Here is a 72,089-nt window from a genome sequence, read left to right as displayed (position 1 = left end):
AGTAACTCTTCTAACACAACATGCACAGACACAGACTACTCTATTTTGTTCTTCTTAATGTAATAATGATCTCTCAAGTCCCTTTAGATTGGACACAGAAAGTTTTCATTTTATGGGCACATTCTCATGCAATGTTCAAAAATCGATCTGGTGGTTGGGTCTGTGGAGTTCTACCATTAACCTCCATTCATGGACTGCCTTGGTTAATGTCACCCTTAGATGGATCCGATTTTCAAAAGGTATGTCATTTTATACTTCCCTGGAGGCTCAGAGGGTAAAGAATCCGCCTGCAATGAGGGAGACCTGGGTTTGATTCCCTGGGTTGGGAAGATCCCCTGGAGGAGAACATGTTGACTCACTCCAGTATTCTTGCCTGGAGAATCCCCATGGACAGAGGAACCTGGTGGGCTGCAGTCCATTGTGTCACAGCGTCAGACATGGCTGATTGACTGAGCATATTTCATTTTGCCCAAGAAGATAAAGATGAAACCAAAAATATAAATGTCCTTAACATGAATTTATTGACTTGGTGTAATACTACTAACGCATTCAGTCACAGTCTACATTTTGATTATGATCAAACAGAAAGAGATGCCTATGGCTATGATATAAAACAAGCAACCAATACTAGCTATGCATGCAGGGGAACCAAAACCACACAATATACTGCCCAACAAATGCACCAAATCTTGGACCAGTACATGTGGACAACCCCAGAAAAGGGGCAATTAATAAAAACAGCTCCCATTTGTTGGAAACAAAATAATCATACCAAATTATATCCTGATAGTACTAAACCTTCAGGATTCTCATCAAAGTCTTTATATAATCCAACGATAACGGTAAATCATATGAACTGGGCAGATTCAGTCATATAGCCAGGGTCAACTGATTGGGTCAGTCAACTGATTGACTGATTGGGTCAACAGTCCAGGCATATGAATTTTAGCCCCAGATGGAACTCACTGGATATGTGCGACCATTCTTTGGCCCCAGTTACCCCCCAGGATGGATTGTGAAATGTGCCCCTGGGATTATTGTTTGCACATGGTCAAACTTTGAATGCATGACTCAGTCAATCTCTCTATACTACAGGTGAAGTGGACACCATCTGGGTTCCACTGGTATGACTACCTGGCTGCAATATTTGTGCCATCACTTGGCACCCCTGACATAATACTCAGAGAAGAAGCCTTGACTAACTTGACAAGACAGGCTTCAAATGATAATATGATGGAGAATGCAGCCTTCGATTCCAGACAAGCTTTAATGTGTCAAGCTGTACTCCAGAATAGAATGGCATTAGATATATTAATAGCAGCACAGGGAGGAGCTTGTGTCACAATTCATACAGAGTGTTGTGTATATATAACTGATTACTCACAAAATGTGTCTGATTCTCTTCAAGATCTGAAAAGTCACGCCCAGGCAATGGCTGATTCTACGCCTCCTTTGGGGACTACCCTATGGAACTGGATATCAACTTCCACCTGGTGGAACCCCCTGGTCCGGGTGGGAAGCCTTATTTTTTCTCATTGCTGTTTGGCCCTTGTGTTTTAAATTCTCTCTCTCTCTCTCTGTAATGTCTTGCATAGAAACAATCAAACTCCAAATGGTTATGGGAATGGAGCCTAAGAGTACATGCCAAGATACAATAGATCATCCCACAGGTGGAGACCTAACTGCCATCCACTAACAACGCCACTGCAGGCTCAAAGAAACCAGATCGGTCTTGATCCCTTTCCCCATAATGGCAGTTAGAGTCTCCATCTCTAGAGGGGGTTGTTTGAGGTAGAAGTTGCTAGGCAGACAATGTAGGACTCTGAGACCTCAGTCTTGTTTTCAATAAACACCTTGATCCATTAGCCTCAAGCTATACCCTTTGTCCAGAATTGCTGGAATGTGTCCTTGGTCTGATCAATTATCGGCACTCAGATCCAGGTAAGGGCAGTAATTAACTTCTGCTCCATTTGCTGGAGGGAAAAAACAACTGGTTCCCATTAATTTTTAGCCCATACATCTGATCCATTGTAAAATGGCCAGGGGCCATGAGAAAGGGTGGCAACTTAATCCAAAGACTAAGAGAAGTCATAAAAATATTAAGCATAATATTAAGCATAAAAATATTAAGCATCTTGACCTCTAAATGTGTTAAAAAATGACACATTTTAAGGACAGGAACCAACCAAAAAGGTACAGATTAAGGATATAAAAATTGCTGTAAGTCTGCCTTTGGGGGACTCTTTACCCCCTCTCAGTGTCTATACTGAGAGCCTTGTACTTTCCTTCCCTTTAATAAAACCTATTTGCGTGCTACTGTGAGTGTTTGCATGTTCGTGAAGTTCATTCCTCAGCTCCACAAACAAGAACACGAATTTCCATTGCATAGAGTCTATGGAAGCACCTGAGCAACTCTGGCCAGGGTTGCTCTCTGGTGTGTTCCACGCTCCATAGCCCTGTGTGCTCAAGTACCTTCCACACAAGCAGGCGAGGGCTCTCCTTTCTTATTCCTCCCTTAAGCTGAAAACCAGGCTAATTAACCTTGTGCGGGCTTGGGTCAGACACTTAGAAGTCATTACAGTATCTACTGCTTGACGACTCCCATAAAACAGGATAAGGGAAACACAGAAGCGACTAGACCATTAGTGTCTTCCCCCAGCAAGATAATTTCCAGGCAGTCAGGCACATGTTGGTTCACGCAAAATGCCAAGCCCACTTCCCCCTGGTGGCCCCCTTCCAGGCAGGACCGCATGGTGGATCACTCAAACCATTTTTCTGTTATCTTCACTATGTTCCCCCTTCTACCTGGATTGATTTACAGCAGCCTAGGTGTAAATCAATCTGAGCCTTCCCAAGAAGCCTTATCCCCTGAGCTAAATGAGGAAGAGTAAAACCTTCCAGCATAGCTAAATGAGTATGTCTGTCTTTCAATTTCGATGAGGTGGACACCAAATTCTTTCAAAAAGAAAAACAACACTGTGTTTGCTTTACAAACAGAGTCTTCACAGCAACAGAAGGCTAGATCCAAAAATCGATCTACCATTCCCCAAATCATTCCTGTTTATCTTAAGAGGCTTGTAAAACCTAAACAAGGGGATAATAAAGTCATCCTAGGAAGAACTCATTCTTCCCTGATAGCTCAGTTGGTAAAGAATCTGCCTGCAATGCAGCAGACCCCAGTTCAATTCCTGGGTCGGGAAGATCCCCTGGAGAAGCGGTAGGCTACCCACTCCAGTATTCTTGGGCTTCCCTTGTGGCTCAGCTGGTAAAGAATCCGCCGGCAATGTGGGAGACCTGGGTTCAATCCCTGGGTTGGGAAGATCCCCTGGAAAAAGGAAAGGCTACCCACTCCAGTATTCTGGCCTAGAGAATTCCATGGACTGTATAGTCCATGGGATTGCAAAGAGTCGGACACAACTAAACAACTTTCACTTCACTTCAGGAAGAACTCACCTATATTTTTGAGATGAAAAAGTGCTATAGGTCTTCTCAGCAACACTCATCTGTGCTGCCTTTCTGGCATACACAGTTGAGAGTGTGTATTACAAATGTAATTTAGAATTTGGCATGCCCAAGGTAATTAGAAACTTCTTTTCCTGCAAATATCCAGTCATCTAGCCAAGTAAGCTTGACTTATTTCATTTGTCAGAAATCCAAATTCAATCCAACTTCCTTTGCACACTGATGGCTTTTCCTATTGATCAACCTGACTTAGGACTGATGGTAGCTCAGTTGGTAAAGAATCTACTTGCAATTAGGAGACTTGGGTTTGATCCCTGGGTTGGGAAGATCCCCCTGGAGGAGGGCACGGCAACCCACTCCAATATTCTTGCCTGGAGAATCCCTATGGACAGAGGAGCCTGGCGGGCAAAATGATGGCTTTTCTATGGCTCAACCTGACTTAGGACTGAAATCTTGAAATGAGAATTGAGGTCTCTCTTTGTATGTATGTATCTTTGTCTTTGGATGACATTGCTGCAGTTGATTCGTAAAACAATTCTATTGAATTTGGTCTAATAAAAGTAAGCCCTTACAGAGTTGCAAACCAAACTATTCTAACAGAGGAACCAGTGTGCTCATTTGTGTTCAACTCTTTGAGACCTGATGGACTATAGCTTGCCGCGTTCCTCAGGCCATGGGATTTTCCAAGCAAGAATACTGGAGTGGGTTGCCATTTCCTCCTTCAATGGATCTTCCTGATCAAGGGATTGAACCCCATCTCCTATGTCTCCTGCATTGGCAGGCAGGTACTTTACCAGCTGAGCCAGCAGGGAAGCCCAAACTATTCTAAATATAAGAGACATTAAAGTAAGTGAAATTGAGGCTCACATGAACTGAGAAATGGTCAATATTAAACTAGTACCTGGTATTAATATTTAAGTTGATTGATCTAAGTAATATACACATTTCTTGAGCCACCAACATTAAACATAATATTAAGTAGAATACATTTATTGTGCCTAGGTTTAACATAAGCTGCTGCTGCTAAGTTGCTTCAGTCGTGTCTGACTCTGTGCGACCCCATAGACGGCAGCCCACCAGGCTCCCCGGTCCCTGGGATTCTCCAGGCAAGAACACTGGAGTGGGTTGCCATTTCCTTCTCCAATGCATGAAAGTGAAAAGTGAAAGTGAAGTCGCTCAGTCGAGTCCGACTCTTAGCGACCCCATGGACTGCAGCCCACCAGGCTCCTCCATCCATGGGATTTTCCAGGCAAAAGTACTGGAGTGGGGTGTCATTGCCTTCTCCTAACATAAGCTAAATAAGATCTTATTATATCTGTTACCAATTTGATAGCAAGGCAAGTAACTCAATGTGAAAAAAACTTTTGAGGAAAGAGTGTAAATGAGATTGAGTTTTCAGTGAACTTTTAGAAAGAATTATGTGTTTTAGGATCTTTCCAGATATTCTACAACTTGAAATTTAAATCTGTGCTAAAATAAATTAAGTTATGAATGATTTGTGGAAAATGGACTCCCAAAGGATTTTGTACCTAATCAATCAAATATGACTAAGTTTTAAAAAACTTTCTTTGAATCAATGAACATTTAAAGTAAGCTGAGGCAAAAGGGTAAATTTAGCTTTTCTCTTATAAAATACTCAGTTTTCTGAAGACGTTATTTTGCCTTTGATAATAGAGTTTATGTTTGTTCACCTTTTTAAATGATCTGTTTGGTATTTGCCTCTGAAATATTTTTTTGTCACTTTGCCTAAATAAATACATATTTTTCGCAGTGACCTATGATTCTCTTGTGTTTTAAAAATTTTTTTGTGAAATTCTTTTGATAAAATGTCTCAAATCAAAATACCTCTATCTAAATTTGGGATGTTTCAAAGGGTCCCTAAACACCCCAAAGGAAGATATTAAGCTAATTAGTTTCACTTGGTATGGAAAATTACATGGGAAATGTTGTCAGATAAGAGCTAACTCATTTGAGAAGACCCTGATGCTGGGCAAGATTGAAGGCAGGAGGAGAAGGGGATGACAGAGGATGAGATGGTTGGATGGCATCACGGACTCAATGGACATGAGTTTGAGTAAACTCCGGGAGTTGGTGATGGATAGGGAGGCCTGGTGTGCTGCAGTCCATGGGGTGTCAAAGGATTGGACAGGACTGAGTGACTGAATTGAATTGAACTGAACTGATGAAGTGATGGGACCACTTGCAATGATCTGTGTTTTTTGAATGGTAAGTTTTAAGCCAGCTTTTTCATGCTCCTCTTTCACCTTCATCAAGAGGCACTTTAGTTCCTCTTCACTTTCTGCCAAAGTGGTATCATCTGCATATCTGAGGCTGCTGATATTTCTCCTGGCAATCTTTATTCATATCTGAGGTTGTTGATATGTCTCCTGGAAATTTTGATTCCAGCCTGTGAGTCATTCAGCCTCACATTTTGCATGATGTATTCTGCATATAAATTAAATAAGCAGGGTAACAATATATAGTCCTGATGTACTCCTTTCCTTATTTGGAACCAGTCCATTATTCCATGTCTGGTTCTAACTGTTGCTTCTTGATCTGCATACAGGTTTTGCAACAGGCAGATAAGGTGGTCTGGTATTCCCACCTCTTTAAGCATTTTCCACAGTTTGTTGCAGTCGACAGAGTCCAAGGCTTTGGTGTAGTCAATAAAGCAGATGTAGATTTTTCTGAAATTCCCTTGCTTTGTCTATGATCCAGCAGATGCTGGCAATTTAATCTCTGGTTCCTCTGCCTTTTCTAAAACCAGCTTGTATGTCTGGAAGTTCTTGGTTCACATACTACTAAAGCTTAGCTTGGAGGATTTTGAGGATACTCTTACTAGCATATGACATGAGTGCATTGTACAGTAACTTGAATTTTTTGGCACTGTTTTTCTTCAGCAGTGATCTTTTCCAGTCGTGTGGCCACTGCTGAGTTTTCCAAATTTGCTGGCATTTGAGTGCAGTATTTTAACAGCATTATCTTTTAGGATTTGAACTAACTCAGCTGGAATTCCATCATCTCCATTAGCTTTGTTTGTAGTTATGCTTCCTAAGACTCACTTGACTTTGTACTCCAGGTGTCTGGCTTTAGTGGAGTGACCATGTCATAGTAAGTTATCTGGAATATTATCATCTTTTGGGGATAGTTCTTCTTTGCATTCTTGCCACCTCTTCTTAATATCCTATTCTTCTGTTAGGACTTGGCCCTTTCTGTCTTTTATTGTGCCCATCTTTGCATGAAATATTCCCTTGGTGTCTCTAACTTTCCTGTAGAGATCTCTAGTCTTTTCCACTCTGTTGTTTTCCTCTATTTCTTTGCAATGGTCCTGTAAGAAGGCTTTCTTTTTTTTTTTTTAATTCTTGAGAAAATTATACTTCATATTTTTTTCCACAAAGGATTTCATATTTATTACTGCCATTTTCATGTTTTCTTTATTTATTTTTTCCTGTTTCTACTTCTTTTTTTTTTTTTTTAATTATATCCTTGCTAATCTCTGGAACTCTGCATTCAGTTGAGTATATCTTTACCTTTCTCCTTTGCCTTTTGCTTCTTTTCTTTTTTCAGCTATTTGTAAGACCTCCTCAGACAACCACTTTGCTTATTTGCATTCCTTCTTCATGGAGGGGGTTTTGTTCGCCACCTCCTGTACAGTGTTATGAACCAACATCCAGAGTTTTTCAGGAGCTCTGTCTACCAGATCGAATCCCTTGAATTTGTCACCTTCACTGTACAATCTTTAAAGTGAAGTGAAAGTGAAAGTCGCTAAGTGATGCCCAACTATTTCTGAGCCCATGGACTATTCAGAATTCTCCAGGCCAGAATACTGGAGTAGGTAGCCTGTCCCTTCTCCAGGGGATCTTTCCAACCCAGGGATCGAAACCCAGTTTCCCACCTTGCAGGCAGATTCTTTATCAGCTGAGCCACAAGGGAAGCCCAAAAATACTGGAGTGGGTAGCCTATCCCTTCTCCAGTGGATCTTTCTGACCCAGTAGTCAAACTGGGGCCTCCTGTAATACAGGCAGATTCTTTACAAACTGAGCTATCAAGGAAGCCCCGCATAACCGTAGGGGATTTGATTTAGGTCATACCTGAATGGTCTGGTGGTTTTCCCTACTTTATTCAATTTAAGGCTGAATTTTGAAAAAGGAACTGATGATCTGAGCCACAGTCAGCACCAGGTCCTTTGTTTGCTGACTGTATAGTGCTTCTCCATCATCAACTGCAAAGAATATAGCCAATCTGATTTCAGTACTGACCATCTAGTGACATCCATGTGTAGAGTCAGCTCTTCTGTTAAAAGGGGCTGTTTGCTATGCAGCCTCTTGGCAAAACTCTGTTAGCATTTGCCTTGCTTCATTTTGTACTCCAAGGCCAAACTTGTCTGCTACTCCAGATATGTCTTGACTTCCTAATTTTGCACTGTAGTCCCCTATGACCAAAAGGACATCTTTCATGTTGTTAGTTCTAAAAGGTCTTGTAGATCGTCATAGATTCATTCAACTTCAGCTTCTTTGGCATTCATGGTTGGGGTACAGACTTGGATAACTGTAATGTTGAATGATTTGCCTTGGAAACAAACAGAGATCATTCTGTCATTTTTGAGATTGCACCCCAATACTGCATTTTGGACTTGTGGACTGTGAGGGTTACTCCATTTCTTCTAAGGGACTGTTGCCCACAGCAGTGGATATAATGGTCATCTGAATTAAGTTCACCCATTCCAGTCCACTTAAGCTCACTGATTCCTAAAATGTCGATGCTCACTCTTGCCAACTCCTATTTAACCACTTCAAATTTACCTTGATTCATGGACTTAACACTCCAGGTTCCAATGCAATATTGTTCTTTACAAAATTGGACTTTACTTTCAGCACCAGACCCACACAGAACTGAGCAATGTTTCTGCTTTAGCCCAGCCTCTTGATTCTTTATGGAGCTGTTTCTCCACTCACTCTTCCATAGTAGCATATTGGACACCTACTAACCTGGTGGGCTCCATCTTCCAGTGTCATATCTTTTTGCCTTTTCATACTGTTCATGGGGTTCTCAAGGCAAGAATACTGAAGTGGTTTGTCATTCCCTCTTCGAGTTAACCATGTTTTATCAGGTGCTGACTATAAGGGACATGCTCTTCAGCCACTCTACATAGCCAGCCGACATGCCAGGCACCCTAGATGTCCCACTGCTGGTCTTCGTTGAGCATGGAAAGCTTCACTGGCTGCTAAGTGTCAATCAACATGTTGCCCGGGGGCTGGAGTCACCAGGAAGGGGGTCTGGGGAAGGCTGGAGCCACGGTTGTGGCCCTGGAGTGGAGAGCTCCCTGGCCTCACTGCCGCCGCTAGCCACCCTGAGACCAATCTGTCACCCAGGAGTGGAGGGCTCCCCTCTTCATTTGTTTTGTTAGGGCAAAGTTTATTTACCTCGTTTGAGAACTGGTTCAATTGGAATTGGTTCACTAGGGAAATAGTTCTGGTGGAGGTGGGTAGCCTAGTTGGAGTTAGTTCATGTTTTGTAGGGTAAATTTATTTACATAATTTGTGAAATGGTTTGGCAACCCACTCCAGTATTCTTGCCTGGAGAATCCCACGGACAGGGGAGCCTGGTGTGCAACAGTCCACAGGGCCACAGAGAGTCAGACTCAACTGACTGATTGACACAACACTCGCTCATCTGTGCGTTGGCGTTGGAATTTGCCTGTACCTTCCCTGTTGGAATTTACCTATGTTCTTTTGTGTCTTGGTGTTATCAAACTTATAAAAAAAATGGGAAATATTTAATTAATTCCAAAGGACAGTTCTTTGGGACGTACATAACATAGGTTAAGACCAAAAGGACAATAGCCCGTGAGTAACTCACACTTAGACAATTTGGCAGCTTGAAGCACTATACAAAGGAGAATAACACACTGGTAATAAATGAAGAGGGCCAGGGACTCCCACATACTCCCATGAATTGAGGTGTCTGATTCTAATTTCCCTAGAGAAGCCCCAGGTAACATTGACAGTGGGAAGCTTCAACTCCAGTTTGGGGAGCACCCCCTGCGAAGGAAAACTCCAACCTTTTGGACAAAGTTCAAAGGTCTTAAGGGTCTGGGAGCTCATGTTTCTGTTACTTTCCTGGTGCCTAGGCTTGGGTTTATTCTGGCTACTTTGGTAACGCGCAGGCATCTGGTCATAACTGCTCGTGCTGAAATGAGAAGTGTTTCTTCTAACGTCCCCCACCACCCATACTCTTGCATTTCTCTCTCCTTGAATCCTCTGCGAACAGGCTATTGACAAGGGAAGCAACTGAGGAGATCTGGCCAGGGTTACTCTCTCGTGTGTTCCGAGCCACGTAGCCCACGGTGCCCCAGTAGGAGCTGGCACCCAAGCAAGTGAGGGCTCTCATTTCCTCTTCCTCCCTTGAGCAGAGAACCAGGTCAATTAATATTCTGCTGGCATGAGTCAGGCACTTAAAAGCCATTAGGCCATCTGCCACTTGAAGGTTCCTGCCACCTGATAAGGCGTAAGGAAACAGGCCAGACTATCAGTGTTGCCCCCAGCAAGACAACTTCAAGGCAAATTAGGTAAATGTTGGTTCAAGAAAATAGTGAGCCCACTTCCCGCTGGCCACTTCCCTCATGCAGAATGAAGCAGACTCCTAGGTCTCTCTCTCTTTTTTATTTATTTTTTAATTTTTTTGAATCAACATGAGGAAATAGTTTAATTTTTTTTCCCCTAGGTCTCTCTTTCCTGTTACCTTCACCTCTTTCCCCTTTTCTCCAGACTGACTTTCAGGAGCCAAGGTGTTGCCTCTGAGCCTTCCCACGAGGTCTTCTCTCCTAAGCTAAATGAGGAAAAGTAAAGCTTTCCAACACAGGTAAATGCATATGTCAAGTCCTTCAGTTTCACTGAGGTGGCCACCAAATTCAAAACAAGCCCATCCTTGTTTTACAACCCGTCTTTATAGCACCACAAGAGTGGCTCCAAACATCCTTTACCACTCCAAAAACCTACCCCATTTATCTTAAGACGCTTGTGAACATTAACGAAAGGGGGGAAAGAAGTCATCCTAGGCAGACACACTTATATTTTTGAGATGAAAATGTCCTCTTGGTCTTTTCAGCAACACTCATCTGTGATGCTTTTTTTTACATGTGATTTTTAGACAGTATAACGCAATTTAGAAGTTGGCTTGTCCAAGGTAAATAGAAACTTCTTTTTCTCCAAATATCTGGCCATCTCATCAAGTGAGCTTGACTTGTTCCACCTATCGGAAACCCAATTTTAATCCAACCTGTTTTGAAAACTGATGGGTTTCACATTGCTTTACCTGCTTAGGACTGCAATCTTGAAATGAGAATTCAGATCTCTCTTTGTATGGATCTTTGTCTTTGGATAACAATGTCATGGTTGATTTGTAAAAGAATTCTATGTAATTGTCTTAAAAAGGGATAAGTGCTTATAAACTTTCAAACCCAACGATTCTAAATACAAGAGAAATTAAGCTAAATGAATTTCAGGTTCCTGTGAACTGGGAAATAGTATTAAACTAGTATCTGGTATTAATGTTTAAATTTGTTGATCTGAGTAATATATACATGTCTTAGGTCACAACATAAAGCATAATATTAAGCATAATACTTGCATTGTGCCTAAGTTTAATATAAGCTAAATAAGATCTTATATCTGTCACAAATTTGTTAGCAAGGAAAGTAACTCAGTGTGAAGAAAACCTCTGAGGAAAGAATGCAAATGAGATATGAGTTTTTGGTGAACTCTTAGAAATAATTAAGTGTTTTAGGATCTCTCTAAATATTCTACAACTTGAAAGCTGAAATTGTGATAAAATACGTTAAGTGATGAAACATTTGTAGGAAATGACCCCAAAAAGTGTTTTGTACATGATCAGTGAGTACTAAGTTTAAAACCACTTTAAGTGAGTAAATGAACCTTTAACTAAGCCAAGGCAAAATGTAAATTTAACCTTTTCTTTCTTTTAAAAAAACTCAAGCTTTCAAAAGGTGTATTTTCCCTTTGATAAGGTATTCTAAGTTTTTTTTCCCCCTTTTTAATTGATCTATATTTGCCTTTGAAAAATTTTATTGTCATTTTGGCTAAGTAAATAACTATTTTTCACAGTGACCTAGGAATCTATTGTTTTATTTATTTTTTGTTTATTTTTTATTTTTTTAACTTTACAATATTGTATTGGTTTTGCCATATATCAACATGAATCTGCCATAGGTATACACGTGTTCCCCATCCTGAACCCTCCTCCCTCCTCCTTCCCCGTATCATCCCTCTGGGTTGTCCCAGTGTTTTAAAAGACTTCATTTTTTTCTGAATGCTCTTTTAGCAAAACTTATAAACTAAAATTACCTCTAGCTGACTTTGGAATGCTTGAAAGGGTCCCTAAAACAACCCCCAAAAAGACGTTACGCTAATTAGCTTCACGTGGTATGATGAATTACAGGCGAGGAGTTGCCAGATGAGAAATACATCTTTAGTTATATTTGAAATGATAAAGATATTCTAGATATTATATGGAGTTCCTAAAAACATTATATGTCCTGGTAGTGAAGAGAAAAAGTCAAAATTTTACATGACCTCCTTCCCCTTCTGCCTCTGTAACTCAGCTTGCCCCTTGCAAATTCTAGATCACATAGGTCATGTAGTCTCAGAAAGCGGGGACTTGCAATACTAGGAACTGGAGTTTACCTCACACACCTTTGTCCTGCTCTTTGCAATTGCCCAGCCCCTGCAAACCTGCTTAATCATGCCTGTCCAGGTCAGACATCCCCCTCCCCATCTTGACTGCTGTTTCCACGTGTGCGAAACCCCTGAGTTTAAACCAGCCTATTAACAGCTAGTGTTGCCCACTACAGTCTATAAAAACTCTGTAATCCCTTTGTTTGGGGCTCAGAGCTTGGAGTGTTAACCCATCTGGACCTACCGGCGTAAGAAACTTGCATTCTCCAACTCTCTGAGTGTGGTGCTTGGTTTCTTGAGTACTGCTTTCTGCAACAGTAGAATATGAGTCATATTTCCAGTTATTATCTGAAAGTGTTGTATGTCACTGCAGTAACCAGGTTCTCTGTCAACTTCAACACAGTCAGATTTAAACTTGCCTTCTTAAGTCCTTTGTCATTAAAGATAGTTACCGTTTCACTCTGATACCTTTAAAGAAATGCCTCCTCTTCAAGAAGATTGACTTAAAAAGAAAAATAAAAGCCTTTGGATAAATGCAAGTTGCTGACTTTCAGACCATAATGCTGAACTGAGTAAAAATAAATAAGTAAATAATTCTAATGGGATACTTGATGGCTTCATAAAGCTGCTAACATAAAGAATTAGTTGCATAGGACTGAAAACTAGCAAACCTGGTTATAATTTTTATGGCTTCTACCCAAAAATTTTCTGGTTTAAATCTGTGTTTCCCAGGTGTAAGAAAACCCACCTGAACCTAATAATGACTTACAGTAACTTGGTAAGTTATACCTTTCGTGAGTTAAATTGAAACATTTATCTTTTTCTCCCTACCTGCCTGATCCTGCCATTATACATATGCTTGTCTCAAACATTAAGCCATGCATAAAGGTGCATGGCCAGTACAAAGAAACTGCAGATAGTTCATTAAATTGTTTATTCCCCCCCTCCCAGGTCACTTGACTACTGCAACTGGATTACAAGCAGTTACACAAATCATTGTTTACATTTGTTCTTTGTTTTCAAATTGTGCTTTGTATCTCTCTGCTGAACTATGTCATTGTCAGTGTGACTAGCTTTGTTACTTATACCCGGTCTAATTTAAAGGACTCTTGCCTCTTGCAGTACCCAAAGTGTAATCAGCCCTCCAACAATACTTCTGTGGCTAAACATCTTGAGAAAAATCACACGTATAAGATGAAATACTTGTAACATTGTGATTCTAACTACGGGAAGAAGCAACAAAGGAAAATGTCTCCTGGATTTTAGTTAGCTAGAATCCAAAGAGTATTTTTAATTACTGATGAGGTCTGGTCCAAAACTTAATACCTGGAGTGGTACATCAAGAATTTTTGCCTAAACTGGATGGAACCTCCCAGTGCCATGGGACAAAAGTTGATCATGAAATGTCTTCCAAATATTGGTCATATTCATGGCCAAAAGGGGGAAACCTGAGAAATGGAACCAGCAACTGCAGCCCTCCAACAAGAGCTGGTCAGACTAGAAGGAGAATAGCTGCTCTCTAGGAGCCATCAGACTACAGCCACTCCCTACGGTGAACCCTGAAGAAATGCTGAGAATACACAATTACAGGACCACAGAGAGCTGAAGTGCAAGGAAGTAATTTTAATGAGCCCTGACTCTTGTGTCTTCCCATACAGAGAAAAGTGCTAAATTCCTTAACTTGAGTTATTGTTTCCTGGATTTCAAGTTCAGTATTTTGAAGTTTACGGGTGTACAGAAGACACTTTCCAAAGAGGGAAATAAGAAGCAAAATCTCAACATATGAAACAGCATATGGTGAACACTGACAACGATGGTGAACACTCCCAGAACGATCCTTCTGATGAAGCAGAATGGTCACTGCCCTCTTTTCCCACAAGACTGTGGAATGGAGTTTGACAGTGGGGAACCGAACCAAAGCTGACTCCGTGTTGGAACCATTTCTTTGACTTGCTTTTTGTTGTCATTGTTATTCTAATCGAACATAATGGCCTGCCTCAGAAGACCCTACCCTTCTGCCTGACTGTTAAAGTGCCTTTTCTCAGCTCACAGGGAGATGAACTGACCCTGCCCAGCTATGAAAAGAAGAAATTAACACATACATTCCAAAGGCTGGCCCATCCTGAGATGTTCTGCAAAATTGAAGACCCTTTTTACTTTGCTTCCTCAGTGTCTCTAGCTCTCTATTTTGCCTTTTGACTTTAGTTTCTCATAACTTCTCTCCCTCTGGCTCTATAAAAGAACCTGTCATCCAGACCCTGACTAGATGGTTACTTTGAGACATTAGTCTGCTGTCTTCTCAGCCGACTGTCCAAGAAAGTTGTATTCCTTGCCTCTCTACCTCCTTTCTCGGATTCACTGGTCTGTCAGTAGCACAGCTAGAGAGCCCATGTGCCATAACTAAAGATCCCAGCTGTGATGAAACAAGGATTTTGCATGCTGCAACTAAGACCTGGCACAGGCAAATAAATAAATGCATAAAAAAATAAATATAATAATACATTTTTGGGTAATAAAAGTTATATAAAAATTACATTGTTTAAAATAGTGGGCTTGTATTTCATTATCTCAACTTTAGACTCTAACTGCATTGCAACCTTGGTCATGTATCCTTGAGGGAAACTGAAATTCTGAGTGGCCAAGATCAATAGCTTCCTTGCAATGTTTAGTTAGGAGTTGTGCAATCTAAGATGTAAAAACAGTGGTTACAGAGAAAACAGACAAGTAGAACAAAATTAATAAACTGGATGAGAGAGACTTCCCAGTTACAAAAATCTGAATAAATTTGAGAAGTAGACAACGGGAAGATGTACCAAGCAGGGCTTAGCATTATTTGGAGGGAGTTACAACAGAAATGTTTTTGTAAGATGATTCTGTTTTTATTTATTCCTCTATTGCCTACATTTTGACCAATATTAATGAGAATTGGGATTAAAGGCCATATGAGTCCTTTCAGTACAAAGCAATAGGATTTTATTTTATTTTATGGCATCACTTTCCTTAAGGATGAAAACTTTTTTCCTTTCTATTTTATCTTTTAATTGATGGAGAATGTTTTACAATGTTCTCTTGGCTTCTGCCATACAGAACGCAAATCAGCCATAATTATTATTAATCACCTCCTTTTTGAGCCCCCTCCCCTCACCCATCTCACCCCTCCAGGTCATCACAGATTGCCTCTCTGGGCTCTCTGTGTTTCAGCAACTTCTTACCAGCTACATATGATTTGCAGGGAAGGAACACAGATGCAGATACAGAGAACAGACTAGTGAACACAGTGAGGGAAGAAGAGTGTTAAGACCAGTGGAAACCAACATGATTATTACAACTGTTGCAATATCTCTTAGAAGAACTAGTGTCTAATCTCCCCTTGATTGGCAGTCAGATCTTCCTAAGTTGGGATGGTCCTAGGATACACTCCCAGGGGACACATGTTGGTAAGAGTCCAAAAGGAAAACCTGGGAATGCTGGGGGTACAAAAGTAGAGATGGAAGGGTGATTATAAGGGGTGTTAGCTGGGATCACATGACTACTCAAATTTATCGAAATCAGGGACTTCTCTGGGGGTCCAGTAGTTAGGATTCTAACCTTTCCCTGCACAGAGTACAGAGTCCATATGGATTTCATCTCTGTTGGAAACTAAGAACCTGCATGCTGCATGGTGTAGCCAATATAAAGAAACAGACCCCCCCCAAAAAAAAGAAAAAAGAAAATTAATATCTGGATCAAAGACCAAAGAAAGGAAAAGGTTTCAGTATATTCTGAAACATGAAAACCTTCTATCATGCAGACTTTTCAGCTGAAAATATGACAGGATAATATACAGAGGAATATATGAACAAAAGAGATAGCATGATATTGCAACTGAAAGAAAAGAGAATAAAAGGAAAAAAAATTGATATATTGTCGGTCCATGTGAACATGAAGGGCAGTGATCCTCTGAAGATGTGAGCTGAGGATGCCCTTGAGACGACAAGCTCTCCTCAAAGGTCTGACTTCAATCCAAATGAAGGATTCTGAGCTCTGCTCTGTCCCAGAAACAGGTAGCACTGGGTCAGCCCTCCAGGTGTTCTCAATTAGCTGACTCAGGAACCCTGAGTCTCCTTGTTTCTTCATTTCTATACTCAGAACAAAATAAACGTTTTAATGTATTTATTTGTTAAATTACAATGAATGAAGATGAAAATAAGTAAAATTGGATTAAAAATACAAAAAAAAAAAACCCCATGACTCACTGTTTCAGTGATGTTGTCTTAGGAAATCTATTTTTTTCCATTAAAAATTCTAAAAATTACAAGACCTGCTATTCAGCATTTTGAGTTAGTGAGTAAATATTATATTACAGATCAAATGGGTAGAAGGGTGTCTGGAAAGAAATCACTGAAAATAAACGACTGAGGCGCCTTCTTCAGATGAGGTTACGGGGCATTTGAATGGATCATCCTCTTAGTACTTAAGAGGAAAAAGCCCACATTGGGGCAGGAGAAGGTGACAAATGCTACGTGCTGACCTGCTCCTCACCTCAGAATAATAGGTGTCTTTCCAAGGGTTTCTGAGGAGATAGTGTTCCCTTGGCTAAACCACACAATCAGTCTTTACTTTTAGAAAATAAATGTTAAACTGTCACCTCCACGTTAAGGATACAAAGCAGGAGTGATGGATGTGTACCTTGGACAGCTCATCTCATTTTGCATCTCATGATAAACAGGAAAATACTTGTCCCCTTGCAATATTGGATGTACTGCAATTTCTCACTTTAAAGGTCAAATGCCCACATCCACATATGCTTCTCTTAAAACAAATCTCATTATCAAAATGACAGAATGCCAGAAAAGTGTATCTCTGCCAACCAGGATACTGAAGGTGCCTTCTGTTGTAATTGGTCATATGAGGAACAACCATTGGTTCTTGATGTGTCATGCCAACAGATGTAGGCTATAAAAGTGGCAGCAATTTTCCATCCTCTCCAACCACTGGGACACCCTCAGCTTCTAAAGAAGAAGGATCAGGAGAGTCAACAAGATGAAGGCTCTGCTGTTCAGTCTTGTCCTTGGTCTGCTTGCTGCCAGTCAAGGCGATGTGATAGATGCCTCTCAGGTACCAGGGGTATTTGAACGTGGTCTAAGCTTGGGAGGAAGTCTTGGCATGTATCCATGTGAGTGTCCCTTTCGAGGTCCAGTCATGTGGATCGCTAAGTCTAGCCATCTCTCTGCAATTCAAAATTTCTGCATTCACTGACTCTATGCCTGCTGTTTGGGATGTCTGTATCACCTTTGCCATCTATTCATTGGCTCTCATGTATGTTCACTTGTCTTGTAAAAACAGAGGAACATCACATAGGTATTAGACTAGGGCTCTTGCATTTGACAAGATAGCTCAAGCTATCTCAGTAATTTCTCAATTGTTTCCTTTACTTGACTTGAGTTTTCACATGATTCTGTAACTAGGGCTGTGTTCATAAAGATAGGTAACTTCTGCTCAAGTGAAAGGGCAGCGAAACTCCTGAGGGATGATGTCGGCCAGAATTTACAGAGACGGACTAAGATTTCTGAAGGGAATTTTACTTTTAGTTCACAGGAAGATGGTTAACCCATTTTATCGCGGCCGAGAACATAGACAAGATCACCGAGGGCGCGCCATTCCACATTTTCATGCGTTACATCGAGTTTGATGAAGAAAATGGCACGATACACTTCCACTTTTACATCAAGTAAGTAAAAATCACCCAGAAGGAAAACACCTATAAGCCCCGACCTAAGGGAGGGTGTGTCTTCCCCTCTGCAGGGAACTCTCTGGGTGATGTTGAGAGCATTATGCCCTGTGCTGTCGGTTTGAGCAGGATCTCTGAGCTGGGGGAGGGGATCAGTCCCTCTTTGAACCTCCAGGGAATGTCCTGAAAACTCTGCTTAGAAGGGGAACCCAGAAGCTCCACTGGCATCAACTCATTAAAGGAAAGAGGGACACGGCAGAGGGAAGAGGCTTGTGTCCTGGAGACCACAGTCCCCACCAGGGGCTTGACCCCTTCCTGCAGAATTTGTAAGAGACGGTTCCCACTGAGCCCAGATGTGAAGGCGGGGGAGAGCACCCAGAGAGCTCTGCCCTTGGGGCTTCCTCACGGGAGCTTTCATCATTACTGAGTTTCCCAGAGCCGTCAGAGCCCCTAGTGACTTTCCCAAGTGCCTTCCCAGGCTCCTGCCAATGCACGTGACAGGAGTTCGATCCCTGGGTCGGGAAGAGGCCCTGGAGGAGGAAATGGTGACCCCCTCCGGTATTCTTGCCTGGACAATCCCATGGACAGAGATGCCTGGTGGGCTACAGCCCAAGGGGTCGCGAAGAGTCTGAGAGGACTGAGCAACCAAGCACACACATACAGTCCCAAGTACCATTCATAGAGTGCTCACTATACCAAAGACGGTTTTCTAAGAACATGCAAGCATGGCAGAAATCAATACAAGCTTGTTCAGCAACTGTCCCCCTCTCTCAAAAGAAAATAAGAAAATGCACAGTCAGCAATGCATTGTGAGGAATAAGAACATTAAGAGAAGAAACAACAACATGTTTTGTTGCAACCCCTTGAACTGTAGCACGCTAGGCTAGGCTTCCCTGTCCTTCATTATCTCCAGGATCTTGCTCAAACTCATGTCCATTCAGTCAGTTATGCCATCCAACCATTTCCTCCTCTGTGGTCCCCTTCTTCTCCTGCTTTCAATCTTTCCCAGCATCAGGGTCTTTTCCAATGAGTCAGTTCTTCGCATCAGGTGGCCAAAATACTGGAGTTTCAGCTTCAGCATTTAATAGTATACTTGCAATCAAATTAGAACCACCCATACAGGAACAGACTCAAAGACACGTATATCTTATCTCAGGAGAAACAGTTGTCTGTTTTCACTAATTTTTAAAGAACATCTGTTATCATCCTCTTTGCCGTATTTTACAATTTTTGTGTCGTATGTTTAATTTTTCATGTGGCGACTCTTTCTGAAGTCACTTTTGCCTGGAGTAGGAAATGGCAACCCACTCCAATATTCTTGCCTGGAGAATCCCATGGACAGAGGAGTCTGGCAGGCTACAGTCCATGTGGCTCCAAAGAGTTGGGCCAAACTGAGTAATTGAACACACAAAGAAGCATAATTAAATGTGTAATTAAATGCACCTTTGTGGAATGCACAGTTCAATGAGCTTTCACATGTGCACAATTGTTTCACCATCTACACATTCGAGATATAAAATTCCAGGCTTCAACTGGTGATTCAGTGCTTAAGAATCCATCTGCCAATGCAGGAGACATGAGCTCCATCTCTGGTCTAGAGGGACCCCACGTGCCCAGGAGCAAGTAAGCCCATGTGCTATGATGACTAAGCCTGTGGGCTATATGCTCTAAAACAAGGGAAGCCACCATAGTGAGAATTCCGGGCACTGCAACTGAAGAGTAATAACCCTTGCCCTCAGCAATAGAGAGAAGCCTGAGTGGCAAGAAGACACAGCACAGTCAAAAAAAAAAAAAACAAAAAAACCAGTTTTGTTTTTAAAAAGAAGGACATAAAATTTCTCCAGCACACCTCCTTTTCTTCACTCATCATTAGATGTCTACCCCTGGAGCCACAGGTAAGAAAAGATCTGCATATTCTCACCTTTTCTGGCTCTTCATGCAACAAAATTAGGCACTCTGAATCATTTTCCCTGCCTTCCCCCAGTCAGCACAATGTTTTAAATAGTTATTGCAGTGCCTGCATAAGCAGTCAAGTTTTTCAAGCCAAATGGAAGGAGTTTGTCTGCTCAGATAAAATGTTGTGTGTTTGCAGGTATATTGGATAATTGTTGTGTTCCTACTTTGTGGTTGTTTTTCAGTGATATCAATGCATTCCATTTCCCTAATGACTAAGAGGGCTTCCCTGACAGCTCAGTTGGTAAAGAATCTGCCTGCAATGCAGGAGACCTCGGTTCAATTCCTGGGTCAGGAAGATCTGCTTGAGAAGAGATAGGCTATGCACTCTAGTATATCTGGGCTTCCCTTGTGGCTCAGCTGGTAAAGAATCTGCCTGCAATGCGGGAGACCTAGCTTTGATCCCTAGGTTGGGACGATCCGGTGGAGATGGGAAAGGCTAGCCACTCCAGTATCCTGACTGGAGAAGTCCATGGATTGTATACTGCATGGAGTTGCAAAGAGGCAGACACGACTGAGTGACTTGTACTTTCACTTTCAATGACCAGAAGCACTGACCACGCTTTATTGTGGACATTCTTTTCCAAGGTGTCTGTTCAAAGAGTAATCCAGTTTCTGTACTATTATTTCCCTTTTTAGTATTTGTTTCATAGACATTCTTTATATGTGCCAAATACACCTTTCTTCACATACATGTACAGAGGACATATGTGAAGTCACTCACTCTTTTGTTACAGAGGTGACAATATATACTAATCATATATTATATACATAAAGTTCTTCATAATATCATATAAGTACATCATGTGGACTTAAGTGTTTGCTTGTGCTCCTGTCTGTGTGAGTGTGAAATGTGTCTGTATAAGTATATGTGTCTTTCAGATTTAATCCTCATATGGCATTGTGATGGAGGAAGAGTGTGTGTTTGTAGAAAATTAAACTTTTTTTAAATGTTGTGATTTTTGGCTCTCACACTGTCTAATGAAGGCTTCCCTGGTGGCTCTCCTATTGTGTAATAAGGCCTGGTGGCTCTTGTATTGTCTAATAAGGGCTCCCCTGGTGTTTCAGAGAATAAAGAATCTGCCTGTAATGCAGAGGACCCGGATTTGATCCCTGGGTGGGGAAATTCCTCTGGAGAAGGAAATGGCAACCAATTTCAGTCTTCTTGCATGGAGAATCCCATAGGCAGTGGAGAGGCTTGGCAGGCTACAATCCATGGGATCACAGAGAGTCTGACGCAATTGAGTAACAAACACTTTCACTTTCATTGTCTAATGAATCACTGCCTGGGTTGTGACAACGCCCAAGGTTTTGTCATGATGGCTATGCCTCTCTGTTTTCAGAAACTAAAGTTCGCTCTTTTCCTTTTTTCCTAAAATTCTAGATTTCTCCATGTTTATTGGCTTTACACACGACCTGTTTTGAATCTGCAGGCTATTTTCAGAACTACTAATCAGATTTAGTGTGAAGACAAACCATCCTTGCCACTTGAGAGTTACTGGATCTGAGACAACATATTTTGTCTCTTTCGAAGGTCAAAATGTTCACCAGCACTGAGATGATACCGGACACATATTCTTGGGTGTCACAAAGAAAGAATCTTCATTATACGTCAAGTTTTTATTGTCTTAATTAACCAACTTGAATATATTTTGTTTTTAAGGAAGAATGGAGAATGCATAGAAAAATATGTCTCAGGCCTAAAGGAAGGAAACTTTTATGCTGTTGACTGTAAGTATGAATGTTTCACTGTAAAGACTACGTGCATGTAGAAATCTTGCTCTCAACTTTCTTCAATAACCCCATACACCTGAATTCTACTCCTACTAAAACTCAGAGGTCAGGGACTGGAAAGTCTCCCCTCAGTGGAGTGTTAATCAATGAGACCAGAGCCCGACATCCTAGGGTGTGAAGTTAAGTGGGCCTTAGGAAGTATAATATGAACAACGCTAGTAGAGGTGACAGAATTCAAGCTGAACTCTTTAAAATCCTAAACGATTATGCTGTTAAAGGGCTGCGAGCAATGAGTCAGCAACTTTCGAAAACTCGGCAGTGGCCACAGAACTGGAAAAGGTGAGTTTCCATTTCAATCCCAAAGAAGGGCAATGACAAAGAATGTTCAAACTACTGTTGTGGTCAATACACATGCGAGCAAGGTAGTGCTCAAAATTCTTCAAGCTAGAATTCAGCGGTAGGTGATCTGAGAACTTCCACAAATATAGGCTTGATTTAGAAAAGGCAGATGAACCAGATCACATTGTCAACACTGAGTGGATCATTGAGGAAGACAGGCAATTCCAGAAAAAAAAAATTTTTCTTTTCCTGCTTCATTGACTATACTAAGGCCTTTGACTGTGTGGATCACAACAAACTGTGGGAAATTCTTAAAGATATGGCAATACCAGATTACCTGTCGCCTAAGAAACCTGTATGTTGATCAGTCAGCAACAGTGAGATGTGGAACAACAGCCTGGTTCAAAATTGGGAGAAGAGTACAATAAGTTAGTATGTACTTTCATGCTGCTTATATAAACTTACATGCAGAGTACATCATGCTAAATGCCAGGCTGGATGAATTATAAGCTGGAATGAACAGACACAGCAGTGGGCTGTGTCATACCCCAGACTGAGGGGCTCGGGAAACACAATCCTTAAAGTGTTCAAAAGGTTGCCTGGTCTGGCGTAGGCACTCAGGAACAGAAGGTGATGAACACAAGGTAGGTTGGTCAAGAGAAATCAATTTTGTGGCTGGGGTAACAGACATAGAAAGAATTTTAGAACCTGGATTTGATAACATTTTCATGATGTTTTAAAACACTCTCAGGAACTTCCCCAGTGGTCCAGGGAATAAGAATTCTGCCTGCCATGGCAGGAGACATAGGTTCAATTCCTAGTCCGAGAAAATCCCACACGCCATGGGGCATCTAAGCTCATACACCACAACTACTGGTCCTGAAGTCTAGAACCCCCGAGCTGTAAATACTGAAACCCCTGCACCCCAGAGCCTGTGCTCAGCAACAAGAGAAGCCACGGCAATGAGAAGCCCGCACACCACAGCTAGACTGTACTCCACAGTCATCACAAGTGGAGAAAGCCCACGGGCAGCAGGGAAGACTCAGCAAGTGAAAAAACAAAGCAGAAAAAGAATCTGTGGGGCTCATTAGAACACACGTTCTAGAAAGCATCTTGGTAAGACAGCAAGGAGTGACTGGTTAATGGTAGGAAAAGGTGGGGATGAGGAAAATTCGTTCCTCCTTTCCTTGCCGTGGTTAACGGTAGCATTCTGTGCATGCATGGAGTGAGTGGGTCCATACACGATGGACCGTTCTTCATGCCCGCTGTGTGCCACCATAATCTAACTGACAACAAGTTAAGGCAGGGCTGTTTGTACCTTTTCTCTCTCTCACAGACTCGGGTCACAATGAATTTCAAGTCATTAGTGGGGACAAGAACACTCTCATAACGCATAATCTCAACGTGGATGAAGATGGCAGGGAGACAGAAATGGTGGGATTATTCGGTAGGTATGACATCCTAAAATTACCACTGATATGGTAATGTTACATGCCCACTGACAGGACTTTCATTCAGAATATCAGGAGGTGCTGACAGTATTCAGGGTGTAAGGCCTGCATCTTTATGCTCACCGAATTAAGGATCCTGGAAGGTAATCTACCAAGAAACAGGAGGCCATAGGCTGCGGAATATCACATCATCAGACATTTCAAAATGATTCCTATCTGTTGAAATTTTAAAAATGAGGTTATACTAGAATCATTTTTAATATTTCATGTTGAATATTGAATATAAAATGTTGAAATATTTAATATTTCAACTAATTTCATCATGGCTATAGTGAGACTGACTTTACTTTATTTTTAAATTTTTATGTATTTTTTAATTGAAGGATAACAGCTTTATTGAATTGTTTGAATTTATTGAATTTCTGTCAAACATCAATATGAATCAGCCATAGGTATACATGTGCTTCTGTGAAAGTTGCTCAGTCGTGACTGATTCTTTATGACCCCATGGACTATACAGTCCATGGAATTCTTCAGGCCAGAATACTGGAGTGGGTAGCCTTTCCCTTCTCCAGGGTATCTTCCCAACTCAGGGATCAAACTCAGGTCTCCCGCATTGCATGAGGAATCTTTACCAGCAGAGCTGCAAGGGAAGCCCATAGGTATACATATGTCCCCTCCCTTTTGAACCTCCCTCCCATTTCCCTCCCCATCCCATCCCTCTAGGTTGATACAGAGCCCCTGTTTGAGTTCCCTGAGACATACAGCAATTTCCCATTTTCTATCTATTTTACATATGGTCATGTAAGTTTCCATGTCACTCTCTCCATACATCTCACCGTCTCCTCCACTCTCCCCATGCCCATAAGTCTGTTCTCTATGACTGTTTTTCCGCTGATGCCCTGAAGATAAGTTCATTATCAGTAACATCTTTCTAGATTCCATATATATGCAGATTCAATATATATGTTTGTATACAATATCAGTTTTCTGATGTACTCTAAGTCTTGGAACAGACGCTTACAAGATAAATCTTTGTCCTTTTCCATGTTTCAAATGCATTCTTCTTATAAACACTGACATCACTCCCTCAAGTAAACATGCAGAGCATTGAGAGCTGTGTGTGCCATGGGGACAACAGGTGTCTATTTCAGAAAAGGTTATCGGGTAGAACGGTAGGTTCACAAAAGAGTAAATCACCCCCTAGCATTAAGTGCAAAGTGGTGAATGTGTCCGTGGAAGGGGAGAAGCTTGTTTCCTATTAGCTGGGTCTAGAAACAGATATGAGTGGCAGGTACATATATGAGGAAGCTGTGAGAAGCAAGTAGGTTCCATATTAGGATGAACTCAGCCCCAAACTCTTGGAGATGCTGGCAAGTCTTTGTCATCCAGCTCCTGATGCTGAGGGGTAGGGTGTCCTACTCACCAAGTTGGACTGGGGTCAATTCTTAAGACAAAAAGCATATGTCTGTGTCGTGGCAACTGTTTGAAGGTCTTAGATTATACAAGTGAACATCTGATTGGCACGTTCCATTCCTTGTTCTGTGGATTCAGGAATATCCATGGGTTCCCGGGGTCAACAATTCTTCTTTTTCTCGGTGATTTTACAGGTCTATCAGATGATGTTGATCCGAATCGCGAAGAGGAGTTCAAAAACGAAGTGAGAGAAAAAGGGATTCCAGAAGAAAATATCCTGAATTTCATCTACAATGGTAATGGAATTATATTTTTTTCCCTGACCATACCATTCACCTGGTGTGTAAGTATCAGGAAACAAATCAACTTATTCAAAATGTCTTCTTGCACAAGTAATCTCTTTTTAAGATCCATTATTTTAAAAAAAGGAAGAAAGAACGAAACGTTGGCGATGATGGGAATGTTAGTAATCGGTGGCTCTTTTATTTCTCCAATTTTGTTTTTCCCCAGACAACTGTCCAAGGGAGTGAGAAGCAGTGACTCTGACACTTTTGTAAGTAAACGTGGTCCGTTATTAACGGTGACAGTTCCAGATGAAGCAATAAGGTCACACTGTTATTTCATGTGTGTGAAATGTTTATCCCAACAATTTAAACATGTCACTAATGAATTTTTTTTCCCCATAATTTTGCTGCTCTTGAGCCATATTAAACTGCAAACAGTTTGGTTTATTAACGCTGAGCAGCTGTGGTGAGAGAGTCTTCTGCAGGAATCTTGCAGAACAGAATCATCAGAGAGAAGCAGGAATCCCCATGAGTAGGTGGAAACGATTAGTGTTCCCATCCATCCTGACCTTGCGGTTGTCCCCACACATACCTCCTTTGGGAGAATAGGTATTAAAGAGAGTCCTAGAAGCAGGGCTTCCCTGATAACTCAGTTGGTATAGAATCCACCAGCAATGCAGGAGAACCCAGTTCGATTACTCGGTCGGGAATATCTGCTGGAGAAGACAAAGGCTACCCACTCCAGTATTCTTGGGCTTCCCTTGTGGCTCAGCTGGGGAGACCTGGGTTTGATTCCTGGGTTGGGAAGATTCCTTGGAAAAGGGGAAAGTTTCTCCAGTATTCTTGCCTGGAGCATCTCCATGGACAGAGGAACCTGGTGGGCTCTAGTCCATGGGGTCACAAAGAGTTGGACACGACTGAGTGACTTCCACTTTTGCATAGATATCACTTCTGTTTGGAATCTAAAACATGACACGAGGGAACTTATTTACCAAACAGAAACAGACTCACAGACGTGGAGAACAGGCTTGTGGTTGCCAAGTGGGAGGGGGTTGGGAAGAGAAGGACTGGGAGGCTTTCGGTTGAAAAGTGAAAGTGAAAGAAAGGTTCGTTGCTCAGTCATGTCGGGCTTTCTGCGACCCCATGGAACATAGCCCTCCAGGCTCCTCTGTCCATGGGATTCTCCAGGCAAAAATCTTGGCATGGGTTCATTCCCTTCTATACAGGATTTTACCAACACAGGGATCAAACCTGGGGTCCCCTGACTTGCAGGCAGATCCTTAACATCTGAGAAGTTTGGGGTTAGTAGATGGAAACCATTATATACAGGATGGATAGAGAACAGGGTCCAACTGCATAGCACAGTGGACTATACTCAATACTCTATAAAACCTAAATGGGAAAAGAATCTGAAAGAGAATAGATACTAATTTTTGTATGTATAATCACTTGGCTGTACACCTGAAATTAATGCAATGTTGATAATGAGCTGTGCTCTAATACTAAAAAAAGTAAAAAAAAAAAAATTCTTGAACCCAAAAGACAAAAGTTGCAGGGTTAGAGTTGTCTGCTCCAAATACAGAGCCTGAACATCATCTTTAGATGAAGCACCACCATGTACATGCATTGTGAAATCATTACTCATAGAATCAATCCGAAATGGGAAATCTCCAACCATATGTACATCCTGGGGACAATTCCACAGGGAACCTGCCGTCACAGAAATGTGCAGTGTTGAGGTTCACCTGGAATCTGATATTGGATCAGCTACCAACTCCCTGTTCCCTGGATAGCCTACTGAGTCTCACCCCTGTCAACTGTCACACAGTTGACTCAACTAAACCTTTGGTTCTCTTTTATTCACCTATATAAAGAGTCACTGAGACCAGGCACGTCCTCTTGTCCATGGAATCAAGATCAACAACATGAAGACGACTTTCCTGGTTCCTGATTAACATGATCCTGCTCTCTTCACACTCACACTCCTTCTCCCATCTCATCGCTCCTTGTCACTAAATCATGTCCTGGTTTGTGTTATTTGATTGCTGAGGGTTTAAATAAATGGTAAATATCTGCCCTGCACATGCATGTCTGTGCAAAAGTCACCTCATTTAAAACACACAAATGTCCACATTAAGTGTCCAGGAAACTGTGCCTTTCATAGGACAGGTGTTCATCAGAGACAATCTTTATGAAGGTTTGGTAGACATGCCCTCAGGTGTCCAGGGAAGAGGGAGAAACTAGACTAAAGCATCATGGGGCAGAGTTATGGATCCTCCACCGTACGGGCTTCTCTGATGGCTCAGATGGTAAAGAGTCTGCCTGCAATGCAGACGACCCAAGTTCTATCCTTGGGTGAGGAAGATCCTCTGGAAGAGGAAACGGTAACGCACTCCAATATTCCCTGAAGAATGCTATGGACAGAGGAGCCTGGTTGGCTACAATCCATAGGATCCTAAAGAGTTTGACAGGCCTGAGCAACTAACACTTTCACTTTCAGTCTACTGTATGGAAGGGGACAGTCTGATCAAGAGAAATTCCCTAACATGCATCTTATTCATTCCCAAGAAAGGAATGTACGTTCCACTCACGAAGGCTTATGCACGGAAAGCGCAGGATGACATTACTATTCAGTTCAGTTCAGTTCAGTTGCTCAGTTGTGTCTACCTCTTTGCGACCCCATGAATCGCAGCACGCCAGGCTTCCCTGTCCATCACCAACTCCTGGATTTTCCCAAACTCATGTTCATTGAGTCGGTGAGGCCATCCAGCCATCTCATCCTCTGTCCTCCTCTTCTCCTGCCCCCAATCCCTCCCAGCATCAGGGTCTTTTCCAATGAGTCAACTCTTCGCGTGAGGTGGCCACAATATTGGAGTTTCAGCTTCAGCATCAGTCCTTCCAATGAACACCCAGGACTGATCTCTTTTAGGATGGACTGGTTGGACCTCTTGCAGTCCAAGGGTCTCTCAAGAGTCTTCTCCAACACCTCAGTTCAAAGGCATCAATTCCTTGGCTCTCAGCTTTCTTTACAGTCCAACTCTCACATCCATACATGACCACTGGAAAAAACATAGCATTCACTAGATAGGCCTATGTTGGCAAAGTAATGTCTCTGCTTTTTAATATGCTATCGAGGTTGGTCATAACTTTCCTTCCAAGGAGTAAATGTCTTTTAATTTCATGGCCGAAATCACCAACTGCAGTGATTTTGGAGCCTCCCAAAATAAAGTCTGACACTGTTACCACTGTTTCCCCATTTATTTCCCATGAAGTGATGGGACCAGATGCCATGATCTTAGTTTAATGAATGTTGAGCTGTAAGTCAAGTTTTTCACTCTCCTCTTGCACTGTCAAGAGGCTTTTAAAATCCTCTTCATTTTCTGTCATGAGTGGTGTCATCAACATATCTGAGGTTATTGATATTTATCCTAGGAATCTTGATTCCAGCTTGTGCTTCTTCCAGTCCAGCATTTCTCATGATGTACTCTGCATAGAAGTTAAATAAGGAGGGTGACAATATACAGACTTGATGTACTCTTTTCCTATTTGGAACCAATCTTTTGTTCCATGTCTAGTTCTAACTGTTGCTTCCTGACCTGCATACAGGTTTCTCAGGAGGCAGGTCAGGTGATCTGGTATTCCCATCTCTTTCAGAATTATCACAATTTATTGTGATCCACATTGTCAAAGGCTTTGGCATAGTCAATAAAGCAGAAATAGATGTTTTTCTGGAACTCTCTTGCTTTTTCCATGATCCAGCAGATGTTGGCAATTTGATCTCTGGTTCCTCTGCCTTTTCTAAAACCAGCTTTAACATCAGGAAGTTCACGGTTCACATATTGCTGAAGCCTGGCTTGGAGAATTTTGAGCATTACTTACTAGCCTGTGAGATGAGTGCAATTGTGCGGTAGTTTCAGCATTCTTTGGCATTGCCTTTTTGGGATTGGAATGAAAACTGACCTTTTCCAGTCCTGTGGCCACTGCTGAGTTTTCCAAATTTGCTGGCATATTGTGTGCAACACTTTCACAGCATCATCTTTCAGGATTTGAAATAGCTCAGCTGGAGTTCCAACACCTCCACTAGCTTTGTTCATAGTGATGCTTTCTAAGGCCCACTTGACTTCACATTCCAGGATGTCTGGCTCTAGGTGAGTGATCACACCATCGTGATTATCTGGGTCGTGAAGCTCTTTTTTTTTTTTTTTAATTTAATTTTATTGTTAAACTTTACAATATTGTATTGGTTTTGCCAAATATCGAAATGAATCCGCCACAGGTATACATGTGTTCCCCATCCTGAACCCTCCTCCCTCCTCCCTCCCCATACCATCCTTCTGGGTCGTCCCAGTGCACGAGCCCCAAGCATCCAGTATCGTGCATCGAACCTGGACTGGCGACTCGTTCCATATATGATATTATACGTATTTCAATGCCATTCTCCCAAATCTTCCCACCCTCTCTCCCTCCCACAGAGTCCATAAGACTGTTCTATACATCAGTGTCTCTTTTGCTGTCTCCTACACAGGGTTATTGTTACCATCTTTCTAAATTCCATATACATGCATTAGTATACTGTATTGGTGTTTTTCTTTCTGGCTTACTTCACTCTGTATAATAGGCTCCAGTTTCATCCACCTCATTAGAACTGATTCAAATGTATTCTTTTTAATGGCTGAGTAATACTCCATTCTGTATATGTCCCACAGCTTTCTTATCCATTCCTCTGCTGATGGACATCTAGGTTGCTTCCATGTCCTGGCTATTAGAAACAGTGCTGCGATGAACATTGGGGTACACGTGTCTCTTTCCCTTCTGGATTCTTCAGTGTGTATGCCCAGCAGTGGGATTGCTGGATCATAAGGCAGTTCTATTTCCAGTTTTTTAAGGAATCTCCACACTGTTCTCCATAGTGGCTGTACTAGTTTGCATTCCCACCAACAGTGTAAGAGGGTTCCCTTTTCTCCACACCCTCTCCAGCATTTATTATTTGAAGACTTTTGGATCGCAGCCATTCTGACTGGTATGAAATGGTACCTCATAGTGGTTTTGATTTGCATTTCTCTGATAATGAGTGATGTTGAGCATTTTTTCATGTGTTTGTTAGCCATCTGTATGTCTTCTTTGGAGAAATGTCTATTTAGTTCTTTGGCCCATTTTTTGATTGGGTCATTTATTTTTCTTGAGTTGACCTGTAGGAGTTGTGTGTATATTTTTGAGACTAGTTGTTTGTCAGTTGCTTCATTTGCTATTATTTTCTCCCATTCTGAAGGCTACCTTTTCACCTTGCTAGTAGTTTCCTTTGTTGTGCAGAAGCTTTTAAGTTTAATTAGGTCCCATTTGTTTATTTTTGCTTTTATTTCCAATATTCTGGGAGATGGGTCATAGAGGATCCTGCTGTGATGCATGTCAGAGAGTGTTTTGCCTATGTTCTCCTCTAGGAGTTTTATAGTTTCTGGTCTTACATTGAAATCTTTAATCCATTTTGAGTTTATTTTTGTGTATGGTGTTAGAAAGTGGTCTAGTTTCATTCTTTTACAAGTGGTTGACCAGATTTCCCAGCACCACTTCTTAAAGAGATTGTCTTTAATCCATTGTATATTCTTGGCTCCTTTGTCAAAGATAAGGGGTCCATATGTGCGTGGATTTATCTCTGGGCTTTCTATTTTGTTCCATTGATCTATATTTCTTTCTTTGTGCCAGTACCATACTGTCTTGATAACTGTGGATTTATAATAGAGCCTGAAGTCAGGTAGGTTGATTCCTCCAGTTCCATTCTTCTTTCTCAAGATAGCTTTGGCTATTCGAGGTTTTTTTGTATTTCCATACAAATTGTGAAATTATTTGTTCTAGGTCTGTGAAGAATACTGTTGGTAGCTTGATAGGGATTGCATTGAATCTATAAATTGCTTTGGGTAGTATACTCATTTTCACTATATTGATTCTTCCAATCCATGAACATGGTATATTTCTCCATCTATTAGTGTCCTCTTTGATTTCTTTCACCGGTGTTTTATAGTTTTCTATATATAGGTCTTTAGTTTCTTTAGGTAGATATATTCCTAAGTATTTTATTCTTTCCGTTGCAATGATGAATGGAATTGTTTCCTTAATTTCTCTTTCTGTTTTCTCATTATTCGTCTATAGGAATGCAAGGGATTTCTGTGTGTTGATTTTATATCCTGCAACTTTACTGTAATCATTGATTAGTTCTAGTAATTTCCTGGTGGAGTCTTTAGGGTTTTCTATGTAGAGGATCATGTCATCTGCAAATAGTGAGAGTTTTACTTCTTCTTTTCCAATTTGGATTCCTTTTATTTCTTTTTCTGCTCTGATTGCTGTGGCTAAAACTTCCAAAACTCTGTTGAATAGTAATGGTGAAAGTGGGCACCCTTGTCTTGTTCCTGACTTTAGAGGAAATGCTTTCAATTTTTCACCATTGAGGATAATGTTTGCTGTGGGTTTGTCATATATAGCTTTTATTATGTTGAGGTATGTTCCTTCTATTCCTGCTTTCTGGAGAGTTCTTATCATAAATGGATGTTGAATTTTGTCAAAGGCTTTCTCTGCATCTATTGAGATAATCATATGGTTTTTATTTTTCAATTTGTTAATGTGGTGTATTACACTGACTGATTTGCAGATATTGAAGAATCCTTGCATCCCTGGGATAAAGCCCACTTGATCATGGTGTATGATCTTTTTAATGTGTTGTTGGATTCTGATTGCTAGAATTTTGTTAAGGATTGTTGCATCTATGTTCATCAGTGATATTGGCCTGTAGTTTTCTTTTTTTGTGGGATCTGTGTCAGGTTTTGGTATTAGGGTGATGGTGCCCTCATAGAATGAGTTTGGAAATTTACCTTCCTCTGCAATTTTCTGGAAGAGTCTGAGCAGGATAGGTGTTAGCTCTTCTCTAAATTTTTGGTAGAATTCAGCTGTGAAGCCGTCTGGACCTGGGCTTTTGTTTGCTGGAAGATTTTTGATTACAGTTTCAATTTCTGTGCTTGTGATGGGTCTGTTAAGATTTTCTATTTCTTCCTGGTCCAGTTTTGGAAAGTTGTACTTTTCTAAGAATTTATCCATTTCTTCCACGTTGTCCATTTTATTGGCATATAATTGTTGATAGTAGTCTCTTATAATCCTTTGTATTTCTGTGTTGTCTGTTGTGATCTCTCCATTTTCATTTCTAATTTTATTGATTTGATTTTTCTCCCTTTGTTTCTTGATGAGTCTGGCTAATGGTTTGTCAATTTTATTTATCCTTTCAAAGAACCAGCTTTTGGCTTTGTTGATTTTTGCTATGGTCTCTTTTGTTTCTTTTGCATTTATTTCTGCCCTAATTTTTAAGATTTCTTTCCTTCTACTAACCCTGGGGTTCTTCATTTCTTCCTTTTCTCGTTGCTTTAGGTGTAGGGTTAGGTTATTTATTTGACTTTTTTCTTGTTTCTTGAGGTATGCCTGTATTGCTATGAACTTTCCCCTTAGGACTGCTTTTAAAGTGTCCCATAGGTTTTCGGTTGTTGTGTTTTCATTTTCATTCGTTTCTATGCAAATTTTGATTTCTTTTTTGATTTCTTCTGTGATTTGTTGGTTATTCAGCAGCGTGTTGTTCAGCCTCCATATGTTGGAATTTTTAGTAGTTTTTCTCCTGTAATTGAGATCTAATCTTACTGCATTGTGGTCAGAAAAGATGCTTGGAATGATTTCTATGTTTTTGAATTTACCAAGGCTAGATTTATGGCCCAGGATATGATCTATCCTGGAGAAGGTTCCATGTGCGCTTGAGAAAAAGGTGAAATTCATTGTTTGGGGATGAAATGTCCTATAGATATCAATTAGGTCTAACTGGTCTATTGTATCATTTAACGTTTGTGTTTCCTTGTTAATTGTCTGTTTAGTTGATCTATCCATAGGTGTGAGTGGGATATTAAAGTCTCCCACTATTATTGTGTTATTGTTAATTTCTCCTTTCATACTTGTTAGCATTTGTCGTACATATTGCGGCGCTCCCGTGTTGGGTGCATATATATTTATAATTGTTATATCTTCCTCTTGGATTGATCCTTTGATCATTATATAGTGACCATCTTTGTCTCTTTTCACAGCCTTTGTTTTAAAGTCTATTTTATCTGATATGAGTATTGCTACTCCTGCTTTCTTTTGGTCCCTATTTGCATGGAAAATCTTTTTCCAGCCCTTCACTTTCAGTCCGTATGTGTCCCCTGTTTTGAGGTGGGTCTCTTGTAGACAACATATGTAGGGGTCTTGTTTTTGTACCCATTCAGCCAGTCTTTGTCTTTTGGTTGGGGCATTCAACCCATTTATGTTTACGGTAATTACTGATAAGTATGATCCCATTGCCATTTACATTATTGTTTTGGGTTCGATTTTATACACCATTTTTGTGTTTCCTGTCTAGAGAATATCCTTTAGTATTTGTTGGAGAGCTGGTTTGGTGGGGCAGAATTCTCTCAGCTTTTGCTTGTCTGAGAAGCTTTTGATTTCTCCATATTTGAATGAGATCCTTGCTGGGTACAATAATCTGGGGTGTAGGTTATTTTCTTTCATCACTTTAAGTATGTCTTGCCATTCCCTCCTGGCTTGAAGAGTTTCTATTGAAAGATCAGCTGTTATCCTTATGGGAATTCCCTTGTGTGTTAATTGTTGTTTTTCCCTTGCTGCTTTTAATATTTGTTCTTTGTGTTTGATCTTTGTTAATTTGATTAATATGTGTCTTGGGGTATTTCACCTTGGGTTTATCCTGTTGGGGACTCTCTGGGTTTCTTGGACTTGGGTGATTATTTCCTTCCCCACTTTAGGGAAGTTTTCAACTATTATCTCTTCAAGTATTTTCTCATGGTCTTTCTTTTTGTCTTCTTCTTCTGGGATCCCTATATTTCGAATGTTGTAGCATTTAATATTGTCCTGGAGGTCTCTGAGATTGTCCTCATTTCTTTTAATTCGTTTTTCTTTTATCCTCTCTGATTCATTTATTTCTACCAGTCTATCTTCTATTTCACTAATCCTATCTTCTGCCTCTGTTATTCTACTATTTGTTGCCTCCAGAGTGTTTTTAATTTCATTTATTGCATTATTCATTATATATTGACTCTCTTTTATTTCTTCTAGGTCCTTGTTAAACCTTTCTTGCATCTTCTCAATCTTTGTCTCCAGGCTATTTATCTGTGATTCCATTTTGATTTCAAGATTTTGGGTCAATTTCACTATCATTATTCGGAATTCTTTATCAGGTAGATTCCCTATCTCTTCCTCTTTTGTTTGGTTTGGTGGGTATTTATCCTGTTCCTTTATCTGCTGGGTATTCCTCTGTCTCTTCATCTTGTTGAAATTGCTGAGTTTGGGGTGTCCTTTCTGTATTCTGGCAGTTTGTGGAGTTCTCTTTATTGTGGCGTTTCCTCGCTGTGTGTGGGTTTGTACAGGTGGCTTGTCAAGGTTTCTTGGTTAGGGAAGCTTGTGTTGGTGTTCTGGTGGGTGGAGCTGTATTTCTTCTCTCTGGAGTGCAATGAAATGCCCAGTAATGAGTTATGGGATGTCTATGGTTTTGGGGTGACTTTGGGCTGCCTGCATCTTGGAGCTCAGGGCTGTGTTCCTTGCTGCTGGAGAATTTGCTTGGTATGTCTTGCCCTGAAACTTGATGGCCCTTGTGTGGTGCTTGGTTTCAGTGCAGGTATGGAGGCATTTGATGAGCTCCTGTCAATTAATGTTCCTTGGAGTCAGGAGCTCCCTGGAGTCAGGGTTTGGACTTAAGCCTCCTGCTTCCAGTTATCAGTCTTATTTTTACAGTAGTTTCAAAGCTTCTCCTTCTATGCAGCACCACTGATAAAACATCTACGTTAAAGATGAAAAGTTTCTCTACCGTGACGGTCACCCAGAGAGGTTTACAGCGTTTTATGGAGAAGAGAAGAGGGAAGAGGGAGTTAGAGGTGACCCAAATGAAATGAGGTGGAATCAGTAGAGGAGAGAGTGGGCTATTCAGTAATCTCTTCCTTATTTGCACTCCACAAGTGGACCGCTCAGAGTTGTTCACAGAGTTATACAGAGAAGAGGAGAAGGAGGAAGGTGACAGAGGTGGCCAGGAGGATAAATGGGGGGAATGAAAAGGAGGGAGACATATCCAGCCAGTAATCAGTTCCCTAAGTGTTCTCCACCGTCTGGAACACACTAAAATTCACAGAGTTGGGTAGAATAGAGAGGGGTTAGGGAGGAGACACAGGAGACCAAAAAGGAGAGTCCAAAGGGAGAGAGAGCAATTAAGCCAGTAATCTCGCTCCCTAGTGAAAAATGGGTACTGAAGATTGGGTTCTTAAAGGTACAAAATTAGTAACAAATACATAAAAGCAAAGATTAAAAATCTAGAGTAGAGTTTGGAATTTTAAAAATACGATGTTAAAGAAAAGAAGAAGGAAAAGAAAGAGAGAAAAAATGAACAAACAAAAACAAACAATGTCGCAAAAATTATAAAGAAAATATAGGTAGAAAATTGATAACTAATACCAAAAAGCAAAAGTTAAAATCTAGAGTAGAGTTTGGAATTTCAAAAATACAATGTTAAAAAAAGAAGAAGAAAAAGAAAGAAAGAAAAAAAAAGCAAACAAACAAGAACAAAGTCGCATAAATTATTAAAAAAAATACAGGTACAAAATTGATAACAAATACCAAAAAGCATAAATTAAAAATGTAGAGTAGAGTATGGAATTTCAGATATACAATGTTATTTAAAGGAAGAAGAGAAGGAAACAGAGAAAAAGAAAAAAAAAATAAAAAAGGGTCACAGAAATTGTATAAAAAAAAAAACTATAGGTTCAAAATTGATAACAAATACCAAAAAGCTAAAATTAAAAATCTAGAGTAGCATTTGGAATTTCAAAAATACAGTGTTAAAGAAAAGAAGGACAAAAAAAAAAAAACAAGGTCAAAAAAATTTTAAAAAATATATATACGAAGTTTGCTTTTAAAAACAATAGAGTCTCCTTTTTTTTTTTTTTGCAGTAATCAGTTATAAAAGTGAAAATTAAAGGAATAATAGAGGACTTAAAAATTTTTTTTAATTAAAAAAATAATAAAAAAGAAAGAAAGAAAGAATGATCATACAAATAGTAAAAATACATCTAGGACTTTGTCCGGTTTTGTTGTGAGTATTGTGGGTTCAGTTCATTTTTGGCTAGTTCCTTGGTCCGACTTATATTTCTCAAGATCTATAGGCCCCTTCCTATGTAGTTGGTAGTAACCACACGGTTTTAATCTATTGCCTGTAGCTTCCAAGGCGGTTCCCTCTGTTATAGCTTCTTCTGTTTGCTGGTCTCTTCAGTGTCTGGTTTCCGCCCTGACACAAAGGGGACGGTGGAGGACACTTTTTTTTTTTTTTTTTTTTAGGCTCACTTGTTCAGTCACGCTGAGGGGAGGTAGGGAGGGATGCTGCAAACAAATAACACTGGCGTGTGCTCGCAGTGCCTCAGCCACACTGGGTCTGCCCCCCGTTCACGGCGCGTGTAGCCTCTCTGCCCACGCTGCTCAGGCTCTAGGTTGCTCCACCGGGAACCATCTGTGGCCGGCCCTGGGTTGCCTGCACTTCCCAGGTCCAAGCCACTCAGGTTCAGGCACTCGGGTAGTCCTCAGAGGCGCAGACTCTCGGTTGGGCCTGAGTTTTGTGCCCTTCCCAGATCTGAGCAGCTCAGGTGATGAGGTGTTTGGTGCGTGCGATTGCTGTGACTTATCGCCTCCCCGCCGCTTGGTTATTTAGGTGTACAACTGGCACACCTTCTCAGGCAGATGTTGACCGTCCAGACCCCTGAGAACTTTTAGTTAGCAAAGAAGCCTGCTTACAGTTTTGTAGATAATGTCTCTCTGGGGCAGCGATTGTCCCCTTCCGGCTCTGGCTGCCTATCACCGGAGGGGGATGGTCTGTGGCCGGCTATCTCTGTTCAGTCCTTTGTTCCGTGCGCGGGCCTGGTGGTGTCTTAGGTTAGGGCTGGCTTTTCACGTGGTAGATATCCCACAGTCTGGTTTGCTAGCCCAAATTATTTTGCTCAGATAGTGCTCGGGGTATTCAGGCCAGATCCTTCGATGCAGCCCGCGCTGTGCCTCCCTGTCCAGCCCCCGATTGCTAATGGCGGATGCAGGCGTCTGCGCTGCTTCTCTGCTATGGGAGTTACCGTAGGACTCGCAATGTGCGGGTTTTAATTGTTTTTTTATTTTTCCTCCCTGTTATGTTGCCCTCTGTGCTTCCAAGGCTCGGCACAGATTCGGCAGTGAGAAGGTTTCCTGGTGTTTGGAAACTTCTCTCTTTTTAAGACTCCCTTCCTGGGACGGAACTCTGTCCCTCCCTCTTTTGTCTCTTTTTTTGTCTTTAATATTTTTTCCTACCTCCTTTCAAAGACTTGGGTTGCTTTTCTGGGTGCCTGATGTCCTCTGCCAACATTCAGAAGTTGTTTTGTGGAATTTACTCAGCGTTTAAATGTTCTTTTGATGAATCTGTGGGGGAGAAAGTGTTCTCCTCATCCTACTCCTCCACCGTCTTAGCTCCTCCTCCTGAAGACCTTTTTCTTACAGTTCTTGTGTGTATTCTTGTCACCTCTGCTTCGTATCTTATGCTTCTGTTAGGTCCCTACCACTTCTGTCATTTATCGAGCCCATCTTTGCATGAAATGTTCCCTTGGTATCTCTAATTTTCTTGAACACATCTCTAGTCTTTCCCATTCTATTGTTTTCCTCTATTTCTTTGCATTGATCACTCAGGAAGGCTTTCTTATCTCTCCTTGCTATTCTTTGGAACTCTGCATTCAGACGCTTATATCTTTCCTTTTCTCCTTTTCTTTACACTTCTCTTCTTTTCACAGCTATTTGTAAGGCCTCCTCAGACAGCCATTTTGCTTTTTTCATTTCTTTTTCTTGGGGATAGTCTTGCTCCCTGTCTGGTGTACAATGTCATGAACCTCTGTTCATTGTTCTTCAGGCACTCTGTCTATCAGATCTAGTCCCTTAAATCTATTTCTCACTTCAACTGTAAATCATTAGGGATTTCATTGAGGTCATATCTGAATGGTCTAGTGGTTTCCTACTTTCTTCATTTTATGTCTCAATTTGGCAATAAGGAGTTCATGATCTGAGCCACAGTCAGCTCCCAGTCTTTTTTTTTTTTTTTTGCTGACTGCATAGAATTTCTCTATCTTTGGCTACAAAAACATAATCAATCTGCTTTTGGTGTTGACCATCTGATTATGTCCATGTGTAGAGTCTTCTCTTATATTGGGGGAAGAGGGTGTTTTTTATGACCACTGCATTCTCCTGGCAGAATTCTATTAACCTTTGCCCTGCTTCGTTCTGTACTCCAAGGCCAAATTTGCCTGTTACTCCAGGTGTTTCTTGACTTTGTACTTTGCCTTCCAGGCCCTATAATGAAAAGGACATCTTTTTACGGTGTTAGTTCTAGAAAGTCTTGTAGGTCTTCACGGAACTGTTCAACTTCAGCTTCTTCCACATTACTGGTCTGGGCATAGACTTGGATTACCGTGATGTTCAATAGTTCGTCGTGGAAATGAACAGAGATCATTCTGTCATTTTTGAGACTGCATCCAAGTACTGCATTTCACACTCTTGTTGACTATGATGGCTGCTCCATTTCTTCTAAGGGATTTTTGTCCACAGTAGTAGATATCATGGTCATCTGAGTTAAATTCACTCAATCCAGTCTATTTTAGTTCGCTGGTTCCTAAATTGTCAACATTCACTCTTGCCACCTCCTGTTTGATCACTTCCAATGTACCTGATTCGTGGAACTATCATTCCAGGTTCCTGTGCAATATTGCTCTTTACAGCATTGGACATTGCTTGTATTACCAGTCACATCCACAACAGGGTGCTCTTTTTGCTTTGGCTCCATCTCTTTATTCTTTCTGTAGTTATTTCTCCATTGATCTCCAGTAGCATATTGGGCATCTACTGACCTGGGGAGTTCATCTTTCAATGCTCTATCTTTTTGCCTTTTCATACTGTTCATGGGGTTCTCTAGGCAGGAATACTGAGGTGGTTTGCCATTCCCTTCTCCAGTGGACCACACTGTGTCATATATCTCCACCATGACCTGTCCATCTTGGGTGGCCCTATGCGGCATGGCTCATAGTCATTGAGTTAGACAAGGCTGTCGTCCATGTGATTAGATTGTTTAGTTTTCTAGGGTTGTGGTTTTTAGTCTATCTGCCCTCTGATGGACAAGGATCAGAGGCTTATGAAAGTTTCCTGAAGGGATAGACTCACTGAGGGCGATACTGGGTCTTGTTCTGATTGGTGAGGTCCTGTTTAGTAAATCTTTAATCCAATTTTCTGTTGATGGGTGGAGATGTGTTCCTTCCCTGATATCTACCTGGGGACAAACTATGGTGGAAATAATGAAGATACTGATGACCTACCTCAAAAGGTCCCATGCAAGTAATGCTAGAGTCCCTGTGTTTAACCATGTAGCAGGCCTCCACCAACCCACACCTTCACCTGCCAGAGACTCCCTACATTCGTGGGCAGGTCCAGGACAGTCTCCTGTGGTGTCACGGTTCCTTTCTCCTGGGTCCTGGTACACAAATTACTGTTGTGCCCTCCAGAAATCTATTTCCAAGTCCTGTGTAAGTTCTGGCAACTCTATGATGGAGTTAACGGAGACCTTCTCTAAGAGGACTTATGCCTTACCCACACTCAGAGCCCCTGTCCCTTGACACTCCCAGAATGATCCTTCTGATGAAGCAGAATGGTCACTGCCCTCTTTATCCACAAGATTGCGGAATGGACTTTGACAAGAGGGTATGGGAGTGAAGAACCAAAGGTGACTCCGTGTTGGAACTGTTTCTTTGGCTTGCTTGTTGTTGCCATTGTTGTTATAATCATACATCATGGCCTGCCTCAGAAGACCCTACCCTTCAGCCTGACTGCTAACGTGCCTTTTCTCAGCTCACAGGGAGATAAACTGACCCTGCCCAGCTATGAAAAGAAGAAATTAACACACACATTCCAAAGGCTGGCCCACTGAGATGTACTGCAAGACCGAAAATCCTTTGTACTTTAGCTCCTCACTGTCTCTAGCTCTCTGTTCTGCCTTTTGACTTGAGGTTGTCATCACTTCTCTCCCTCTGGCTCTATAAAAGAACCTGGCCTCCAGACCCTGACGAGATGGTTACCTTGAGACATTAGTCTGCCATCTTCTCAGCCGACTGTCCAAAGAAAGTCATATTCCTTGCCTCCCCACCTTTCTCGGATTCACTGGTCTGTCAGTTGCACAACTAAAGAGTCCATATGCCATAACTAAAGATTCCAGCTATGACAAAACAAAGATTTTGTGTGCTGCAACTAAGACCCGGCAAAGACAGATAAATAAATAAATATAATAAATATTTTTTGTAATTAAAGTTATATACACAGTTACTTTGTTTAAAACACTGGGCCTGTGTTTTATTGTTTAAACTTTAGACTCTAACTACATTTCAACTTTGGTCATGTACCCTTGAGGGAACCTGGAATTTTGAGTGGCCAAGATCAATAGCCTCCTGGCACTGTTTAGTTAGGAGTTGCTCAATCTAAGATGTAAAAGCAGTGGTTACAGAAAAAAAGAGACTAGTAAAACAAAATTAATAACCTGTTGTTAGAGACTTCTCAGTTACAAACACCGGAATAAATTTGAGGAGACAACAGGAAAATGTACCAAGCAGTACTTAGCGTTATTTGGAGGGAGTTACAGGAGTAATGTTTTTTAAGATGGTTCTGTTTTTTATTTATTCCTCTATTGCCTACATTTTGACCAATATTACTGAGAGTTGGAATTAAAGGGCATATGCGTCCTTTCGGTACAAAACAATAGGATGTTTTTTTCTTTTTTTTCTTTTTATCAGTTACCTTAAGAATGAAAACTTTTTTCCTTTCTATTCTCTCTTTTAATTGGTGGAGAATGCTTTACATTGTTCTCTTGGCTTCTGTAATAAACCAATGCAAAACAGCCATAATTATTATTAATCACCTCCTTTGTGAGCTCCTCCCCTCACCCATCTCACCCCTCCAGGTCATCACAGAGTGCCTCTCTGGGCTCTCTGTGTTTCAGCAACTTCTCACCAGCTCCATATGATTTGCAGGGAAGGAACACAGATGCAGATACAGAGAACAGACTAGTGAACACAGTGAGGGAAGAAGAGTGCTAAGACCAGTGGAAACCAACATGATTATTACAAAGGTTCCAATATCTCTTAGAAGAACTAGTGTCTAATCTCCCCTTGATTGGCAGTCAGAAAGATCTTCCTAAATTGGGATGGTCCTAGGATACACTCCCAGGGGACACATGTTGGTAAGAGTCCAAAAAGAAAACCTGGGAATGCTGGGGGTACAAAAGTAGAGATGGAAGGCTGATGATGGGATGATAAGGGGTGTAAGCTGGGATCACATGACTACTCAAATTTATCGGAATCAGGGACTTCTCTGATGGTTCAGTGGTTAGGATTCTCCCCTTTCCCTGCACAGAGCACAGGGTCCATATGGGTTTCATCTGCATTGGAGAACTAAGAACCTGCATGCTGCATGGTGTAGCCAAGATAAAGAAACAAACAAACCAAAAAAAAAAAAAAAAAAGGAAAATTAGTATCTTGATCAAAGACCAAATAGAGGAAATGGTTTCAGGATATTCTGAGACATGAAAACCTTCTATCATGCAGACTTCACAGCTGAAAATACGACAGGATAATATACAGATGAATGTTTGAACAGAAGAGATAGCATGGTATTGCAACTGACACAGAAGAGAATAAAAGGAAAAAATAGAGATACTATTGTCAGTCCACGTGAACATGAAGGAAAGTGATCCTCTGAGGTTGTGAGCTGAGGACACCCTTGAGACAACAAGCTCTCCTCAAAGGTCTGCTGCTGCTGCTGCTAAGTCGTGTTATCGTGTCCAACTCTGTGCGATCCCATAGACGGCAGCCAACAGGCTCCTCTGTCCCTGGGATTGTCCAGGCAAGAATACAGGAGTGGATTGCCATTTCTTTCCAATCATGAAAGTGAAAAGTGAAGGTGAAGTCGCTCAGTAGTGTCTGACTCTTAGCGACCCCATGGACTGCAGCCTACCAGGCTCCTCCATCCAAGGGATTTTCCAGGTGAGAATACTGGAGTGGGGTGCCACTGCCTTCAACCCAAATGAAGGATTCTGAGCTCTGATCTGTCCCAGGAGCAGGCAGCACTGGATCAGTTCTCACTTAGCTGACTCAGAAACCCTAAAACTCATCATTTCTTCATTTCTATACTCAGAACAAAATTAATCTTTTAATGTGTTTATTTGATAAATTACCATGAATGAAGATGAAAATGAGTAAAATTTGATAAAAAAAAATACCAAAAAAATGACTCACTGTTTCAGTGACCTTGAGTTACAAAATTTATTTTTTCCATTCAAAATTATAAAAATGGCAAGAACTGCTGTCCAGCTTTTTCGCTCACTGGGAGAAACAACTGAGTTAGTGAGTAAATATTATATTACAGATGAAATGGGTAAAAGGGTGTCTGGAGAGAAATCACTGAAAATAAACTACTGATGTGCCTTCTTCAGGTGACTTTAAGCAGCATTTTACCAGATCGTCCTCTTAGTACTTAGGAGGAAAAAGCCCACATTGGGGCAGGAGAAGGTGATAAATGCTTTGTGCTGACCTGCTCCCCACCTCAGAATAAAAGGATTCTTCCAAGGGTCTCTGAGGAAAGAGTGTTCCCTTGGCTAAACCACACAGTCAATCTTTACTTTTAAAAAATAAATGTCACACTGTCTCTTCCACGTTAACAGAACCATGCAGAAGTGAGGGTTATGTACCTTGGACAGCTCATCTCATTTTGGATCTCATGATAAACAGGAAAATAAATAATTGTCCCCTTGCAATACTGGATGTGCTGCAATTTCTCACTTTAAAGGTCAAATGCCCACATCCACATATGCTTCTCTTAAAACAAATATTATTATTAAATGACAGAATGCCAGAAAAGTTTATCTCTGCCAACCAGGATACTGAAGGTGCCTTCTGTTGTAACTGTGATCATATGAGGAACAACCATTGGTTCATGTTGTGTCACGCCAAAACATGAAGGTTATAAAAGTGGCAGCGATTTTGCATCCTCTCCAACCACTGGGACACCTTCAGTTTCTATGGAATAAAGGTCTTGAGAGTCAACAAGATGAATCTTCTGCTGTTCAGTCTTGTCCTTGGTCTGCTTTCTGCCAGTCAAGGTGAAGCTCAGGGAGATGCCTCACAGGTACCAAGGGCATTTGAACGGTTGTCCAGGCTTGGGAGGAGATCTTAGCGTGTATCGATGTGAGTGTCCTTTTAGAGGTTTGGTCATGTGGACTGCTAGTCTAGCCATTTCTCTGCAACTGAAAAATTGCTCCATTCACTGGAGCAATGCACTCTACACCTGCTGTTTGTGATGTCTGTATCATCTCTACCATCCATTCATTGGCTCTCATGTATGTTCACTACTCTTGTAAAACGGAAGGAAGATCACCCAGCTGTTGGATTAGGGCTCTTGCATTTGACAAGATAGCTCAAGCTATCTTGGTAATACCTCAATTATTTCCTTTATCTAACATGAGTTTTCACAAGATTTTATGCCTAGGGCTGTGTTCATAAAGATAGGTAACTTCTGCTAAGTGAAAGGGCAGGGAAACTCCTGAGGGATGATGTTGGGCAGAATTTACAGAGATGGACTAAGATTTCTGAAGGGAATTTACTTTTAGTTTACAGGAAGATGGTTAACCCATTACACGGCAGCCAATAACATAGAGAAGATCACTGAGGGCGCGCCATTCCACGCTTTCATGCGTTACCTTGAGTTTGATGAAGAAAATGGCACAATACTGATGCACTTTTATGTCAAGTAAGTAAAAATCACCCAAAAGGAAAACACCTGTAAACCCCAGCCTGAGGGAGGGTGTCTCTTCCCTGTCTGCAGGGAGCTGTCTGGGTGGTAGAGGAAGACTCCCTGAGCTGTGGGGCTGGGCAAGGTCTGTGAGCTTTGGGGAGGGTAGTTCCACCATGAGCCTCCAGGGAATGTCCTGAAAATTCTGCTTAGAGGGAGCACCCAGAAGGACCACTGGCCTCAACTCATTAATGTAGAGGGACACGGCAGAGGGGAGAGGCTCATGTCCTTGAGCCCACAGTCCCCACCAGGGCCTTGCCCCATTCCTGCAGAATTTGTAAGAGATGGTTCCCACTGAGCACAGAAGTGACATCAAGGGGAGTGTGCCCAGTGAGCTCTGCCCTCAGGCACAGGAGGTGCACGCCAGGCCTCCCTGTCCATCACCAACTCCTGGAACTTCTCAAACTCGTCCATTGAGTCGGTGATGCAATCCAACATCTCATCCTCTGTCGTCCCCTTCTCTTCCTGCCCTCAATCTTTTCCTGATTCAGGGTCTTTTCCAAGGAGTCAGTTCTTTGCATCAGGTGGCCAGAGTATTCGAGTTTCAGCTTCAGCATGACTCTTTCCAATGAATATTCAGGACTGATTTCCTTTAGGATGGACTGCTTGGGTCTCCTTGCAGTCCTAGGGACTCTCAAGAGACTTCTGCAACACCACATTTCAAAAGCATGAATACTTTGGCACTCAGCTTTCTTTAGAGTCCAAGCCTCACATCCATGTATGACTACTGGAAAAACCATAGCCTTGACTAGATTGACCTCTGTTGGCCAAGCAATGTCTCTGCTTTTCAATATGCTGTCTAGCTTGGTCATAACTTTCCTTCCAAGGAGTAACCATCTTTTAATTTCATAGCTGCAATCACCATCTGCAATGATTTAGGAGCCCCGAAAAATAAAGTCAGCCACTGTTTCCACTGTTTCCCCCTCTATCGGCCATGAAGTGATGGTACTGAATGCCATGAACTTAGTTTTCTGAATGTTGAGCTTTAAGCCAACTTTTTCACTCTCCTCTTCCACTTTCATCAAGGAACTTTCATTTAGTTCCTCTTCACTTTCTGCCATAAGGGTGGTATCAGTTGCATATCTGAGATGATTGATATTTCTCCCAGCAATCTTGATTCCAGCTCGTGCTTCTTCCAACCCAGTGTTTCTCATGATGTACTCTGCATATAAGTTAAGTTATCATGGTGACGATATGCAGCCTTGACGTACTCCTTTTACTATTTGGAACCAGTCTGTTGTTCCACGTCCAGTTCTAACTGTTGCTTCCTGACCTGCATACAGATTTCTCAAGAGGCAAGTCAGGTGGTCTGGTATTCTCATCTCTTTCAGAATTTCCCACCGTTTATTGGGATCCACACAGTCAAAGGTGTTGGCATAGTCAATAAAAGAGAAGTAGACGTTTTTCTGGAACTCTCTTGCTTTTGTGATGATCTAATGGATGTTGGCCATTTGATCTCTGGTTCCTCTGCCTTTTTAAAGTCCAGCTTGATCATCTGGAAGTTCAGAGTTCATGTACAGTTGAAGCCTGGCTTGGAGAACTGTGAGCATTACTTTGCTAGCATGTGAGATGAGTGCAATTGTGCAGCAGTTTGAACATTCTTTGGCATTGCCTTTCTTTGGGATTGGAATGAAAATTGCCATTTTTTAGTCCTGTGGCCACTAGTGAGTCTTCCAAATTTTCTGTCATATTGAGTGCAGTTCTTTCACAGCATCATCTTTTAGGATTTGAAATAGCTCAACTGGAATTCCATCACCTCCACTAGCTTTGTTCATCGTGATGTTTCCTAAGGCCCACTTGACTTCATATTCCAGGATGTCTGGCTCTAGGTGAGTGATCACACCATCGTGATTATCTGGGTCGTGAGGATCTTTTTTGTACAGTTTTTCTGTGTACTCTTGCCACGTCTCCTTAATATCATCTGCTTCTGTTATGCCCATACCATTTCTGTCCTTTATTGAGCCCATCTTTGCATGAATATTCCCTTGATAGCCCTTATTTTCTTAAAGAAATCTCTAGCCTTTCCCATTGTACTGTTTTCCTCTATTTCTTTGCATTGATCGCTGGGGAAGGCTTTCTTATCTCTCCTTGCTATTCTCTGGAATTCTGCATCCAAATGGGAACATCTTTCCTTTTCTCCTTTGCTCTTTGCTTCTCTTCTTTTCACAGCTATTTGTAGGCCTCCTCAGACAGAATTTTGCTTTCATCTTTCAGTCTCCTATCTTTTTGCCTTTTCATACTGTCTTTTTCTTCATTCATCATTAAATGTCTACCCCTAGAGCCATAGGTAAGAGCAGATCTGCATTTTGTAAACTTTTCTGGCTCTTCACGTGAGAAAAGTATATACACTATGAATCATTTCCCCCACCTTCTATCACTCAGCACAATGTTTAAAACAGTTATCAGTGTCTGCATATGCAAGGAATCACATATTCACACCAAATGAAAGGAGTTTGTCTGCCCAGATAAAATTTTGTGTATTTGAAGTTATATTGGATAATTGTTGTATTCCAACTTTGTGGATGTTTTTCAGTGATTTCAATGCATTTCAATTCTGTAATGACTAAGAGGGCTTCCCTGATAGCTCAGTTGGTAAACAAACAAAACAAACAAACAAACAAACAAAACCTACCTGCAATGCAGGAGACCCAGATTCAGTCTCTGGGTTTGCAAATTCCCCTGGAGAAGGAAATAGCAACCCACTCCAGTCTTCTTGCCTGGAGAATCCCACGGACAGAGGAGGAGACTGGTGGGCTACTGGCCATGGGGTCGCAGAGAGTGGGACACCACTGAGTGAGAAACACTTTCACTTTCATTGTCTAATGAATCACTTTCTGGGTTGTGACAACGCCCAAGGTTTGCCAAGATGGCTATGCCTCTCAGTTTTCAGAAACTATATATATAAAGGAAAAGTTCATTCTTTTTCTTTCTTCCTAAAATTCTGGATTTCTCCATGTTTACTGGCTGTAAACATAACCTGTTTGTATCTGCAGGTTATCTTTGCAACTACTCGTCAGATTTAGTTTGTAGAAAAACCATCCTTGTCACTTGAATGTGACTGGATCTGAGACAACATATTTTGTCTTTTGAAGGTCAGATTGTTCACCAGCACTGAGGTGATACCTGACACATATTCTTGGGTGTCATACAGAAAAAATCCTAATTATACATCAACTTTTTATTATCTTAATCAACCAACTTGAATTTTTTTTTTTTTAAGGGAGAATGGAGAATGCATAGAAAAATATGCCTCAGGCACAAAGGAAGAAAACTTTTATGCTGTGGACTGTAAGTATGAATGTTTCTCTGGAAAGAGTACATGCAGGTAGAAATCTTGGTCTCAATTTTTTTCAATAACCCCATACACCTGAATTCTACTCCTACTAAAAATCAGAGGTCAGGGAGTGGAACGTCTCCCTTCAATGGAGTGTACCCAAATGAGACCAGATCCAGACATCCTAGACTGTGAAGTTAAGAGGACCTTACGAAGCATTATATAAAAAATGCTAGTAGAGGTGACAGAATTCAAGCTCTGCTCTTTAAAATCCTAAACAATAATGCTGTTAAAGGGCTGCAAGCAATGTGTCAGCAACTTTGGAAAACTTGGCCGTGGCCACAGAACTGGAAAAATCAGTTTCCGTCTCAATCACAAAGAAGGAAAATGACAAAGAATGTTCAAACTACCACACCATTGTGCTCATTTCTCATGTGAGCAAGGTAGTGGTAAAAATGCTACAAGTTAATCTTCAGTGGTACATGATCAGACAACTTCCAGCCGTATAAGCATGATTTAGAAAAGGCAGATGAACCGGATCAAATTGTCAACATTCACTGGGTCATGGAGAAAACAAGGCAATTCTGGAAAAAAATAATTTTTTTTCTGGCTTCATTGACTATGGTAAAGCTTTTGACTGTGTGCATCACAACAAAGTGTGGAAAATTCTAAAAGATATGGGAATACCAGATTGCCTTACCTGGCTCCAGAGAAAACTGTATGTGGATCAGTCAGCAACCATGAGAACTGGACGTGGAACAACAGACTGGTTCCAAATTGGGAAAAGAGTACAAGATATCCTCATGCAGCTTCTATGACTTACATGCAGAGCATGTCATGCTAAACACCAGACTGGATGAATGACAAGCTGGAATCAAGATTGCTGGCAGAAATATCAACAGCATCAGATACACAGATGATACCACTTTAATGGAAGAAAGTGAGGAGGAACTAAAGAGTCTCATGATGACAGTGAAAGAGGAGACTGAAAAAGCTGGTCTGAAACTCAACATTCAAAAACACGAAGATCATGGCATCTGGTCCCCTCACTTTACGGCAAATAGAAAGTGGAAAGAGTGGAAGCACTGACAGGTTTTATCTTCTTGGGCTCCAAAATAACTGCGGATTGTGACTGCATCCACGAAATTAAAGATAATTTGTATTTGGAAGGCAAGCTATGACAACCCAAGAAAGCTTTTTAAAATGCAAAGACATCACTTTGCCAACAAAGATCCATTTACTCAACAGTATTTTTTTTTTTGGTCTAGTTATGTATGGATTTGAAGGTTAGACCATAAAGAAGGCTGAGAACCAAAGAACTGATGCTTTTGAAAGGTGGTGCTGGAGAACACTCTTGGGAGTCCCTTGCACTGCAAGGAGATCAAATCAGTCCATTCTAAAGGAAATTAGTTCTGAATATTCATTGGAAGGACTGATGCTGAAGCTGAAGTTCCAGTACGTTGGCCACCTGATGTGAAGAACTGACACACTGGAAAAGACCTTGATGTTGGGAAAGTTTGAAGGCAGGAGGAGAAGGGGATGACAAGAGGATTAGATGGTCAGATGGCATCATCGACTCAAAAGACATGAATCTGAGCAAATTCTGGAAGATCGTGGAGGACTGAGGAAGTTGGTGTGATACAGTTCATAGGGTCATGGAGAGTCAGACATGACATAGTGATTAAATATCAACAAGAACAATGTTACTAAGCATGAGTGTATAATTTATATTTTGTAGGGTTCTCACAGATAATTTATAACAGGCTTATGAACTGAGGTCTCGGGGTCTATCTTGAGGTGGCACATTAGTGCCATTCACTCTTTAAAAACAATTTTATAATATCTTGATCCATTCAAGGTGACATGCATGAACTCAAGGAAATCATTGTGAGTTCAACCATAAAGGCAGCTTCTATACAAAGCAGTGGGTTTGCTGGCTAGCTTTGTATCTCTGAGCTCTTTATAATGGCCCTAAATAACCTTATTATTTTCACATGGCCTAAGGGAAACATGTTTGATTAAAATTTAAACACAGCAATATGTGATTACAATCCTTGCCTAAACTAAGTAGTCACACACTACATATGTGAGAGCCACAAATTAGTAAAATTCATGCCTAAAATATTTCCCCAACTTTGATCGATAACTTCTGATATTTGAGGTTTTCTAAATTATGCTTTCATTTTTTCTTATTCCCACTATATGGTTTCCTTTGGCTGAATCATGAATGCTTCCACTGTCTTTACTCTTCTCCATTTTTGCAACCCTTTTTAGCTTGATTTTTATCCAGTGACTAAACAAGTGAGACAAAAGAAGTGCAAGACTTCTTAGAAGTTCTCTTGGGGACCAACCATTGCAGCCTTCAGGTTTGTTTGGGGGACTGTAAATTGTACCCACATCAGACCCAGTACCAGCAGTGGCCTTGATGGTGACCTGATGCCCAGAAGATAGGTTTCCTCTCACTGTCCCATCCCTTCATGAACATCACAGTCAATTCAGTGATGTTGCTATGCCCACCTTGATGAAGCCATGGTGAACCACAGGTGGTCCCTGACAATCTGAGGACATGCATAGTCTCATTTAAGCTGTCCCAACGTGAGCAAGGCTGGTGGACTCAGCGTGGCCTTGGGAAAATTGCATATTCTTGTCAGGGCTCTGAGACTCTGAAGCTGCCAGAGTCCAGCTCCAGCAGCCAGGAATTCAGCCTCAAAGGGTGAACAGTGTTGGCGAGAAGCAAGACAACATCTGTTTTCTTGGACTTCCTATTGATTTCAAGTTTAAGATTCTCTTTTATACTTTTACAAAAACATTAGGTCAGAGGTTTGACATTTTTAGTTCCCCCTGACCCAGATTTATTATCTCCATAAATCGTTATTGTCCTTCAAACAGAGTTCCTGCTTCAGCGATTCTCTCCGAATCAGCTTTACCATCTATTATCTACTTCCTCTTATGTGTCCTATAGTTAACTTGTGGTTACGTTGTAACTCATGCTTCATTCCTCAGTTTATTTCTTATCTTTCTAAATCCTGTTTGTCCTTAACATCCTGAGCTCACTATCTCTTAAAAAGTCTTCTAGCTATAGTATCTCTAAAATTCCTAACCTGTATAAGCTATAGTAAAATATGCTAACATTACAACATTCCTTAAATCTTCAACTTCTAACTATTTTAATTATTTCTAAGCCCTAAATTCAGTAAACTCCTTTGCCATAAATATTTTCCTCACAAATAGGCTTCAGATATCAATCCCTCCAATGGACTCAAGCTGCGGCCTATGTGCTCATCCTGGAATGCTCTTTTGTGAAAGTCCTTGAAGAAATGTCAGTGACTAACTTTATGAATTATTTTCTGAGCACAGCTGCAGAAGGCTTTGCACCTTCTCATGCTCCTCTCAAGAACAATAAGCACCTTAATATTTCTTTTTAGTCAATTCAGCTGAGGAGAGGAAAAAACAAGTCAGAATCACAAGGCCTAACTCCTTCATCCTGGGTCCGTGCCTGCGGGACAAAGAGAGGGGGGTTGGGGCCATGCCTCCATTTTGTCAGTAATGCCTAATGTGGCTCCTGACATCAAGCTGCTTTGGCTGCCTATTTTTTTTCCCCAAGCACACTAATAATTTTCAGTGTTACAGAGACTGAGCAAAGGTGTTTGCATGCTTCGGGAACACAGATGGGCATTTTTACATTCCATGTTGCTGAGTGATCACAGGAAGGTGAGGTGGAGGCCAGGAGAGAGATAATGGACATAGAGAGTGTAGTGTGACACAGAGTAGGTCAGAGATGCTTCTTGTCCAGACACTTTGGGCAGAGTGGATGGGCAGGACAGAAAGGAGGGGCAGCGTTCCAGGTGGGGAAGGAGGTCACCTCTAGGTGGTCAGTGCCTACATCAAAAGGTTGCCTGGCCTGTGCACGCAGTCAGGAAGGTAATGAACACAAGTTAGGTTGATTTTTGTCCTGAGAAACCAATTCCATTGGCTGGGGTAACAGAAATACAAAGAATTTTTGAACCTGGATTTGATAATATGTGTACGTTGTTTAAAACACTCTTGGGGACTTCCCTGGTGGTCCAGGGGATAAGAATCTGCCAGCCAGGGCAGGAGACATTGGTTCAATCCCTAATCCGAGAAGACCCCACACGCCTTGGGGCAACTAAGCTCATGCACCACAATTACTGGTCCTGCACTCTAGAACCCCGAGTTGCAAGTACTGAACCCCACGCATTCCAGAGCCTGTGCTCAGTAACAAGAGAAGCCACTGCAATGAGAGGCCCGCACACCACAGCTAGACTGTACTCCACAGTCACCACAAGTGGAGAAAGCCCACAGGCAGCAGGGAAGACTCAGCAAGTGAAAAAACAAAGCAGAAAAAGAATCTGTGGGGCTCATTAGAACACACGTTCTAGAAAGCATCTTGGTAAGACAGCAAGGAGTGACTGGTTAATGGTAGGAAAAGGTGAGGATGAGGAAGATTCGTTCCTCCTTTCCTTGCCATGGTTAACGGTAGCATTCTGTGCATGCATGGAGTGAGTGGGTCCATACACAATGGACCATTCTTCATGCCCGCTGTGTGCCACCATAATCTAACTGACAATAAGTTAAGGCAGGGCTGTTTGTATGTTTTCTCTCTCTCACAGACTCGGGTCAAAATCAAGTTCAACTCATTAGTGGGGACGAGAACACTCTCATAGTGTATAATGTCAACGTGGATGAAGATGGCAGGGAGACAGAAATAGTGGGATTATTTGGTAGGTATGACATCCTAAAATCCTACTGGTATGCTAATGTTATATGTCCATTGACAGGACTTTCATTCAGAATATCAAGAGGTGCTGACAGTATTCAGGGTGTAAGGCCTGCATCTTTATGCTCATCGAATTAAGGATCCTAGAAGGTAATCTACCAAGAAACAGGAGATCATAGGCTGCAGAATATCACATCATCAGACACTTCAAAATGATTCCTATCTGTTGAAATTTTAAAAATGAAGTTATACTAGAATCATTTTTTAATATTTTATGTTGAATATAGAATATTAAATGTTGAAATATTTAATATTTCAACTGATTTCATCCATGGCTATAGTGAGACTGACTTTACTTCATTTTTAAATTTTTATGTATTTTTTAATTGAAAGATAGCTGCTTTACTGAATTGTGTTGTTTTCTGTCAAACATCAACATGAATCACCCATAGGTATACATGTGCTTGTGTGAAAGTTGCTCAGTCGTGTCTGATTCTTTACGACCCCATGGACTATACAGAACATGGAATTCTTCAGGCCAGAATACTGGAGTGGGTAGCCTTTCCCTTCTCCAGGGTATCTTCCCAACTCAGGGATCAAAACCAGGTCTCCCGCATTGCATGAGGAATCTTTACCAGCAGAGCTGCAAGGGAAGCCCATAGGTATACATATGTCCCCTCCCTTTGCAACCTCCCTCCCATCTCCCTCCCCATCCCACCCCTCTAGGTTGATGCAGAGCCCCTGTTGGAGTTCCCTGAGATATACAGCAATTTCCCATTTTCTATCTATTTTACATATGGTCATGTAAGTTTCCATGTCACTCTCTCCATACGTCTCACAGTCTCCTCCCCTCTTCCCATGCCCATAAGTCTGTTCTCTATGACTGTTTTTCCACTGATGCCCTGAAAATAAGTTCATTATCAGTACCATCTTTCTAGATTCCTTATATATGCAGGTTCTATATGTATGTTTTATACAATATCAGTTTTCTGATGTACTCTAAGTCTTGGAACAGACGCTTACAAGATAAATCTTTGTCCTTTGTCATGTTTCAAATGCATTCTTCTTATGAACACTGACATCACTCCCTCAAGTAAACATGCAGAGCATTGAGAGCTGTGTGTGCCATGGGGACAACAGGTGTCTATTTCAGAAAAGGTTATCGGGTAGAACGGTAGGTTCACGAAAGAGTAAATCACCCCCTAGGATTAAGTGCAAAGTGGTGAATGTGTCCGTGGAAGGGGAGAAGCTTGTTTCCTATTAGCTGGGTCTAGAAACAGATATGAGTGGCAGGTACATATATGAGGAAGCTGTAAGAAGCAAGTAGGTTCCGTATTAGGATGAACTCAGCCCCAATTTCTTGGAGATGATGGCAAGTCTTTGTCATCCAGCTCCTGATGCTGAGGGGTAGGGTGTCCTACTCACCAAGTTGGACTGGGGTCAATTCTTAAGACAAAAAGCATACATCTGTGTCGTGGCAACCATTTGAAGGTCTTAGATTATACAAGTGAACATCTGATTGGCACGTTCCATTGCTTGTTCTGTAGATTCAGGAATATCCAAGGGTTCCCGGGGGTCAAAAATTCTTCTTTTTGCACGGTGATTTTACAGGTCTATCAGATGATGTTGATCCGAATCGCATAGAAGAGTTCAAAAACGTGGTGAGAGAAAAAGGTATTCCAGAAGAAAATATCCGGAATTTCATCTACAATGGTAACGGAATTATACTTTTTTCCCCTACCATACCATTCACCTGGTATGTAAATATCAGGAAACAAATCAACTTATTCAAAATGTCTTCTTGCACAAGAAATCTCTTTTAAGATCCATTATTTTAAAAAAAGGAAGAAAGAACAAAACGTTGGCGATGCTGGGAATGTTAGTAATCGGTGGCTGTTTTATCTCTCCAATTTTGTTTTTCCCCAGACAACTGTCCACGGGAGTGAGAAGCTGTGACTCTGACTCCTTTGTAAGTAAACGTGGTCCGTTATTAACAGTGACTCCTCCAGATGAAGCAATAAGGACACACTGTTATTTAATGTGCGTGAAATGTTTGTCCCAACAATTTAAACATGTCAATAACGAATTTTTTGTTCCATAATTTTGCTGCTCTTGAGCCATATTAAATTGCAAACAGTTTGGTTTATTAACGCTGAGTAGCTGTGGTGAGAAAGTCTTCTCCTGCAGGAATTTTGCAGACCAGAATCATCAGAAAGAAGCAGGAATACACATGAGTAGGTGGAAACTGTTAGTGTTCGCAATCCGTCCTGAACTTGCAGTTGTCCCCACACAAACCTCCTCTGGGAGAATCGGTATTAAAGAAAGCCCTGCTCGAAGCAGGGCTTCCCTGATAACTCAGTTGGTATAGAATCTGGCTGCAATGCAGGAGAACCCGGTTCAAATCCTGAGTCATGAAGATCTGCTGGAGACGAGAAAGGCTACCCACTCCAGTATTCTTGGGCTTCCCTTGTGGCTCAGCTGGGGAGACTTGGGTTTGATTCCTGGGTTGGGAAGATGCCTTGGAAAAGGGAAAAGTTTCTCCAGTATTCTTGCCTGGAGCATCTCCATGGACAGAGGAACCTGGTGGGCTCTAGTGCATGGGGTCACGAAGAGTTGGACATGACTGAGTAACTTTCACTTTCGCATAGATACCACTTCTGCTTGGATTCTGAAACACGACACGGATGAACTTTTTTACCAAACAGAAACAGACTCACAGACATGGAGAACAGACTTGTGGTTGCCAAGTGGGAGGGGGTTGGGAAGAGAAGGACTGGGAGACTTGAGGTTGAAAAGTGAAAGTGAAAGAAAGGTTCGTTGCTCAGTCATGTCGGGCTTTCTGCGACCCCATGGTACTTAGCCCTCCAAGCTCCTCTGTCCATGGGATTCTCCAGGCAAAAATCCTGGCGTGGGTCCATTCCCTTCTATACAGGATCTTACGAACACAGGGATCAAACCTGGGGTCCCCTGACTTGCAGGCAGATCCATAATGTCTGAGAAGTTTGGGGTTAGTAGATGGAAACTATTATATACAGGATGGATAGAGAACAGGGTCCAACTGCATAGCACAGTGGACTATACTCAATACTCTATAAAACCTAAATGGGAAAACAATCTGAAAGAGAATAGATACTAACCTTGTATGTATAATCACTTGGCTGTACACCTGAAATTAATGCAATGTTGATAACCAGCTGTGCTCTAATACTAAAAAAAGTAAAAAAAAAAAAAAAAATTCTTAAGGACCCAAAAAACAAAAGTTGCAGGGTTAGAGTTGTCTGCTCCAAATACAGAGCCTGAACATCTTTAGATGAAGCACCACCATGTACATGCATTGTGAAATCATAACTCATAGAATCAATCTGAAATGGGAAATCTCCAACCATATGTACATCCTGGGGACAATTCCACAGGAAACCTGCCGTCACAGAAATGTGCAGTGTTGAGGTTCACCTGGAATTGGATATTGGATCAGCTACCAAGTCCCTGTTCCCTGGATAGCCTACTGAGGCTCACCCCTGTCAACCATCACACAGTTGACTCAACTAAACCTTTGGTTCTCTTTTATTCACCTATATAAAGAGTCACTGAGACCAGGCACGTCCTCTTGTCCATGGAATCAAGATCAACAACACGAAGACGACTTTCCTGGTTCCTGATTAACATGATCCTGCTCTCTTCACACTCACACTCCTTCTCCCATCTCATCGCTCCTTGTCACTAAATCATGTCCTGGTTTGTGTTATTTGATTGCTGAGGGTTTAAATAAATGGTAAATATCTGCCCTGCACATGCATGTCTGTGCAAAGGTCACCTCATTTAAAACACACAAATGCCCACATTAAGTGTCCAGGAAACTGTGCCTTTCATAGGACAGGTATTCATCAGAGACAATCTTTATGAAGGTTTGGTAGACATGCCCTCAGGTGTCCAGGGAAGAGGGAGAAACTAGACTAAAGCATCGTGGGGCAGAGTTATGGATCCTCCACCGTACGGGCTTCTCTGATGGCTCAGATGGTAAAGAGTCTGCCTGCAATGCAGACGACCCAAGTTCTATCCTTGGGTGAGGAAGATCCTCTGGAAGAGGAAACGGTAACGCACTCCAATATTTCCTGCAGAATGCTATGGACAGAGGAGCCTGGTTGGCTACAATCCATAGGATCCTAAAGAGTTTGACAGGCCTGAGCAACTAACACTTTCACTTTCAGTCTACTGTATGGAAGGGGACAGTCTGATCAAGAGAAATTCCCTAACATGCATCTTATTCATCCCCAAGAAAGGAATGTACATTCCACTCACGAAGGCCTATGCACGGAAAGCGCAGGATCACATTACTGCTCAGTTCAGTTCAGTTCAGTTGCTCCATTGTATGTGACCCTTTGCGAATCAGCACGCCAGGCCTCCCTGTCCATCACCAACTCCCGGATTTTCCCAAACTCATGTTCATTGAGTCGGTGATGCCATCCAGCCCTCTAATCCTCTGTTGTCCTCTTCTCCTCCTGCCCCCAATTCCTCCCAGCATCAGGGTCTTTTCCAATGAGTCAACTCTTCGCATGAGGTGGCCAAAGTACTGGAGTTTCTGCTTCAATATCAGTCCTTCCAATGAACACCCAGGACTGATCTCCTTTAGGATGGACTGGTTGGATCTCCTTGCAGTCCAAGGGACTCTCAAGAGTCTTCTCCAACACCGCAGTTCAAAAGCATCAATTCTTAGGCACTCAGCTTTCTTTACAGTCCAACTCTCACATCCATACATGACCACTGGAAAAAACCATAGCACTGACTAGATGGACCTATGTTGGCACAGTAATGACTCTGCTTTTTAATATGCTATTTAGGTTGGCCGTAACTTTCCTTCCAAGGAGTAAGCGTCTTTTAATTTCATGGCTGCAATCACCATCTGCAGTGATTTTGGAGCCCCCCAAAAATAACGTCTGACACTGTTTCCACTGTTTCCCCATTTCCCATGAAGTGATGGGACCAGATGCCATGATCTTAGTTTTATGAATGTTAAGCTTTAAGCCAGGTTTTCCCACTCTCTTCTTTCACTTTCATCAAGAGGCTTTTTAGTTCCTCTTCATTTTATGCCATAAGGGTGGTGTCATCTACATATCTGAGGTTATTGATATTTCTCCTGGCAATCTTGATTCTAGCTTGTGTTTCTTCCAGCCCAGCATTCCTCATGATGTACTCTGCATAGAAGTTAAATAAGCAGGGTGACAATATACAGCCTTGATGTACTCTTTTCCTATTTGGAACCAGTCTTTTGTTCCATGTCCAGTTCTAACTGTTGCTTCCTGACCTGCATATAGGTTTCTCAAGAGGCAGGTCAGGCGGTCTTGTATTCCCATCTCTTTCAGTATTTTCACAGTTTATTGTGATCCACATTGTCAAAAGCTTTGGCATAGTCAATAAAACAGAAGTAGATGTTTTTCTGGAACTCTCTTGCTTTTTTGATGATCCAGCGGATGTTGGCAACTTGATCTCTGGTTCCTCTGACTTGTCTAAAACCAGTTTGAACATCTGGAAGTTCACGGTTCACGTATTGCTGAAGCCTGGTCTGGAGAATTTTGAGCTTTACTTTACTAGAGTGTGAGATGAGTGCATTTGTGCGGTAGTTTGAGCATTCTTTGGCATTGCCTTTTTGGGATTGGAATGAAAACTGACCTTTTCTAGCCCTGTGGCCACTGCTTAGTTTTCCACATTTCCTGGCATATTGAGTGCAGCACTTTCACAGCATGATCTTTCAGGATTTGAAATAGCTCAACTGGAATTCCATCACCTCCACTAGCTTTGTTCTCATGATGCTTCCTAAGGCCCACGTGAGTTCACATTCCAGGATGTCTGGCTCTAGGTGAGTGATCCCACCACTGTGATTATCTGGGTCATGAAGATCTTTTTTTGTACAGTTCTTCTGTGTATTCTTGTCACCTCTGCTTAATATCTTCTGCTTCAATTAGGGCCATACCATTTCTGTCCTTTATTGAGCCCATCTTTGCATGAAATATTCCCTTGCTATCTCTAATTTTCTTGAACAGATCTCTAGTCTTTCCCATTCTATTGTTTTCCTCTATTTCTTTGCATTGATCGCTCAGGAAGGCTTTTTATCACTCCTTGCTATTCTTTGGAACTCTGCATTCAGATGCTTATATCTTTCCTTTTCTCCTTTGCTTTTCTCGTCTCTTCTTTTCACAGCTATTTGTAAGGCGTCCTCAGACAGCCATTTTGCTTTTTTCACTTCTTTTTCTTGGGGATGGTCTTGAACTCTGTCTGGCATACAATGTCATGAACTTCTGTCCATTGTTATTCAGGCACTCTGTCTATCAGATCTAGTCCCTTAAATCTATTTCTCACTTCCACTGTATAGTCGTTAGGGATTTGATTTAGGTCATATCTGAATGGTCTAGTGGTTTCCCTACTTTCTTCATTTTAAGTCTCAATTTTGTAATAAAGAATTCATGGTCTGAGCCTCAGTGAGCTCACAGTCTTGATTTATTTATTTATTTATTTATTTTTGCTAACTGCATAGAGTTTCTCTATCTTTGGCCTCAAAGAATATAATCAGTCTGATTTCGGTGTTGACCATCTGATTATGTCCATGTGTAGAGTCTTCTCATGTTGTTGTAAGAGGGTGTTTTCTACGACCAGTGCATTCTCTTGGCAGAACTCCATTAACTTTTCCTTGCTTCATTCTGTACTCCAAGGCCAAATTTGCCTGTTACCCCAGGTGTTTCGTGACTTTCTACTTTGCCTTCCAGGCTCTACAATGAAAAGGACATCTTTTTACGGTGTTAGTTCCAGAAAGTCTTGTAGGTCTTCACGGAACTGTTCAACTTCAGCTTCTTCCGCATTACTGGTCTGGGCATAGACTTGGATTACCGTGATATTGAATAGTTTGTCATGGAAATGAACAGAGATGATTCTGTCATTTTTGAGACTGCATCCAAGTACTGCATTTCATATTCTTGTTGACTATGATGGCTGCTCCATTTCTTCTAAGGGATTTTTGCCCACAGTAGTAGATATCATGGTCATCTGAGTTAAATTCACTCAATCCAGTCTATTTTAGTTTGCTGGTTCCTAAATTGTCGACCTTCACTCTTGCCACCTCCTGTTTGATCACTTCCAATGTACCTGATTCGTGGAACTATCATTCCAGGTTCCTATGCAATATTGCTCTTCACATCATTGGACATTGCCAGTATCACCAGTCACATCTACAACAGGGTGCTGTTTTTGCTTTGGCTCCATCTCTTTATTCTTTCTGCCGTTATTTCTCCACTGAAATCCAGTAGTATATTGGGCACCTACTGATCTGGGGAGTTGATCTTTCAGTGCTGTATCTTCTTGCCTTTTCATACTGTTCATGGAGTTCTCTAGGCAGGAATACGGGGGTGGTTTGCCATTCCCTTCCCAGTGGACCACATTTTGTCTTATCTCTCCACCATGACCTGTCCATCTTGGGCGGCCCTACACGGCATGGCTCATTGTTTCATTGAGTTAGACAAGGCTGTGGTCCATGAGATTAGATTGTTTAGTTTTCTATGGTTGTGGTTTTTAGTCTATCTGCCTTCTGATGGAGAAGTATCAGAGGCTTATGAAGGTTTCCTAAAGGGATAGACTCACTGAGGCTAATAGCAGGTCTTGTTCTGATCCTGTTTAGTCCTGAGGTCCTGTTTAGTAAATCTTTAATCCAATTTTCTGTTGATGGGTGGAGATGTCTTCCTTCCCTGATATTTACCTGGGGCCAAACTAAGGTGGAAGTAATGAAGATAATGATGACCTCCCTCAAAAGATCCCATGCATGTACTACTAGAGTCCCTGTGTTTAACCATGTAGCAGGCCTCCACCAACCCACACCTTCACCTGCCAGAGACTCCCTACATTCGTGGGCAAGTCCAGGACAGTCTCCTGTGGTGTCACGGTTCCTTTCTCCTGGGTCCTGGTACACAAATTACTGTTGTGCCCTCCAGGAATCTATTTCCAAGTCCTGTGTAAGTTCTGGCAACTCTATGATGGGGTTAATGGAGACCTCCTGTAAGAGGACTTATGCCTTACCCACACTCAGAGCCCCTGTCCCTTGACACTCCCAGAATGATCCTTCTGATGAAGCAGAATGGTCACTGCCCTCTTTATCCACAAGATTGTGGAATGGACTTTGACAAGAGGGAATGGTAGTGAAGAACCAAAGGTGACTCCGTGTTGGAACTGTTTCTTTGGCTTGCTTGTTGTTGCCATTGTTATTATAATCATACATCATGGCCTGCCTCAGAAGATCCTACCCTTCAGCCTGACTGCTAACGTGCCTTTTCTCAGCTCACAGGGAGATAAACTGACCCTGCCCAGCTATGAAAAGAAGAAATTAACACACACATTCCAAAGGCTGGCCCACTGAGATGTACTGCAAGACCGAAAATCCTTTTTACCTTAGCTCCTCACTGTCTCTAGCTGTCTGTTCTGCCTTTTGACTTTAGTTTGTCATCACTTCTCTCCCTCTGGCTCTATAAAAGAACCTGGCCTCCAGACCCTGACGAGATGGTTACCTTGAGACATTAGTCTGCCATCTTCTCAGCCGACTGTCCAAAGAAAGTCATATTCCTTGCCTCCCCACCTTTCTCGGATTCACTGGTCTGTCAGTTGCACAACTAAAGAGTCCATATGCCATAACTAAAGATGTCAGCTATGACAAAACAAAGATTTTGTGTGCTGCAACTAAGACCCGGCACAGACACATAAATAAATAAATATAATAAATAACTTTTGTAATAAAAGTTATATACACAGTTACTTTGTTTAAAACACTGGGCTTGTGTTCTATTGTCTAAACTTTAGACTCTAACTACATTTCAACTTTGGTCATGTACCCTTGAGGGAACCTGGAATTTTGAGTGGCCAAGATCAATATCCTCCTGGCACTGTTTAGTTAGGAGTTGCTCAATCTAAGATGTAAAAGCAGTGGTTACAGAAAAAAAGAGACTAGTAAAACAAAATTAATAACCTGTTGTTAGAGACTTCTCAGTTACAAACACCGGAATAAATTTGAGGAGAAAACAGGAAAATGTACCAAGCAGTACTTAGCGTTATTTGGAGGGAGTTACAGCAGTAATGTTTTTGTAAGATGGTTCTGTTTTTATTTATTCCTCTATTGCCTACATTTTGACCAATATTACTGAGAGTTGGAATTAAAGGGCATATGCTTGCTTTCAGTACAAAGCAATCGGATTTTTTTTTTCTTTTTATCAGTTACCTTAAGAATGAAAACTTTTTTCCTTTCTATTCTCTCTTTTAATTGGTGGATAATGCTTAACAATGTTGTCTTGGCTTCTGCCACACAACAATGCAAAAGAGCCATAATTATTATTAATCACCTCCTTTTTGAGCCCTCTCCCCTCACCCATCTCACCCCTCCAGGTCATCACAGAGTGCCTCTCTGGGCTCTCTGTGTTTCAGCAACTTCTCACCAGCTCCATATGATTTGCAGGGAAGGAACACAGATGCAGATATAGAGAACAGACTAGTGAACACAGTGAGGGAAGAAGAGTGTTAAGACCAATGGAAACCAACATGATTATTACAACGGTTCCAATATCTCTTAGAAGAACTAGTGTCTAATCTCCCCTTGATTGGCAGTTAGAAAGATCTTCCTAAATTGGGATGGTCCTAGGATACTCTCCCAGGGGACACATGTTGGTAAGAGTCCAAAAAGAAAACCTGGGAATGCTGGGGGTACAAAAGTAGAGATGGAAGGCTGATGATGACATGATAAGGGGTGTAAGCTGGGATCACATGACTACTCAAATTTATCGGAATCAGGGACTTCTCTGGTGGTCCAGTGGTTAGGATTCTGCCCTTTCCCTGCACAGAGTACAGGGTCCATACGGGTTTCATCCACATTGGAGAACTAAGAACCTGCATGCTGCATGGTATAGCCAAGATAAAGAAACAAACAAACCAAAAAAAAAAAAAAAAAGAAAAAGAAAATTAGTATCTTGATCAAAGACCAAATAGAGGAAATGCTTTCAGGATATTCTGAGACATGAAAACCTTCTATCATGCAGACGTCACAGCTGAAATATGACAGGATAATATATAGATGAATGTTTGAACAGAAGAGATAGCATGGTATTGCAACTGACACAAAAGAGAATAAAAGGAAAAAATAGAGATACTATTGTCAGTCCACGTGAACATGAAGGAAAGTGATCCTCTGAGGTTGTGAGCTGAGGACACCCTCGAGACGGCAAGCTCTCCTCAAAGGTCTGCTGCTGCTGCTGCTAAGTCGCGTTATCGTGTCCAACTCTGTGCGATCCCATAGACAGCAGCCAACAGGCTCCTCTGTCCCTGGGATTGTCCAGGCAAGAATACTGGAGTGGGTTGCCATTTCTTTCCAATCATGAAAGTGAAAAGTGAAGGTGAAGTCGCTCAGTAGTGTCTGACTCTTAGTGACCCCACGGACTGCAGCCTACCAGGCTCCTCCATCCATGGGATTTTCCAGGTGAGAATACTGGAGTGGGGTGCCACTGCCTTCAACCCAAATGAAGGATTCTGAGCTCTGATCTGTCCCAGGAGCAGGCAGCACTGGATCAGTTCTCACTTAGCTGACTCAGAAACCCTAAAACTCATCATTTCTTCATTTCTATACTCAGAACATAATTAATCTTTTAATGTGTTTATTTGATAAATTACCATGAATGAAGATGAAAATGAGTAAAATTTGATTAAAAAAAAAAAACCAAAAAAATGACTCACTGTTTCAGTGACCTTGAGTTACAAAATTTATTTTTTCCATTCAAAATTATAAAAATGGCAAGAACCGCTGTCCAGCTTTTTTGCTCACTGGGAGAAACAACTGAGTTAGTGAGTAAATATTATATTACAGATGAAATGGGTAAAAGGGTGTCTGGAGATAAATCATTGAAAATAAACTACTGATGTGCCTTCTTCAGGTGACTTTAAGCAGCATTTTACCAGATCGTCCTCTTAGTACTTAGGAGGAAAAAGCCCACATTGGGGCAGGAGAAGGTGATAAATGCTTTGTGCTGACCTGCTCCCCACCTCAGAATAAAAGGATTCTTCCAAGGGTCTCTGAGGAAAGAGTGTTCCCTTGGCTAAACCACACCGTCAGTCTTTACTTTTAAAAGATAAATGTTATACTATCTCCTCCACGTTAACTGAACCATGCAGAAGTGAGGGTTATGTATCTTGGACAGCTCATCTCATTTTGGATCTCATGATAAACAGGAAAATAAATAATTGTCCCCTTGCAATACTGGATGTACTGCAATTTCTCACTTTAAAGGTCAAATGCCCACATCCACATATGCTTCTCTTAAAACAAATATTATTAAATGACAGAATGCCAGAAAAGTTTATCTCTGCCAACCAGGATACTGAAGGTGCCTTCTGTTGTAACTGTGATCATATGAGGAACAACCATTGGTTCATGTTGTGTCACGCCAACACATGAAGGTTATAAAAGTGGCAGCGATTTTGCATCCTCTCCAACCAATGGGACACCTTCAGCTTCTATGGAATAAGGGTCTTGAGAGTCAACAAGATGGAGGTTCTGCTGTTCAGTCTTGTCCTTGGTCTGCTTTCTGCCAGTCAAGGTGAAGCTCAGGGAGATGCCTCACAGGTACCAAGGGCATTTGAACGGTGGTCCAGGCTTGGGAGGAGATCTTAGCGTGTATCGATGTGAGTGTCCCTTTCGAGGTTTGGTCATGTGGACTGCTAGTCTAGCCATTTCTCTGCAACTGAAAAATTGCTCCATTCACTGGAGCAATGCACTCTACACCTGCTGTTTGTGATGTCTGTATCATCTCTACCATCCATTCATTGGCTCTCATGTATGTTCACTACTCTTGTAAAACGGAAGGAAGATCACCCAGCTGTTGGATTAGGGCTCTTGCATTTGACAAGATAGCTCAAGGTATCTTGGTAATACCTCAATTATTTCCTTTATCTAACATGAGTTTTCACAAGATTTTATGCCTAGGGCTGTGTTCATAAAGATAGGTAACTTCTGCTAAGTGAAAGGGCAGGGAAACTCCTGAAGGATGATGTTGGGCAGAATTTACAGAGATGGACTAAGATTTCTGAAGGGAATTTACTTTCAGTTCACAGGAAGATGGTTAACCTATTACACGGCAGCCAATAACATAGAGAAGATCACTGAGGGCGCGCCATTCCACGCTTTCATGCGTTACCTTGAGTTTGATGAAGAAAATGGCACAATATTGATGCACTTTTATGTCAAGTAAGTAAAAATCACCCAAAAGGAAAACACCTGTAAACCCCAGCCTGAGGGAGGGTGTCTCTTCCCTGTCTGCAGGGAGCTGTCTGGGTGGTAGAGGAAGACTCCCTGGGCTGTGGGGCTGGGCAAGGTCTGTGAGCTTTGGGGAGGGTAGTTCCACCATGAGCCTCCAGGGAATGTCCTGAAAATTCTGCTTAGAGGGAGCACCCAGAAGGACCACTGGCCTCAACTCATTAATGTAGAGGGACACGGCAGAGGGAAGAGGCTCATGTCCTTGAGCCCACAGTCCCCACCAGGGCCTTGCCCCATTCCTGCAGAATTTGTAAGAGATGGTTCCCACTGAGCACAGAAGTGACATCAAGGGGAGTGTGCCCAGTGAGCTCTGCCCTCAGGCACAGGAGGTGCACACCAGGCCTCCCTGTCCATCACCAACTCCTGGAACTTCTCAAACTCGTCCATTGAGTCGGTGATGCAATCCAACATCTCATCCTCTGTCGTCCCCTTCTCTTCCTGCCCTCAATCTTTTCCTGATTCAGGGTCTTTTCCAAGGAGTCAGTTCTTTGCATCAGGTGGCCAGAGTATTCGAGTTTCAGCTTCAGCATGACACTTTCCAATGAATATTCAGGACTGATTTCCTTTAGGATGGACTGCTTGGGTCTCCTTGCAGTCCTAGGGACTATCAAGAGACTTCTGCAACACCACATTTCAAAAGCATGAATACTTTGGCACTCAGCTTTCTTTAGAGTCCAAGCCTCACATCCATGTATGACTACTGGAAAAACCATAGCCTTGACTAGATTGACCTCTGTTGGCCAAGCAATGTCTCTGCTTTTCAATATGCTGTCTAGCTTGGTCATAACTTTCCTTCCAAGGAGTAACCATCTTTTAATTTCATAGCTGCAATCACCATCTGCAATGATTTAGGAGCCCCGAAAAATAAAGTCAGCCACTGTTTCCACTGTTTCCCCCTCTATCGGCCATGAAGTGATGGTACTGAATGCCATGAACTTAGTTTTCTGAATGTTGAGCTTTAAGCCAACTTTTTCACTCTCCTCTTCCACTTTCATCAAGGAACTTTCATTTAGTTCCTCTTCACTTTCTGCCATAAGGGTGGTATCAGTTGCATATCTGAGATGATTGATATTTCTCCCAGCAATCTTGATTCCAGCTCGTGCTTCTTCCAACCCAGTGTTTCTCATGATGTACTCTGCATATAAGTCAAATGAACAGGGTGACAATATACAGCCTTGACGTACTCCTTTTACTATTTGGAACCAGTCTGTTGTTCCACGTCCAGTTCTAACTGTTGCTTCCTGACCTGCATACAGATTTCTCAAGAGGCAAGTCAGGTGGTCTGGTATTCTCATCTCTTTCAGAATTTCCCACCGTTTATTGGGATCCACACAGTCAAAGGTGTTGGCATAGTCAATAAAAGAGAAGTAGACGTTTTTCTGGAACTCTCTTGCTTTTGTGATGATCTAATGGATGTTGGCCATTTGATCTCTGGTTCCTCTGCCTTTTTAAAGTCCAGCTTGATCATCTGGAAGTTCACAGTTCATGTACAGTTGAAGCCTGGCTTGGAGAACTGTGAGCATTACTTTGCTAGCATGTGAGATGAGTGCAATTGTGCAGCAGTTTGAACATTCTTTGGCATTGCCTTTCTTTGGGATTGGAATGAAAATTGCCATTTTTTAGTCCTGTGGCCACTAGTGAGTCTTCCAAATTTTCTGTCATATTGAGTGCAGTTCTTTCACAGCATCATCTTTTAGGATTTGAAATAGCTCAACTGGAATTCCATCACCTCCACTAGCTTTGTTCATCGTGATGTTTACTAAGGCCCACTTGACTTCATATTCCAGGATGTCTGGCTCTAGGTGAGTGATCACACCATCGTGATTATCTGGGTCGTGAGGATCTTTTTTGTACAATTTTTCTGTGTACTCTTGCCACGTCTCCTTAATATCATCTGCTTCTGTTATGCCCATACCATTTCTGTCCTTTATTGAGCCCATCTTTGCATGAATATTCCCTTGATAGCCCTTATTTTCTTAAAGAAATCTCTAGCCTTTCCCATTGTACTGTTTTCCTCTATTTCTTTGCATTGATCGCTGGAGAAGGCTTTCTTATCTCTCCTTGCTATTCTCTGGAATTCTGCATCCAAATGGGAACATCTTTCCTTTTCTCCTTTGCTCTTTGCTTCTCTTCTTTTCACAGCTATTTGTAGGCCTCCTCAGACAGAATTTTGCTTTCATCTTTCAGTCTCCTATCTTTTTGCCTTTTCATACTGTCTTTTTCTTCATTCATCATTAAATGTCTACCCCTAGAGCCATAGGTAAGAGCAGATCTGCATTTTGTAAACTTTTCTGGCTCTTCACGTGAGAAAAGTATATACACTATGAATCATTTCCCCCACCTTCTATCACTCAGCACAATGTTTAAAACAGTTATCAGTGTCTGCATATGCAAGGAATCACATATTCACACCAAATGAAAGGAGTTTGTCTGCCCAGATAAAATTTTGTGTATTTGAAGTTATATTGGATAATTGTTGTATTCCAACTTTGTGGATGTTTTTCAGTGATTTCAATGCATTTCAATTCTGTAATGAGTAAGAGGGCTTCCCTGATAGCTCAGTTGGTAAACAAACAAAACAAACAAACAAACAAACAAAACCTACCTGCAATGCAGGAGACCCAGATTCAGTCTCTGGGTTTGCAAATTCCCCTGGAGAAGGAAATAGCAACCCACTCCAGTCTTCTTGCCTGGAGAATCCCACGGACAGAGGAGGAGACTGGTGGGCTACTGGCCATGGGGTCGCAGAGAGTGGGACACCACTGAGTGAGAAACACTTTCACTTTCATTGTCTAATGAATCACTGCCTGGGTTGTGACAACGACCAAGGTTTGCCAAGATGGCTATGCCTCTCAGTATTCAGAAACTATATACATAAAGGAAAAGTTCATTCTTTTTCTTTCTTCCTAAAATTCTGGATTTCTCCATGTTTACTGGCTGTAAACATAACCTGTTTGTATCTGCAGGTTATCTTTGCAACTACTCGTCAGATTTAGTTTGTAGAAAAACCATCCTTGTCACCTGAATGTGACTGGATCTGAGACAACATATTTTGTCTTTTGAAGGTCAGATTGTTCACCAGCACTGAGGTGATACCTGACACATATTCTTGGGTGTCATACAGAAAAAATCCTAATTATACATCAACTTTTTATTATCTTAATCAACCAACTTGAATTTTTTTTTTTTTAAGGGAGAATGGAGAATGCATAGAAAAATATGCCTCAGGCACAAAGGAAGAAAACTTTTATGCTGTGGACTGTAAGTATGAATGTTTCTCTGGAAAGAGTACATGCAGGTAGAAATCTTGGTCTCAATTTTTTTCAATAACCCCATACACCTGAATTCTACTCCTACTAAAAATCAGAGGTCAGGGAGTGGAACGTCTCCCTTCAATGGAGTGTACCCAAATGAGACCAGATCCAGACATCCTAGACTGTGAAGTTAAGAGGACCTTACGAAGCATTATATAAAAAATGCTAGTAGAGGTGACAGAATTCAAGCTCTGCTCTTTAAAATCCTAAACAATAATGCTGTTAAAGGGCTGCAAGCAATGTGTCAGCAACTTTGGAAAACTTGGCCGTGGCCACAGAACTGGAAAAATCAGTTTCCGTCTCAATCACAAAGAAGGAAAATGACAAAGAATGTTCAAACTACCACACCATTGTGCTCATTTCTCATGTGAGCAAGGTAGTGGTAAAAATGCTACAAGTTAATCTTCAGTGGTACATGATCAGACAACTTCCAGCCGTATAAGCATGATTTAGAAAAGGCAGATGAACTGGATCAAATTGTCAACATTCACTGGGTCATGGAGAAAACAAGGCAATTCTGGGAAAAAAAAACAATTTTTTTTTCTGCTTCATTGACTGTGGTAAAGCTTTTGACTGTGTGGATCACAACAAAGTGTAGAAAATTCTAAAAGATATGGGAATACCAGATTGCCTTACCTGGCTCCAGAGAAAGCTGTATGTGGATCAGTCAGCAACAGTGAGAACTGGACGTGGAACAACAGACTGGTTCCAAATTGGGAAAAGAGTGCAAGATATCCTCATGCAGCTTCTATAACTTACATGCAGAGCACGTCATGCTAAACACCAGACTGGATGAATGACAAGCTGGAATCAAGATTGCTGGCAGAAATATCAAGAGCATCAGATATGCAGATGATACCACTTTAATGGGGAAAGTGAGGACAAACTAAAGAGTCTCATGATGACAGTGAAAGAGGAGACTGAAAAAGCTGGTCTGAAACTCAACATTCAAAAACACGAAGATCATGGCCTCTGGTCCCCTCACTTTAGAACAAATAGAATGTGGAAAGAGTGGAAGCAGTGACAGGTTTTATCTTCTTGTGCTCGAAAATCACTGCGGTTTGTGACTGCATCCACAAAATTAAAGATAATTTGTATTTGGAAGGCAAGCTATGACAACCCAAGAAAGCTTATTAAAATGCAAAGACATCACTTTGCCAACAAAGATCCATTTACTCAACAGTATTTTTTTTTTCCCTAGTTATGTATGGATTTGAGAGTTGGACCATAAAGCAGGCTGAGCACCAAAGAACTTATACTTTTGAAAGGTGGTGCTGGAGAACACTCTTGAGAGTCCCTTGGACTGCAAGAAGATCAAATCAGTCCATTCTAAAGGAAATCAGTTCTGAATATTCATTGGAAGGACTGATGCTGAAGCTGAAGTTCCAGTACGTTGGCCACCTGATGTGAAGAACTGACACATTGGAAAAGACCCTGATGTTGGGAAAGTTTGAAGGCAGGAGAAGGGGATGACAGAGGATTAGATGGTCAGATGGCATCATCGACTCAAAAGACAGGAACTTGAGAAAATTCTGGAAGATCGTGGAGGACTGAGGAAGTTGGTGTGATACAGTTCATAGGGTCATGGAGAGTCAGATATGACATAGTGATTAAATATCAACAAGAACAATGTAACTAAGCATGAGTGTATAATTTATATTTTGTAGGGTTCTCACAGATAATTTATAACAGGCTTATGATCTGAGGTCTCGGGGTCTATCTTGAGGTGGCACGTTAGTGTCATTCACTTTTTAAAAACCATCATAATATCTTGGTCCATTCAAGGTGAGATGGATGAACTTGAACTCAAGGAAATCATCGTGAGTTCAACCTAAAGGCAGCTCGTATACAAAGCAATGGGTTTGCTGGCTAGCTTTGTATCTCTGAGCTCTTTATAGTGGCCCTAAATAACCTTATTATTTTCACATGGCCTAAGGGAAACATGTTTGATTAAAATTTAAACACAGCAATATGTGATCACAATCCTTGCCTAAACTAAGTAGTCACACATTACATATGTGAAAGCCACAAATTAGTAAATTCATGCCTTAAATATTTCCCCAACTTTGATCGATAACTTCTGATATTTGAGGTTTTCTAAATGATGCCTTCATTTTTTCTTATTCCCACTCTATGGTTTCCTTTGGCTGAATCATGAATGCTTCCACTGTCTTCACTCTTCTCCATTTTTGCAACCCTTTTTAGCTTGATTTTTATCCAGTGACTAACCAAGTGAGACAAACCGAAGTGCAAGACTTCTTAGAAGTTCTCTTGGGGACCAACCATTGCAGCCTTCAGGTTTGTTTGGGGGACTGTAAATTGTACCCACATCAGACCCAGTACCAGCAGTGGCCTTGATGGTGACCTGATGCCCAGAAGATAGGTTTCCTCTCACTGTCCCATCCCTTCATGAACATCACAGCCAATTCAGTGATGCTGCTATGCCCACCTTGGTGAAGCCATGGTGAACCACAGGTGGTCAATGATAATCTGAGGACAGGCATAGTCTCATTTAAACTGTCCCAACGTGAGCAAGGCTGGTGGACTCAGCGTGGCCTTGGGAAAATTGCATATTGTTGTCAGGGCTCTGAGACTCTGAAGCTGCCAGAGTCCAGCTCCAGCAGCCAGGGATTCAACCTGAAGGGGTGAGCAGTGTCGGTGAGAAGCAAGACAGCCTCTCAGTTTTCTTGGACTGCCTATTTATTTCAAGTTTAAGATTCTCTTTTATACTTTTACAAAAACATTAGGTCAGAGGTTTGCCATTTTCAGTTCCCCCTCACCAGACTTTTTATCTCCATAAATCATTACTGTCCTTCAAACAGATTTCCTGCTTCAGCGATTCTCTTGGAATCAGCTTTACCATCTGTTATCTACTTCCTCTTATGTGTCCTGTAGTTAACTTGTGATTACATTGTAACTCATGCTTCATTCCTCAGTTTATTTCTTATCTTTCTAAATCCTGTTTTTCCCTAACATCCTGAGCTCACTATCTCTTAAAAAGGCTTTTAGCTATAGTATCTCTAAAATTCCTAACCTCTATAAGCTATAGTAAAATATGTTAACATTACACTATTCCTCAAATTCCTTCTTCAACTTCTAACTATTTTAATTATTTCTAAGCCCTAAATTCAGTAAACTCCTTTGCCATAAACATTTTCCTCACAAATAGGCTTCAGATATCAATCCCTCCAATGGACTCAAGCTGTGGCCTATGTGCTCATCCTGGAATGCTCTTTTGTGAAAGTCCTTGAACAAATGTCAGTGACTAACTTTATGAATTATTTTCTGAGCACAGCTGCAGAAGGCTTTGTGCCTTCTCATGCTCCTCTCAAGAACAATAAGCACCTTAATATTCCTTTTCAGTGAACTCAGCCCAGGAGAGGAAAAAACAAGTCAGAATCACAAGGCCTAACTCCTTCATCCCGGGTCCATGCCTGCGGGACAAAGAGAGGGGGTTGGGGCCATGCCTCCATTTTGTCACTAATGCCTAGTATGGCTCCCGACATGAAGCTGGTTTGGATGCCTTTTTTTTTTTTTTTCCCAAGAACACTAATAATTTTCAGTGTTACAGAGACTGAGCAAAGATGTTTGCATGCTTCAGGAACCCAGATGGGCATTTTTACAGTCCATGTTGCTGAGTGATTGAAGGACGGTGAGGTGGAGGCCAGGAGAGAGATAATGGACATAGAGTGTAGTGTGACACACAGTAGGTCAGAGATGCTTCTTGTCCAGACACATGGGGCAGAGTGGATGGGCAGGACAGAAAGGAGGGGCAGCGTTCCAGGTGGGGAAGGAGGTCACCTCTAGGTGGTCAGTGCCTACATCAAAAGGTTGCCTGGCCTATGCAGGCAGTCAGGAAGATAATGAACACAAGTTAGGTTGATTTTTGTCCCGAGAAACCAATTCCACGGCTGGGGTAAGAGAAATACAAAGTATTTTTGAACCTGGATTTGATAATATGTGTATGTTGTTTAAAATACTCTTGGGGACTTCCCTGGTGGTCCAGGGGATAAGAATCTGCCCGCCAGGGCAGGAGACATTGGTTCAATCCCTAATCCGAGAAGATCCACGACTAAGCTCATGCACCACAACTCCTGGTCCTGTACTCTAGAAGCCCGAGCTGCAACTACAGAAGCTCATGCTCTCCAGAGCCTGTGCTCAGCAAAAAGAGAAGCCACGGCCTGCACACCACCCCTAGACTGTACTCCACAGTCACCACAAGTGGAGAAAGCCCACGGGCAGCAGGGAAGACTCAGCAAGTCAAAAATAAATAAATAAACAGAAAGAGAATCTGTTAGGTTTATCAGAACACACGTTCTGTCCAGCATCTTAGTAAGAGAGCAAAGAGTGACTGGCTAATTGTAGGAAAAGGTGAGGATGAGGAAAATTCGTGCCTCCTTTCCTTGCCATGGTTAACAGTAGCATTCTGTGCAGGCATAAAGTGAGTGGGTCCA

The 72,089-nt window shown here is 41.5% G+C and overlaps 1 protein-coding gene across 2 annotated transcripts; it reads left to right on the top strand.

Annotated features, from left to right (window-relative positions):
• The first annotated feature begins 17,116 nt into the window (after positions 1 to 17,116).
• On the top strand, positions 17,117 to 55,786 carry LOC133242162 (odorant-binding protein-like). Of its 2 annotated transcripts, none has more exons than XM_061408228.1 (7): positions 17,117 to 17,252; positions 17,726 to 17,865; positions 21,482 to 21,549; positions 23,228 to 23,338; positions 24,953 to 25,054; positions 53,923 to 53,965; positions 55,579 to 55,786. In XM_061408228.1, exons 1-6 carry the CDS (start codon positions 17,178 to 17,180, stop codon positions 53,940 to 53,942), a joined length of 516 nt encoding a protein of 171 aa, XP_061264212.1. In that variant the 5' UTR covers positions 17,117 to 17,177; the 3' UTR covers positions 53,943 to 53,965; positions 55,579 to 55,786. The 2 variants fall into 2 exon arrangements, with proteins under 2 accessions (XP_061264212.1, XP_061264211.1); XM_061408227.1 differs by lacking the exon at positions 24,953 to 25,054 and adding an exon at positions 53,608 to 53,709 and having other exon boundaries at positions 17,119 to 17,252.
• Positions 55,787 to 72,089: the final 16,303 nt, after the last annotated feature.

Source organism: Bos javanicus, chromosome X (assembly GCF_032452875.1).
Source record: "Bos javanicus breed banteng chromosome X, ARS-OSU_banteng_1.0, whole genome shotgun sequence".
Classification (NCBI taxonomy): Eukaryota; Metazoa; Chordata; class Mammalia; order Artiodactyla; family Bovidae; genus Bos; species Bos javanicus.
Note: the sequence above shows the minus strand (reverse complement) of the source record. Positions and strands in the feature narration are given on the sequence as shown.

Bases quoted from the DNA above. Each gene is read 5' to 3' on its own strand.
- LOC133242162 (XM_061408228.1), top strand. From the start codon at position 17,178: ATGAAGGCTCTGCTGTTCAGTCTTGTCCTTGGTCTGCTTGCTGCCAGT. The intron at 17,253-17,725 runs GTACCAGGGGTA...TTTTACTTTTAG, and splicing joins ATGTGATAGATGCCTCTCAG to TTCACAGGAAGATGGTTAAC. The intron at 21,550-23,227 runs GTAAGTATGAAT...TCTCTCTCACAG, and splicing joins AAACTTTTATGCTGTTGACT to ACTCGGGTCACAATGAATTT.